The 72,089-nt window shown below is 43.1% G+C and overlaps 1 protein-coding gene across 4 annotated transcripts; it reads left to right on the forward strand.

Annotated features, from left to right (window-relative positions):
- The first annotated feature begins 10,607 nt into the window (after positions 1-10,607).
- Vldlr (very low density lipoprotein receptor) lies at positions 10,608-45,405 on the forward strand. 4 transcript variants are annotated; one of them, XM_051146291.1, is made up of 19 exons: positions 10,608-10,751; positions 25,605-25,724; positions 30,959-31,081; positions 32,420-32,542; positions 34,191-34,562; positions 34,648-34,770; positions 34,859-34,981; positions 35,558-35,677; positions 35,781-35,906; positions 36,356-36,527; positions 37,123-37,341; positions 38,770-38,888; positions 39,441-39,580; positions 39,859-40,000; positions 41,224-41,370; positions 42,228-42,311; positions 42,644-42,724; positions 43,487-43,656; positions 44,792-45,405. In XM_051146291.1, exons 1-19 carry the CDS (start codon positions 10,670-10,672, stop codon positions 44,825-44,827), a joined length of 2,622 nt encoding a protein of 873 aa, XP_051002248.1. In that variant the 5' UTR covers positions 10,608-10,669; the 3' UTR covers positions 44,828-45,405. The 4 variants fall into 4 exon arrangements, with proteins under 4 accessions (XP_051002248.1, XP_051002245.1, XP_051002247.1 ...); XM_051146288.1 differs by lacking the exon at positions 42,228-42,311 and having other exon boundaries at positions 10,615-10,751; XM_051146290.1 differs by lacking the exon at positions 32,420-32,542 and having other exon boundaries at positions 10,615-10,751.
- The last annotated feature ends 26,684 nt before the right edge of the window (positions 45,406-72,089 follow it).

The raw sequence follows: 72,089 nt of genomic DNA on the forward strand, positions 1-72,089 counted from the left end.
TCCCCTCTGGAACTATAAGGCAAAAAAATAAACCCTTTCTCTCCTAAAAAAAATGTAAAAAAGGTGGGAGTTATTGAGGAGAGCACCCAAGGTAAACTGTGGTCTCCACACACATATGCACACATATGCATCTACATACACATGTGCACATATACATGCATGTACACACATATACACAAAATAGTCATATTGCTCTGACAAAGCCATGCTTCTTTCTCCCTTAGAAGACACTGGGCATCAGAACATTTTTGTCTAGGACCATCTCAGAATCCTTGGAGAACATGCCAGAACATGATAGGATGACCCTTCCAAATATTTCTTGGGGTTAATTCAAATAGAATGCTCTGAGGGCCGCATATAGATCTTAAGAAGAGTGGCAATGATTTCTGGAACACAGAAAATCAGTGTTTGCTACCTCTAGTGGGGCGTCTCCAGGAAGAAAGCATAGCACAAAAAAGAGACCTCCAGTCTCAGCCATCAGAGTATAGATCCGGTGCCTGATCCACACTGTCTCTATCAGCAAACACAGAGAATCCATCCAGTGATTATCACATACAATGAAATGTTAGCACTAATTTCTTTCTAAGAAACATTTGTTTAAGATAGGCATTGCTTGTGTGGAGTCTAAGACTGTTGAGCAGGGAATTCGGTACCACAGGTGCTTTCAACATAACATGCTGGATATGAGTCTTGGAGGGATTTAGGGAGCTAAAGAAGGTGCAGGAAATAGACCGAGGCATAAGTTACCCTTATTTGTCATCCAATGGCCTTTAAAATACACATTGGGAACATCCTAAGGTGGGCCTAGAATATTACAGAAATACCAACATAGAGAAAAGGCTAAAAAAAAATAACCGGAGTAATGCTTTGTGATCATAGCCTGACCAAATATGAGGACATGTCTGCAATGACAATGTCACAAATCCTCCCCACAGATCAAGAGCAAAGGTAAGTATGAGAAAACATGTGATTGTATGGTGAGACTCTGTGTAGGAAGCGGGGATAGGATCTCATCATTATGGGTGAGAGGAGGCTCCAAGGGCTAATACGAAAGTGTTTACTAAGCTTTAGAAGCAGAGATGTGGCCGTTTCTCAACAAGAGTAATGTGTAGAGCAGGAACCTGTGAGAAGATACATTTGACAGTGCAATTCTAAGTACATGCACTGTCACACCACTTTCTTAGTTGGTCCAAATAAATCCAAAACCCTTGTCATAGCCTGACAAGGGTTGTTGGGTTTTTTGTTTGTCTTGTTTTTTTTGTTTTTTGTTTTTTGTTTTTTTTCTTTTTTAATTGTTAGTATTTGGGAAGGAAAAGACAGAGTCCTCCCCAAATCTAGTTAACAACATGAAAACCACCGCCAACCAGCTGCTTAGTAATAAAGCCAGTTGGTTACACAGGGCCAAGTCTAAATATAAGACCAGTGATCGTAGCAGAGGGATTTGTCTGAGCAGTACTGCTTCCTACCCAAGATAACTTGGTGGAAAAGAAACAGTGGATCTGGGGTTACCAAGAGACTTGGTGAAGTTGGGGACAGGAAATGGAAGCTGTTTGTCAAAAGGATGGAAGGGAAATATTTTCTGCCATCCATTGATCAGCCAAGTGAGCATAAACCAAAATAATATATTTTATATTTCTCAATCACGAGAGGACATTTCAAATGTCCTACCATAAAAAAAAAAAAAATTCTAGGTAAATGAAGTGCTAAATCAATTGGCTTGATTTGATCATGCAGCATTTATATAAAAAATCACATTATATCCCATAAAGGTGAGCAATGGAGATGTGTTTATCAAATACAATATTAAAATACTTTAAGATTAAATTGTATTTTAAAAAAATAATGAAAAAGTGGAAGAAAATAAGACATTAATGGAGTAATAACTCTGACAGACTATCAGACCCATTTGTAGAAATAAACTCCAGGCATCTCAGGTCAGGGGCAACTGAAACTGGAATAGAATTTGACCTGATAAATAGTTTCTATTTTCACCTTCAATTACCAAATAACCCTTGCTGCATCAGTTCCGATAATGTCTCTAATGAATGTCTCCTGAAATCAACTAGACTTGAGGAAATGTTATTAGATCCATAAAAAAACAGCTCCATTTTTCTTCATATCCTATGAACTTTCTTCCATGTACAGAGCACCTAAGATATTTTCAGACAGGCAAGCAGAAGAGAGAACAGAACTGAGAGACTGAGAGCAATCAAGAAAGGAAAAGTACAAACAACTTGACTAAATGTGACTGACATTTTCTTACAAGAAAGAAAAATATATATACTCATATGTGTGTCCTGTTTATGCTGTCCATTTCAGTTCAAGTTGTTAAGCAACTCATGTTTGCTAAAAGATGGCACCAGAGAACCAGAGAGGAGTATTTTTACTCTCCTCCTTGGGAAGTGTTCTGAGACTCCAGACCAGATCCAAGGGGATGCTACCTGGCATCTCTTTTTGTCCTTATTTTATTCTTGCCTTGCTTAAAACAAAAAAAAAAAAAAAAAAATTTGTAAGTATCTCCAAGTACGAAAACTGATTATTAGGGAGAAATAAACAAACAGTGATAAAACTTCAGTTTGTGTCTTTAACGTATGAGTTTACCAAGAGGCCTCACCCAGGCTTCCTCCATCCATCCATGAGTAATAAATAACGACCATTTTTCTACAAGTGAGGACTAGGAGTCAAATCCTTGGGGGACACTTTGCATAAACTCAACATGGGCATTAAACTGTGCTTGAGCTCTGAAAGTCCCCAAAGTGGATTATTTTCCTAAGATTTGGTCCATAGTCTCCTCCCAGGGAGTAAGGTCGCCATGTCTGCAGAGTATTTTTGAACCCGCACAGAAGAAAGGCAACACACAAGTTGAAGACATTCTTCCCATACTATGCAAGACATAGCTATCATGTTTCTGTTCTGCATGTAGAAATCCTTCCCTCTTGTTAAGCCACTTCTATAAAGTCATTCCACAAAGAGAGATGGATCCTCCCAGATCATTGGGAGCTTTGAACATTCTCTCCTCCTCCTCCTCCTCCTCCTCCTCCTCCTCCTCCTCCTCCTCCTCCTCCTCCTCCTCCTCTTCCTCCTTTCTCGCTATTCCCATCCATTTTTCTCTGCCCCCCTCCCTCTCTTTATTTCTGTTTTTGTTTGGTTTCATTTCGTTTTGTAGGCCTTGGTTAAGGGGAAATGGAGAAGAAAACCAAGAACTAGCTCACTCTCCTTCTAGACGCTTACTCATTGAAAGGAGCTGCTGCAATTCACCAAAAGAACCTGATTGATTGATAGTTCCCCACACTTTCATTTGATAGTCCACCAACATGTACTTATTAAACCATGGGTTCTGTCCTTAGGGCGCATAATTCTTACACAGATAGCAAAGGAATAGGTTTTGATTGTAAGGAAATGTTTTGATGATGTTAGGACAATATGGTGGAAGAAATGGAAAGTAAGTGTGAGAAGCAAGAGACAAGCCTTAAGATGGCTGTGTGTAGCCCAGGCTTGTCCAGAGCTCATGGTTCTGCTTCTGCCTCCCAAGCGCTGGCATTATAAGGGTGGGCCACCATACCTAGGTTCTCTTAATGATTTGGCAAAATAACCACATTGTTATAATGCCTGATGAATTCGTTATTCCTTTATTCCCCGAGTCATAACTTATTTTCTATAAAGCTAATGTGAAAGATCTTTAGACCCACAGTGAAACCCCCAACTCCTGCTAAAAAACAGCTTCTCTAGTTATAATGAAATCCAACCCCTGTCTCTTTGATCTGCCTGTCTATTTAGTCCAGACTTCTGACTCTAAGAATCCTTAAGCGGTCTTTCCTTTCTCAGATGGCAAACTCCGTCATGCCTCATAATTGAGTGGGCACTCGATAAATGAACGCTACAGTGCTCTGCAAAAGAATACACTTCCTACTGGCAGCAAATCCGAGAGAAACTTCCCCAGAAGAAAGGACTGTCAGTTACCACTTAACAAGCCCGTGTTGGCTCCCATAGAAAGAGAAAACAGAACAACAGCAACTTGCTCCCCCACAGCAGCCACATGGCTATCTGGTTGCTGCCTCCAGTCACCTGGCACACTGCTGGTCCCACAGAAGGAGCTCAACAAGTCCTTGTTAGATTGATTCAGAAAGGCAAGCTACTGGTGATATGTAATCCATCACCTGATAGGTGGACGCCAGCTGGGTTTCTCACATTCTGGCTGTGCCCAGCTTTTGACCTCCTGTGGTCTTTGGCTCTCTTACAGCTGACAAATTTAGCTGAGTGTGAGATGCCAGGGTAAGAGCAGGAAGCCAGAGCAAGGACTAGAAGGCTGTTCGGGAACTCTGGTGGGAGATTTGCTTTTACAAGACCCTTATCCTCTCTATAGATGATGTCACTGTCAAAGTTTATCCCAAGATGTTCTCTACAATACTCCAGGCCAGAGAGCTTCAGGAGGGACAGGAGTGATTCAGAGTTAGGATGTACATCAGACTTCCCTGGGAAGCCTGAAGCTGCGGATGGACAGACCCCACTTACAATTACAGCTATTAAGAAGGGCATCAGTTCTGACATTCTCGTAAACCAACCGAAAGGGCTAGTGTGCAGTGAGGCTCAAAAAACATTGCCTTCCCTTTTTGCAAGGCCCAACATCGCTTTGCCTCCCTTTTCACATCATCACAGCACCAAACATCACTATTATTGTCAACTAGCACTTTTTTATTGATCATTTGTCATATGCTAGATGCTAGTTTGAGTGATTGCTGGAATGCAATTAATCCTTGTAAGAACTGGGTAGACTTGCCAACCCATATCCAGGTTGGGGCAAAACTGATTTTTAAAAAAGTTTAAATAATTGGACTGAGTTTTAACAGCTTAGTAGGCATCAGAGTCAGATTTTAAAGGCCCCAGAACATGCTTACATCCTCCTAGTCTTTCAGTTATCCATAGCCATTCAGCGCCAAAGATTTTCCAGTATCTAGTGGGTGCTCTCTGGATCCTGTACAGATAAAACTACCTTCTTGATCATATTTCTAAATATGCATATCAGCTCTCACCAACTCTTGACCATAAATCTTTAATGGTATACTAGAAGCTTTGAATAAACATTCAGAGATGATGCCAATATCTTCCTCAATTGTGTTCATCTATTTCTCTGGTATCTTCTCTCACCTTAAATAATCCTAGTTTCCTACAAATCACAACTAGCTGATGTTCCTAAATCAAAGTGTTTTCAAATCTAGGCCTCTCCTTTAGCCTCTAGATAAGCCACTTTGTTCAGCATTTGAACTTCAGTAAATATATTTCTAAAACAATAAAGATGTTTGGCCAACACCTTCCCTAAGAGCTTGGCGGGAGACACACCTCTTCTTTATGGAGTAGTAGCTGTGATGTCACACAAGCCACACACATAACCAAGTAAGAAAACATTAGATACATCATGTCTGCCCATGTGAAAAATCTCATGAAAGTTCAATAATGCAATTATCACGATGAAACTGCAGATATTTTTATCTCCAAATTGGCTTCCTTCATGTTGGCACAATGACAGAAGTGGCCCTGGCCTTAGCCTACCTGTCACATTAGTTAGAAGTAAACATCTCTCTAAGAAAACACCCGAAACTAAGTTCCTGCGCTTCCCCACAATTCAAGCAGAGTTGGGGGAAGGGGGTATGTACTCAGGACTTAATTCTTGAATGGTTCACCTGGAGAATGCCATAGACTAACTGGCTGAGGCCCTGAACCAATCATGCAGTTGAGGGAGGAAGTTCCCTAGGTGGATTCAGGAGTGATTCTCAAAGTACATTCCTTGACCAATAGCATCTGTATTCCTGGGGAATACGTTAAAGACTCTGGAACTTTCAGTAGTTCAATCACAAGCTCTGGAGGTGGAGCCTGGCACGCCACTGAGACCCAGCTTTCAAGTGACTCTGATAGAATTTACAATGTGTGGCACACTAGTTTAAACCATCAGGCCCTGCCCATGCAACCTAGAGAGAATTTGAATCTTGTGGGTTTTGCTAGCCTCTTACACAACTAAAAAATGATAGAGGGAGAGCTGGGTGTAAGCCCATAACAGATCAGACAGGATCGGCTCTTCACTTCTGACTTGCTAAGGCTTCAGCAATGAGCAGGACAAATTAGCTGACTGGTCTGAAGAGTAAGGGCTTTGAAGAGAGAGAGAGAGAGAAAAGAAGAAGAAGAAGAAGAAGAAGAAGAAGAAGAAGAAGAAGAAGAAGAAGAAGAAGAAGAAGAACGATGATGATGACGACGACGACGACGATGATGATGGAAGGGCATGAACACTGACATTTTCTGTGATCCCTACCTGATGAAAGCTTCAGAGAAAATGGACAAGTAAATATACACAGTTTTCAGTGGGGGGGGGGGAACCCTATTATAAAACATATCGGAGTTGCTCTCTAACAATAGTTTCCTTCAGACATTTTTAGATTTTAAGTAGTTATAGATGTATACATTGAAATATGATAATCCCTGCCTCTCAGATTACTGGAAGAGCATTACACATGCTGATTTTTTGAGGCCTTGTTACAGTAGGATTTCTGAGGAAGAGGCTTGGGAATCTGTGGTAAGAACAGCAATGCTTTCTGTTCCTCGACGGACTCCGTGGCACCAGTGTCTCTACGTCTTCCTTCTCTGATGCTATCCCACACTACCTTACCCATTGCAGAATCATCTTCAGAAAAGACTGGATGCCAAATCTCCGAGCAAACTCTACCTCAAAGCATCCCTGTGCTTCATAGTAAACTCCAAAGCCTTAGAGTGACTCAGCAAGCCACACTAACTCAGCCCCTGCCTCTTTCTTCAGCTCTGTCCTCTACCGCTAGTGCCTTGGGCCCCAACCTTGAGCCATTCTGAATTCTCTACACTTCCCTGGACACATGATGCTCTTGTGTCTTGGTTTCCTTTACTCTCTGGGCCCCTCCTTTCCTTTTCTCAGTGTAGCAGTCAAGATAATCCCAGGTCACATTGTAAATAAATTCTCAGTAGATTAAGTCAACATGGATTGTTTCCTCACTCTGTGTCAGTGGTTGGCAAGTCTTTTCCTAACAGGACAAATGGTAAATATTTTAAGCTTTGTGAGCAACTTGGTCACTGATATGTGAGTATATGCATCCAAACCTTTACAAGGTATTTAAGATCCTTCTTATTCATAGACATTGTCAAAGTTGTATGTACAGTTACTGGTGAAGTCAAGGAGAAACCTGGGCTAATGGCACAGTCACATCTTGAATGCTTCCTATTGCCAGGGAGACAATAAGAGAAAGCCTCACATAAGCAACTAAATGTCCCAATCTGGAAGTGATGCCCTGTAATCCTGTAATTAGTCGAAGTTAGTCTCTTAACCCAACCAACAATAAAGAGGCTGAGGCAGGCTGTGACTGACTGAGTGAAAAATGCTAGCTATATCAGCTCAAAGGCACCTGAGGAAGCACGTCCTGCAACCAACTCAGCTGGGTTTTCCCTGTAATCCTATTCATTCATTCATTCATTCATGCTTTCATGCTTTCATTCTTTCTTTCAATCAATCCTTTGTTCATTTATTCATTCATTCTTGTGATGCTTCTGATGGGATGCACAAGCTTGCACACATTAGGCCCCAACCCCATCTCTGCATTTTACAGCATCTCAAACAACTTTGGATTACAGTGTCATGTGAAAACATTGCTGTAATTTTCAACATGACTCTCTTACCCTGACCAGCTCCCATGGCCTCTTCAGATAAGTATTTATCTGTGGCAGTTGCCTTGCATAGCACCACCCTCCCTGCACTGCTCAATGTGTGTTGTTGCTTGGGCCCTCTAAATCACATGGAGGATTGTGGGAGTAAATAGAACCACTGACACAGTTGCCTGAAAGCTCCTGGATCTGATCTGGTTAGTTTGCCCACATTATCTACTTGTGATCACCTTATTCTTTTAGTTATTGGTTACTCTCTACATCGATCACACGCATGCCTCCTTTGCAACTTTTTTTTCCAGCTAATATTGCATGCTGAAGAGAGCCGGTTCTTGAGGCCACAGAAATTTTTGATTATCATGTGGGTTGTTTCCATTTTCAGTTGAGAGGTCCGAAAGGCAGGCACAGAAAAAGGAATGGTTTGTTTTTATTGTTTGAAGTTTCACAGCCAATCATAGGCAGAGTCAAATGACTGGACAAAAGACCACTAGACTGAGTTATGGACCCATAACTCGGCTTACCAACAGTTTATTCATGCTAGAAAGCATAATACATGTTAGCCAAAGATAAATCTTCCTGTAGCATATCAATGTTTCCTTCGTCGTATATGTTTCTCTCAAGTAAAACATTAAAAACAAGCATGTGATGGCTCATTAATACTGAGCCTTTCACCTATGCCCCCACCCATTTCACCGTTTGCTTTTCAAGCCCCAGGGATCCTGAAGATACTGGGGGCCTAAAGTTAGACCCCCACCCCCTCAACTTGGTCCTGTGAGATGAATAATAACTGTGAGCACCTGCACAGGAAAATGGCATGCACTTTGTTTCCCATGCAGTTTTTAACTCATCTTCTACCCACCAATTACAGAAAACAGCATTCACACTGAGCTGCTCTGAATGAGTCCCATCTGCTTGTGGGCTTATCAGTCACAATGAGGATAAATTCCAGGGACCAAAATGTGTCCTGGCTGAGAATTACCCCTGTCTCCTGGGTACAGGAAGTCCCCAAATAAACATCCCTCCTAGTAGTCTGCCACTGACAACTGCTCAGGAGACCCAAGTCTAAGAGGTTACAGTGCCAGAAGAGAGCTAGGACCCGGAATCTGTAATCTGTCAACTTTGATTCATTCAAGATACAGCAACCAAGCCGGGCGTGGTGGCGCACGCCTTTAATCCCAGCACTCGGGAGGCAGAGGCAGGCGGATCACTGAGTTCTAGGCCAGCCTGGTCTACAAAGTGAGTCCAGGATGGCCAAGGCTACACAGAGAAACCCTGTTTCGGAAAAAAAAAAAAAATACAGCAACCTATAAAAAGAAGTGTTTACACACTATACTAACAGGTGAAATAGTTCAGTTTACCCCTCTCCTCTGCTTAGACCAAAGCAGAGACAGCAGCTCAACCAGGGGAATGTGTTCAAGAAAACTGAAGTACAGTAAGAGCAAATCTTAGACTGAGATCCTGTCTGGCAGCACACCCCCTTACCCGCCCCCCCCCCCAAAAAAATCTATCACTGCTAGAAGGGTTTACTTTGCTTCCATCTTTCTCTCCACAATGCTTATAATTGAATGTTACAAAGTATACCCAGAATAAAACTACCGGGGTCCCCTTCCCCCAACCAGAAAAGGTTAAGCTTTTAATTACAGGCCCTCAAACTATCATTTTGTGCAATTAGCAATTAACTATAATCGTTGATGAGAGAATGCAAAGCTGCGCTGGCAATTCCTTCCCATCCCATCCCATCCCAGACTCAGTTATTTTAGTCTTGTTCTATTATAGAGGACAAGCCACAACCGCGGGAGCGCTCTTGGCTCTTGTTTCTCTCTCTCTCTCTCTCTCTCTCTCTCTCTCTCTCTCTCTCTCTCTCTCTCTCTCTCTCTCTCTCTCTCTCTCTCTCTCACATACACACTCTCTTACTTAAAGACACATTTAAATTTTTAACAAAATGGCATCTCAGCTTGCCATTGAGATGGGACTCCAACCCCCACAGCAGAGCAACGGAGCATTTGCACGCCTTCTCTTCATCACTTTCTGGATGGAAAGAAGATTCCCCCAGAAGATGCTAACCTACCTACCGACCTCACAATGCCAGCCCTTCCTAGGGGCTCAGGAGGGGGAGGTAGACCTTCCTCTGCCCCCATACTCCTCAACTGCCAGCCCCCTGAGCCCTGAGGCAGTGGCAACAGTGGCAATAGTTGCATCAGCGCTCTTAACCAAGGAGCCAGGAGGGTACAGTAGCGACTGTAGGGAGCTAGGGAGCGCACAGCTGCTGCGGCCGCAGGTTCCGTGGATCAGGAAATTAGGACAGGCACCCGGGATTGGAGGTGAGGATGGTGTGCGAGCCAACCAGCGGCCGCCCTGGGTCCCCCGTGAACCGCGGGCCGACGCGAGGAGCAACCGGGCCCCGGGAGCCGTCCGGATGGCGGCGGCGACAGCCCCAGCCACTGCCACTCACGCACGCACGTTGCCACTTGCCCCCGCACCCTCCTCACCGCGCGCGGGAGAGCGGTGCATGCAAGAGCTGCTGGGCTGAGCTCCCCGCTGGGGTCCCCGCGCCCCTTGGCTGTGCTTCTGCCGCCGCCCGGGTGGGTGCCCCCGACCGCTCGACTCCGCTGTCCCCAGCGACGAACGGGCTCCCCGCCCCCCTCCTCCAGCGCCGTTCCCTCCCCTCTCCCTCCCCTTCTCTGCAACGCCTGCATTATTTTCCGCCCGCAGGGTCCGCGCGCACAGCGCGGCCGCGGCGGGGGAGGTGACCGAGTGGGTGGGTGGCTGGGTGGCTGGGTGGCTGGTGGGGAGCAGAGCGTGCAAGTTGTAGAGAAGGGGTGCCTGCTCCTTCCGAGCTCTCCGTGCTCCCGGCTCCTTACTCCTTCCCCCTCCTCCTCGCCTCCTCCCTCCCCGCCCCCACCTCCTTCCTCCTCTCCGAAGGGCTGGTAACTTGTTGTGCGGAGCGAACGGCGACAACGGCGGCGGCGGCGGCGGCACCATCCGGGCGGGCAGCATGGGCACGTCCGCGCGCTGGGCGCTGTGGCTGCTGCTCGCTCTGTGCTGGGCGCCCCGGGACAGCGGCGCCACTGCAAGCGGTGAGTGGGGACGCGCCCCTCCGCACTCGGCCCGGAACAAGCCCGGGAGCCCGCGTTCGCTGCGTTTTGGGGGACCCCGGCGCTCCTCTTGCCCACCCCCACCTAGCAGGAGCCGATCCACGCTCCTCTCCTGCCTCCCCTCCCCACCCGGGTGGCGCCTCTGAGCTGTCAGAGCCGAGGCTACTGGAAGCCGGGCCCGGGGGACTGTGTGGTTTAGGGTGTCCTAAAGCGTCCCTTGAACTTGTTGTCATCCCTCTGTGTCCCCTTTCTTCCCAGAGCCTCGGTTTTACGTGGTCTTCACCCCCTCCACCACCCCTCCGTTGACAAGGGCTAGGGGGATGTGGGCTTTGGAGTCACTGAACAATGGGTCTGCCTCCTCTGCCAGGCGGGCTGTTAAGACCATGGTAGAGCTTGGGGCCTGGAAACGCGAGTGCTCCCCTCGGACTTAAGTAGGGTTGAGAGCGCACAGTGGGCGAAGGTAGGCGTCTCCGAGGACACCGGGCACCAGGTGCTGGCCAAACCGGAGTCCTCGCGCTGCCGTGAGCAACCGCACGTTCGGTGGGTGGCAGCCTGGAGGCTGAGCCATGACAAGTGCGCAGCCTGCGCACCGGGACTGCGATTCCCTAGGCACCGAGCGGTCTCTCAGGCTCCAAGTGTGGCTTTCAACTGGACTGTCCTCCCCGAATGCGTTTCTTCCTTCCCCAGGGATTCTGCCGCTTCTGCAGCCAGTTGCAAACCTCTGAGATAACTGAACGGGGGAGGGGAGTGGGACCAAGACTTAATCAGGTTACTTTGCCAAGCCTCCTTCCGGGCGACACTTTCCCCCAGAGAAACTGAGTGCCAGTGTAGTGGCTGTAATTAGCCTTTATTCTACACAAGAAGACCAAAGGTGTGCTGCCAGAGCTACGGTGTGATTGTAGCTTGGGGAGGGCGGGGGTGATTACCTTCCAGTCCCCAGGGGTCCGCACACTGGCTTAGGGGCTCTGTGTGTTTTCAGTCCCCTCCTCTTGGGTCGCACAACTTTCCAGAGCAGGCAATAAGATGCTTTCCTAACCAGGTCCGCGGCTGGTCCTTGGTGGGCCACTAAAGAGGTCTTAAGAGGTGACACCAAAGAGCTTGCATGCCAACCAGCTCTAGGTTATTAGGGCAGACCGCTGTCCCCGCTCTAAACAGTTCACAGTCCCCATCTCCTATTGCCTGGTAACTTGGAAGGCTTGCCTGCTTGCGGTCACGTGTGTCCTGGAGTGAGAGCGAACTTTCAAGTGTGTGGTCAAGCAATCTGTCGAGCTATGCTGGGGTGTTTAAGTCTCCCAGCGTCCCTGGGCCTTTGGTTCCGCTGTCCTGAGCGTGAGAAGCTGGGCAGGGCTTTTCTGCCTCATGCGATTGGCTGCTAGCTGGATTGCGTTTAGCTTGGTCACGTGTTTTCGCGGACTTAATTGAGCTGCCCCAGCTAGGTTACCTTTTAGATCAGGCAGGCTCAGAGGGGTTGTTCCCTCTGGTACTTTTTCCTGCCTGCACTTTGAAAAGGGCCCATGTGTAGCGACGACGCTGCTGTGTGGCAAGAATCCTCTATGTGGCAAGCCTCCGAGCCCAGAGAAGCCCTGCTTAACAGAAATTTTCACGATGGCATTAATCATTAATGGATGAACAATGCTAACTTATTAAACCATCTCTCAGAGGAGGGACTTGACTTGCGTTATAATTTTTGTGTGTTCTCAAAACACAACTGTGTAGAACGTGTTATTGACTGTGATCCAGGGAGGTGAGAAAAGGGAGTCACTTCAGCTGCAGGTCCTTTTGTATTCTTGGGATTTTCAAAGTGCCAACTTTACATCAGGTGCTGCTTTTCATGGGGTGCTAGGGAGGCGCCCAGGCTGCTGCAAAGAGCTAGTCAAAAGTCAGAAGTCCTCAGATAGAGTCAATGAAGTGGGACTATCTTTTGTTCGTCTCTTACTGCAAGTGGATTACCACGGTGCTGCAAAAAGTGAAAGAGAGAACCCAGCCCAAGCCTGTGTTATCACAGAGGTTGGGGGGGGGGGCGGGGAATTGTTCTTTTTGAACTGCAACAAACTTAGAGTTGGTTGAAGCGGGTATTGACCCTTAGCCAACCCAGACTGTCCATATCTTAAGTTCAAAGTATCAAGACAAGGGGACGGATTCTCTGCCCCTGAGCTCCTATGCTTACTCTTTCTCTCTAACTCTCCAAACTACCTGGCACAGGGCAGGGAGGTATGCACAAAAGCTTCTGCAAGGAACTTAAATGGGGCTGAGAGGAGACGTTAGCAGATGAGGTGTTATAGAAGCTGGTGGCAGAGCACATGGGGCCTCTAGGATTCTTTCCTCCAGCCAAGGTGTAGATTAAGATGTGAGGTGTTGTGTAGTCTTCAGGCCAGAGTTCTGCAATGGTTCCTCCATTATGTCCAGTGACTTTCACTTCTCTTACTCTGGGAGTGAGTGGCTTACCCTCAATCCCATTGTACCTGCAGGTGGGAATCTGGAAGGCCATGAGAAGAGATAATACCTGGCTTATCAGAGCACCGAGCGAAGGTAGAGACCATAGCAATCCGTGAAGAAAAAGGCTTTTCTATTCGAGAGTCACAATCCAAACCTCATAGGCAGCACATTTCCTAAAGCCTGGGACAGCTTTTTGCCCAGGCTCATCCTCTGAGCAGTAACTCTAATGCTGCTCCTGTGTCGTTTCAACTCTTTGCTTTTTAAGGCTTGAGTCTCCAGAGACCTACAGAGTGTACATAAAGGCTTAGTGAACAGCATATATATAAAAGCCAAGTTCAGTAGAGCTGGCATGTGTTAAGACTTGAGGCCAGCCAACTGCATTTGCAAACACTGTGCAGTACTTGTAAAGGTGGCCTTCTTTACTTTCTCAACAACTGAAAACATGATTATCATGTTTCTGCCTTCTAAAAGATGAGTGGCCATAGACAGGGCTTCACTACAGTACTTTTCGTGATGGTTCTGGAAGAGCTAAACGGCTGTCGTGGCCCCCTTCTGTTCCCTGAATAACATCAGACCGATAAAATGTAATGTCCTAGAGCACTGCCTTAAGGTCAAGAATGCAGATGGGACCCTAGGCGTATGGCTTCAGGCTTAGGGTCCCAAACCCTGCCACGTACCAAATAGCATAGAAGAAGAAAATGTATAGTAAATATTCTCTAGTCCCTCCCAGAGTATAAAGTTAGGGGAGGAAACATGATGGAGACGGGTCGTTCCCACCTTAGCCTCTGCCTCTGGTCCTAGTCCTGATTGGCTTAATTTAACCTTGTTTTGAAAAGCCATTGGCACATGTTAGTTTGTGAGACATTAAACACATTACAGAACTGAAATAGGCCTGAAATGGTGCTTGTCATACGGAGATCTAGCTTACAAGGGAGAACGTAACAGCAGACTAAGGCAGCTGCCCTTCATGTGGTAGGTGGCAAGTTCTTCTAGCTTGAAGTAACTGCAGGAAAGGACCACCCAGATGTTGCCACAGCAGGTGGCTTCCAAAAAACAAACTAACAAACAAACGAATAAATAAATAATAAATAAATACCCTCTGTGGAGGTTGTGAGTGAAATGCACTTATTAAACATGGGAAATCTAAGACTGTTTTCTTTTCTAGTTGGGGCGGGGGCAGGGAGAATAATCTGAGAACTGGTAGCTTATTCTGAGGTCCCCAAGGCACAATATAACCCAATTCTTGGAGAACCTGATTTTGTAAGTGAAAACTGGCTCTTTTTTGCTCTCTCTGTATGTGTTCGTGGTATAAATCAGTACCTGCCAAGCTCCACTATTGGTTTGCAATCAGGGCCCTGAACATGGTTAACCCAACTGGTTAGATATGCTGACTATGGCACTCTAAGCTGGACTTACTTTGCCTTCGTGTGGACAAAGAACTCTGGGTGGTTTGGACCTGCTAGTCACTTTTAGGCTTTTAATAAAAGATGTAAGAGAGATTCCACTATGTAAAGGGGGAGTGAACATAGAGATCTTCCAGAAATGTTTCAATGCTTGTGCACAGGGCCTTGCACTAGCTTTGTGTGGTAGAGATGCCCTGTGGAGAGTGAAGAGGGTATTCCTGAGCCAGGACTTAAGAAGTACATTTAGGGCGAGAAACTATAACTCCAGAAGGTTCAGGCACTCACTAGAGCGGCCAATCTTGCCACCAACTTGGGTTGGCAAGGTGGCCAGTAGTCTTTTGGTATCCAGAAACAGTGTTGGAATGGAGGTGAGGGGGGTAGGGAAATGTGCAGTTTGCCAGGAAGTGACGGTTGATACTTGAGAGTTCATACGTTTAACATCTCGCGCAAAGACTGTTAGCATAGACTGTTCTGGTCTCTATACCTGCCTCTGATCTCGAACTTCCCTAAGGATACTGTCTCAAGATCTAAGTCATTAACTAGCATGGAGATTTACCAGACAGGTTATAAATTGAAGCCAGTGAGTCTTCTGTGTACATCGGCTCAAGACCACTTGATATCACATCAGCACAGAAACCAGAAAGCTGGCCTCTTTGTACCATTGTTTTTTTTTTTTTTTTAAAGTAAGTCAAACCAGGAAATTCAAGAGCCAAAAAGAGCTGAGCACAGGAGCTGTGGATGGAGTAAGTGGAGTTGGTGTTTCTTAATCATGAAAGCCACAGGCATTAGCTGAAGGTGTCTTGAGCTTTCTTTCCTGGTGCTTTGACTACAGTTTATAACGTTTCCTGGTTCCCTAAAATCACCAGCAAACTCAGACTTTGATATGCCAAAGCCAGAAGGGATTTTATCTCTGCCAATGGCCCTGTGAAAGTGATGATTCCAACAACAGTAGTGGGCTAGTGCCAGCATTCCCAAAGAGCAATAGCATGTCAGAAGTAAGACTTTGGTCTCAGGCACCAACCTCCTAACCTTACCAGATCGTCAACATGCATTAGAAACTCTCTCATGTGGAAATGTGGCTGACACACAAATTATGGCAGACTGGTGTGCTACGTGTCTTCTTTGTTAATGATAACTTGTCACACAGATGAGATGAACGTATTCTCATAGGTATAGGAAGTAGATACCTTTATAACTTTATCTCTCAAAAGGATTCTACCAGGCAAAACTTCATTTAGGAGGTCACACTTCATTTCAAGTTCAGAAAAGCTGAGGAAATATTGTGACAAAAGTCTATAATGCAGAACAGATTCACGGGGTTAACTCATTAATTGACCAGGACTTAGCAAATCTTCGGATGCTTGGTGATAAATCGTCAGTGAACGAACCGGCTCTGGGGCGGGTAGGAAAACTTTGGGGAAATAAGCCAGATCATACCTGACTCTAGGGGGGAAACAATGTAAAAGGCTGAGAGGGCCTCCATAAAGAGGCACTATCTGAACTTGCCCCTGGTTGGGAAGAGAACAGGAATCCTATGGACCAGTAGAAAGAAAACGTTAATGAGAGTGGTGTAAGGTGGGGGGGAATAAGGGAAGCCCCTGAGAGCTGTTAGCTCAGCTGCTGTAGCCGGAGCAGATGGCGGGTGATGACTGAGGAAGAAGCCAGGGCAAGCTGGTAGGGAATTGAGATTCAATCCTGGAGCCAGTGGGAAGCCAGGAAATGATCCTGTCCTAGGCCCTTCTGGATCGTCTCAGTGGCTTAAATCACTGTCTTAATTTGGATAGAGAATGTGACAGCCTGGAGGCAAAGGAAAGGGTGACTTAAATTTAGATCAAGTGAGAAAGGGTTAGACATGGCCAGGATTGGATGGCCCCATGTCAGGGGAGAAGAATCTGGACTACTGATTTAGCCTAAGCCGTCAGCCAAGATAAGCCACAGAAGAGAAGAGGGTGGATTTGGGGAAGAAACTGCTTTTCCTGTGTGTGCCTGCTAAGGCATCCAGAGGCATGTTACCTATGCAATGTGCTCAAAAGCTGTACTCAGGTTATCTTTAGGCATGCCTGTTATAAAACACTTTCATTTATCTCCTATCTCCACCCAGTGACAGACATGAGGGCTTGTGGGGATTAACAGTATATTCAGTGTTCAGTGTCAAGTTCACCCTTGAAAACAAAGCTTCCTCCAGGATTTGTAACCTCGGTCACTTCTTGGCCTCTAGGCTGGTGCCTTTTGGGCCGTTCTCCATCCCCAAGCAGATAAGGTACAGAGCCTTTACAATGACTTGGTCAATGTACCCTAATCTAGAAAACCAAGAGTCTTGGACCTTCCAGGAAAAGCTACCAATGCAATTCTAGTAGCACATTTTAAAAGGCTACAATGAGAATAGGAAATAGAGCCCTATCTTGACCATAAAGCTATATGTAGGATGCCTTCTTCAGATAGTAACTACTTTATTCTTGATGGACTTAAGCAAACTGTGCTAGCTAAATTTTAAACAAATGTAATATTCTAGAATTATGTAGCCCTGAGTTGGTTACTGTCATTTGTGTGCTTGGTAGCATGAGATTTAGAACCAGAATTCAAATCTTAGGTCAGCCCAGGGTAATCTTGGGCAAGTCATTATATTTTTCTTCTTTTCCTAAACTATAAAGAGGGAAAGAGAAAAGGTCACATACAACTAACAGGGTAAGAGATGAGCAGCAACTGGCCAACAAAAAAAAAAAAAAAAAAAAACATTTGGTTATATCTATGGTTCTAAGATGACCCCATTCAGATGTAAGTAGAACAACTTGTGACAACTGAACTGCAAAATTCACTACTCGGCATCCTGGGGCCGCTTCCTGGGCACTTTGCTGCAGTGTTTGCCACTGACAGCCTTTCTTTCCCTTAGAAAAACTTTTTTTTTTTTTTTTGCTGACTCAGAAGTCTGTTTGTCCTAATAGAAATTTTATCCTATGAATAGGATTGGCATTAAAGTAGCGAGCAGTAGAGATGAAGCGACTAAAAATAAATGCCCTTGGTGGCCCTAGAAGGGCCAAAAGATGGACTAAAGGAATACCAGCAGAAGATAGCACCTTTATGTGTTGGCAAGGGAAGTGAATGCTGGGCCTGGCAGAGTGTGGTAGCATGAGACCCCCTACAGATTTAGGTACTCTCTGAGCCTGACACCCTGAACAGCTCCTCAATACTCCAGCCATTCAAGCCAGAGGCCTCTTGCCAACGTTACTCAAATCCCACGGGGGCGAGTGGGGGGGGGTGGAGTCTGTTGCCCCTCCTGAAAGTCCAATAGGGCTTTTCACTGTACTCACATCCTGATTTCCCCTGTTAACCCTGGCAGGACCAATTAGACAACGGCAAGCTCATTTCTCTGTGTGTTCAAACCCCCCACACCTCCTGAGGCCAGTGTACTGCTGATTGTGGGCAGCAGTGAATGAGCGTTAACTACTTAGGTGAACAAAGCTCCTGGGACATGGATACCTTCCGAAGTTTGGTGCTTCCTCTACAAGTGACAACAAAAGCAGAACGGTCTTTGACATTTTGGACAATGTATCTATTACTAACTTTAATAGTCACATAAGTGGGTAGATGCAAGTGACCATGAATCTTCTGGCCCAAAAGGACAAAGATATTCCTGCTCAATATTAGAGCTAGAAGAAAACTTTGATATGTTTTAGAGGGGCCTTTTCATATGTATGTATGTATGTATGTATGTATGTATGTATGTATATGCATATTTTTTAAGATAGGGTTTCTCTATATAACAGATCCCTGGCTGTCCTTGACTCACTTTGTGGACCAGGCTAGCCTAGAACACATAGAGATCTGCCTGCCTCCGCCTCCCAAGTGCTGGGATTAAACGCATGGGCCAGCATTCCTGGCTTGCCTCTTCATATTTTTAAACTAACACCAAGAGAGTCTTTCTCATTTGCAATGGAGGCAGAACTCCAGGCTCCATGCCTCTCTGCTCTATCCCCCCACCCCTACCCCAGCTCCCTACCTCCACCCCCACCAAATCCTTTTAGCCCCCAAGCTATTTCCTGAGCACATTTCAGCTTTAAGGAGCCCACTTAAAATTGTATTTATTCCAACTTCCTGCTTTTCAAAGCAGACCTATCCAGAGGCATAGAGTCCCTAGCACTTCCACTCCTAAGGTTGTTTATGGTGTACGGTGGTTTAGCTCAGCTGAACAATTAAGAGGAACCTGGTTGTGATGAGTCCATGCCAGTCAGTTTCCTCTCTGAACTGTAATAGTGAACTTGAGATTTAATGTTCATGGATGAAAATAAGCCTACAGCTCTAAAAGCCTATAATCCCCAAAGCTTTGAGAATCAAAAGCTTCTTAATTCATGTGGTGCTTTCAGTTCTGGACCTCCAAGCAGCAGTGTTCTCTGCAGAACACCTATATGGAAAGGAAGAATCTCTTTGGAACCCACAGAGAAAACCTGTAGTGTCCCAGGCAGATGGCTGAGGTCTTTGTCTTCAATTTAGTGGCTGAGCTCTTCCAGCTGTGGTTGGAACAGAGCACTACACAGAACCAGGAAGCATTGTCTACGCCGCAGAGCCTCCCAAAGGGCTTAGGAAGCTAGGAGTCTGAGAGGCATGACCATAAAGCTCAGGTCTTTGTTTGTTTCTCTGTAGAGGATCCTTTACCCAACCGGCTGGCTTCCTACCCAACCTTTTCTCCCTCATCTTTGAAGCAGGGATATTTTGGTACCTACTGCCTTCCTTGTGTAAATTCTTCATCCTTGTTAATGGGGTGTCATGTGTGTCCATGGTGACATATAAGTTTCTGATAAGCAAGCAGAAGCCTGAGTGACAATGACACATGTAAGATAAGAAAAGGTAGAAGTTAGACCTCTTTCTGCTTTAGGATATTGGAATGAGCAGATGAAAATACATATGTCTGCTACAACTGTGTTTTGAGCCAAACCTCCAGGGATTTTAACATAATCTATTATTGTTCATAGCTTGTGTATTACAACTAAATCCAGAGTCTAGGATGAGCATGAACTGTATATTAGCCTTATCGTATTATATCCTGGGCTTTTAGCTCTAAGGCAGCTCGAATGTCTACAAAATCCAACACACAGCCTCATTTTTGTGGAACTTCTCTCTCACAGGCCTAATTCTAGGGTTAAAAAAAAACTTCCAAGTCTCTCTCCAAGTCTGATGGCAGGATTATCATCCTCGTTATACAGATTCCAATGCTAGTGATTGGGGCTCATTTGCCCTTCAGAATGGAAGGGCAATGAAAATGTCCGTCTTTTAGCCTTTACTGTATCCTAACTGCAATGAACTATCCTTTCTAAGTGTGTTTCATGTTATATTCTTTGAGTGTAAACTCCTTTTTCTAATAGAGTCCTCAGAGTAGAATCCTGTGGTTCCTATAGTCCTCCAAGCTGAAAGGATATAGAGTCAGCAAATGGCCCCTGGACTACATACCTCCAGCTTTGAGAATATGAGGAACATTCTGCGAACACAGTGGCAACGGGAGGGTGGGAGGGATAAAGGGAGGGAGGCAGCCAGGTACCTCACACTTGGCTTATTGCTTTTAAAAACAAACAAGGGATGCCCACCTCTTGTTCCCTTTGTAACTCCCTAGTATTTTTTAATTTGATAAAATATTTATAGAGTGAATAAACATGAAATGTTGGTGGGAAATGTCACGAAAGTACACAGCCTTGTAGCCAAGTTCTAGCTTGGTAGGAGTTTAAGAGCAGAAAGATCCATATAGTTTGAAATGCAATATACATAGTACCTGAAGGTAGCCACACCCGCGTGATAATCTTAACTTGAGCCAAATTTTAATCTCTTTGGGAATTAGCCACAAAGCATAGAATTCTCCTCAGTGGCAGGGCATAGTTGGCACTAGGGAGGCCAACTAGAGCATTGTGTGTTTCACACAAGAGTTCCAGTCTGTGCTTGCCTCTGCCCTGTCTGTTCCTATGCCAGGGTGCCCCAGCTGCAACTGCTGAGAGGTGGCAGGAAATCTGAGGGCTTTCTGCTTGGAACCACCCTCCCCCAGCAAATCTGCATGCACCCCGGGTCTGTAAGTCTATGCAGTGTATTTGCGAAGGGCCTCTAAGGGACAAGAACTGTTCCTTTTATTGCATAGCAATCTGGTCCCACCAGAGGCTAGAAGTACTAATGATTAAAGCACCTGAATGTTAGCTGTACTGGCCATGGAGTGATGCCACAAAGAAGTCTTAGTTCACAGCTCTGTAAGCACATGTCCATAGTGAGCCAAACCCACTGAGCTCAGGGCAGCAGAAGCAAGTCTGTGGCTCCGCTTGCTCTCCTTCTCTCTCTTCACTAAGTTAGAAATGGCACCTGCTTGTCTCCTAACCATGTTTTCTTGACACTTTTGACTTGTTTTTGGAGCTGTTTGGTAAATACGTGTTTTCCAAAGGAGGCCTCAGTTCTTAGGACACAGAGCCATTATCCACCCTTTATTTCTGCTTGCCACCCTCACAAGTAATTTTCTCTTTGCTTGTGATAGCAGCATCACTCTTGAAGAGAGCTGTGGATATGGCCAGGAAATGCTATTAAAGGATTACTGTTGTCTGCATGTTGTTGGCCATGTCATACACAGCGTATGTAAAGAAGAGCCCAGAGGAGAATTAACATAGTAAAAATGGCCATCCTACCAAAAGCAATCTACAGATTCAATGCAATCCCTATCAAAATACCTACACAATTTTTTAAAGACATTGAAAGTTCAATTCTGAACTTCATATGGAAAAACAAAAAACCCAGAATAGCTAAAACAATCTTGTACAATAAAAGATGCTCCGGAGGAATCTCCATACCTGATCTCAAACTGTACTATAAAGCAATAGTACTTAAAACAGCATGGTACTGGCACAGCAACAGGCTGGTTGATTAGTGGAATCAAATCGAAGACCCAGATATGAATCCACACACATATGGTCACTTGATTTTTGACAAAGAAGCCAAATCCATTCAATGGAAAAAGGATAGCATCTTCAACAAATGGTGCTGGTCTAACTGGAGGTCTATGTGTAAAAAAATGCAACTGGACCCATATTTGTCACCTTGCACAAAACTCAAATCCAAGTGGATTAAAGACCTCAACATAAAACCAGAGACACTAAGCCACTTAGAAGAAAAAGTGGGAAAGAGCCTGGAACATATTGGCACAGGAGACAACTTCCTGAACAGAACACCAACGGCCCAGGCCTTAATGTCAAGCATTAATAAATGGGACCTCATGAGGCTGAGAAGCTTCTGTAAGGCAGGAGACACTGTCAAGAGAACAAAGCGACAGCCTACAGACTGGGAAAAAATCTTCACCAACCCTACATCTGACAAAGGTCTAATATCCAAAATATATAAAGAACTCAAGAAATTAAACACCACCAAACCGAATAACCCAATTGAGAAATGGGGCTTGGAACTAAACAAAGAATTCTCAACAGAGGAGTATCAAATGGCTGAGAAACACTTAAAGAAATGCTCAACCTCCTTAGTCATCAGGGAAATGCAAATCAAAACAACTCTGAGATTCCATCTTACACCCATCAGAATGGCTAAGATCAAAAATTCAAGCGACACCACATGCTGGCGAGGATGTGGGGAGAGAGGAACACTCCTTCATTGCTGGTGGGAATGCAAACTAGTACAGCCACTTTGGAAATCTATCTGGTGCTATCTCAGAAAAATGGGAATAGGGCTTCCTCAAGACCCAGCTATTCCACTCCTTGGAATATACCCAGAAGATGCTCCAGCACACAACAAGAAAATTTGCTCAACCATGTTCATAGCAGCCTTATTCATAATAGCCAGAACATGGAAACAGCCTAAGTGTCCCTCAGTAGAAGAGTGGATAAAGAAACTGTGGTACATATACACTATGGAATACTACTCAGCTATTAAAAACAAGGAATTCCCGAAATTTGTGGATAAATGGATTGAGCTAGAAATGATCATAATGAGTGAGTTAACCCAGAAGCAGAAAGAATCAAATGGTATATACTCACTTATATCTGCATACTAGCCCAAGGGGCATGTCCCACAAAAGCCTTCACTTACCAGGAAACTGGGACAGAGGGGAAGGCATCCTATTGGGACTCTAAATGAGAGACGCATGGGAGAACAGCAAAATAAAAGGATCCAGAGGGTCCTAGAAATCTACAAGTAGAACAATATGATAGGCAGATTTGGGCCCAGGGGTCCCGCTCAAACTAAGGCACCAGCCAAGGACAATACAGGAGGTAAACTTTAAACCCCTTCCCAGATCTAGCCAATGGTCAGAATATTCTCCACAGTTGAGTGGAGAGTGTGATACGACTTTCTCACGTACTCTGGTGCCTCACATTTGACCATGTCCCCTGGAGGGGGAGACCTGGTGGCACTCAGAGGAAGGACAGCAAGTAGCCAAGAAGAGACTTGATACCCTATGAGAATATATAGGGGGAGGTAATCCCCCTCAGGAACAGTCATAGGGGAGGGGAATAATGGGAAAATGGGGGGGGGGGAGGAATGGGAGGATACAAGGGATGGGATAAACATTGAGATGTAACAAGAATAAATTAATAAAAATAAAAAAAAATAAAAAAAAAAATAAAAAATAAAAAAAAGAAGAGCCCAGAGGCCACGTGAAGGCCCCTTGTGTCTCTGGCCTACCTGGGTTCATTAATCTTGGTCTGATTCTATTGGCCCAAGATCACCATTCCAGCCACTATGTCCAACTTTTTAGACATAAAAAGAATTTTATTACATTTACTTATTATTTACTTATGCGTATATATGAGTGCATATGTATGTCATAGCATACATAGGAGGTCAGAGGGCAATTTACAGGAAATCAGTTCTTTCCTTTAACCATGTTGGTCTCAGGAATAAATGTCTCAATGTTGGTAGCAAGTGCCATTTCCTGCTGAGTCATCTCATCTCTGGATCCTGGAAATAAAAACTGAAAAGATGGAAATCAAGCTCCCTGTACTTTTAGAAATAAAGTCATGCATCACACATGGATAGAGATAAGTCCTAAGAACTACAGTGTTCAATAATTCATTGCTCCTTTACTTAAACACACAGCAATGGTTGTCTTAGTTACTGTCCTATTTCTGGGCTGAGATACCATGAACAATGCAACTTATAAAAGAAAGTACCTACTTGGGGCTTGCTTACAGTTTCAGGGAGTTAGTCTATGACAATCATGGTGGGGAGCATGGCATCTGACAGACAGGCATGACATTGCAACAGTCGTGGAGAGCCTTCATCCTAATGCATTCAGAGAGAGAGAGAGACACACACACACACACACACACACACACACACACACACGGGGAGAGAGAGAGAGAGAGAGAGAGAGAGAGAGAGAGAGAGAGAGACAGAGACAGAGAGACAGAGACAGAGACAGAGACAAATACAGAAACAGAAACAGAGACTAGACTTAGTGTGGGCTTCTGAAACTTCCTAATGATTTCCAGTTTCATCAACTGGGAACCAAACAGTAAAATGTATGAGCCTATGGGGGACATTCTCATTTAAACCACAATGACTTCACACCTATGGTCTAGCCTATTGATTCTAGGCTACCTATATATAGCATCGAACTTGTATTAAATATTGTAGGTAGCTATAACACAAAGGCAAGTGTGTACATATCCAAATATATCTAAATAGGGAAAAGGACCAGAAAAAATATAACAGAAAAAGATTAAAATGGTACCTCTGTATAGGAGGCTTGGCATGGATGAACTTACAGGTTTGAAAGTTGCTCTGGGAGCAGCCTGTGAATGAATGATACATGAAAGCCAAGTCCTAGGATATTGCTGTCACTTCAGAAACACTGTATACTTGGTGGACCTTTATCCTAAAAAACGTTATGAAAATATTTCTGTTTCCAATAATGAATTATTCTTACTACTGTTTTTAAACATTTAAAAAAAGGGGGGCAGTAAGTACACACACTATAGCACCAGTATGAAGGTTGGTAGACAAATTTCAGGAGTCGTTTCATTCCACCAAGTGTTCCAAGGCTTGATTCCAAGCGCTTGGCAGCAAGTGCCTTCTACCCACTGATCCATCTCACTGGCCCACTTCTTAAAAAATTTAAACTCTGGTAACAGCTTAAAACACATACTACACAGCTATACAAAAATATTTTCTTTATATGCTTATTCCACAAACTTTTCTGTATTTATCTTTTTGTATCTGAAACTTTTCCTAAGAACTAACACATGAGCACCCACCTTCTCCCAGGCCTATAGAGGGTCAGGCCCATCAGTATATTAGCCTGTGTGCATGAAGCTATCCTCTACAACAGTAAGGCCTTCAGGACTCTCTCCCAAAGGAGGGTACTGGAGCTTTCTCTGGGGCAGGTTCTTCCTTCCTTCACACTTTTCAGAAATATTCCCATGGTGGTTTTTCTTCCTTTGCTTCTTTTCAATCAGACAACTCTCTATGGACACTTCTCCCTGTCAGTGAGGACATCTGGGTATTGGGTGTTCATGTTTTCCGGTGCATTCCCACACTGCTTGAAGTCCATAATCTTCTCGTAACCCAATTTTCTCAGAAGTGGTTCTTTTTCTTCTGGGGTTTTCTTTTGCTTGTTCTCCAGCAGAGCATTCTCTAGGCACTGGGAATTATTTCGCCCCATTTCAATTTTATGGTCGCCACCGGAGATGAGGTACATGCTGGCATAAAACAGTGCTGGCCATCATGTGACTAGATTTCTTAGAACCTATAAAATTCCTTTCTGCTTACTGTGTTCCACAAATCGGAACCTGGTGTCACAGCTGTGCCTCTCTAGGAGAAAGGCTGGAACTCCAGTGTTCCTTTTTAGTTTGTTGTCCAGTGAGGGACTGTACTACTGCTGTCCACTGCTCCCAGATGCATCCAAGGCTGGCCTCCAGTATGTTACAGCTTGTGGAGTCTGCTGCTGCCCCTACCCATGGGCTTTGGGGGAACTTGTATCTCTAACTTACCTTCTATGCATATATCCCTCAATGTTCCCTCCTTGTTCTAGGGAAAAAAGGCAAATGTGATAACTCCCAGTTCCAGTGCACAAACGGCCGCTGCATCACTCTGCTGTGGAAATGTGATGGAGACGAAGACTGTGCTGATGGTAGTGATGAAAAGAACTGCGGTAAGTAAAGACTTTGGCAGTCTCGCTTGTCACCAAGCTTTGCTTCTTCATTGGACTTACGCATTTCATTGAAATGTGCAGGTGCTCTGTTAGTTCCTACACGTGTTTTGAAATTCCATAAATAGACCAACCTTAAAATATCACTTTGACTCAGAGTCCAGTGATTACACTGGTTTAGAGGACCATAATGAATATTTGATATGAGATAATCAACTTGAATGTGGAACGTTGACCACCAAGTGGGGTTTATTGCAAATGACAAGACCTGATTTATCTTACCTCAGACAGACATATGCTATAGGAAACAGAGAAAGTAAAGGGAGGCCCAGACATAAAAGCAAACAGAAGGTTGCTTGAAAGTAACTTCATAAATTTACAAACAGGGGCAGGGGGTGGGTAATGTGGAGAGATATCTTAGTGATTAAGTATAGCTTTTCCGGAGGACCTGAGTTCTATTTCTCCCACCCATATTGGGCATCTCACTAATTCCCTGTAACTACAACTCTAGGGGATTGGATGCCCTTATCTGACACTCATGGGCATCCTCTGGGTAGGTGCCCATGCACAAGTGCACGCGTGGACACATACACAATACAGCATATAAATAAACAGACACGCACACACAAGTGTGCACACACACAGCGTAGAAATATACAAACATCCACATAAAAACAAATAAATAAATCTTTAAGCTGGGAGTGGTGGCATAGGCCTTTAATCCCAGCATTCAGGGAGGCAGAGTCCAGTGGATTATTGTGAGTTTGAGGCCGGGATAGGCAAAGCTATACAGAAAAACCCTGTCTCAAAAAAAATAAAAAAATAAAAATAAAAATCAAATCAAATCAAATAAAAAATTCAATCTTTAAATTCACAAATGGCTCGGGTTCAAGAAGATAGCAAGCTATGAGTACAAAAAGAATCCCTTAACATTTTAGAGGTTGACTAACTAGCAAAAAAAAAAAAAAAAAAAAAAAAGACAAGGCAGCATGTGTCACAGATCAGAAAAGGAGTCGCTCTATTTCTCTGCTCAGAATACCTGCTTCCTCGAAGGCAATAGGCAGGGCAGAAAAATGTTCTCTTCCCAAATGAATGTGAATAGGCCAGCATCCCATTGAGAAGCTATCAAAAGGTCTTTGTGAGAAATGCGTGAGTTGGGGCCCCAGAACCTCATGTCACAAAGATTAGCTGAGAACTGTGTGCCAAGGTCACACAGACCAGGGATTCCGGCTGAGGCTTCCTTTCTCATCCCTCTCTTCTGTATTCTAAAAATCCCAGAGCAATGTTGAATATGAATATTAACGTGACCATTGCCATTTTCCTTTTGAAAGACCGTACATACAATGCTGGGTACAGAGGCACATGCATGTCCCAGCACTTGGGAACAGAGGAAAACTAAAGGCCCGGTTAGGTTTTATTGACTGGCATGCTCTTTATGACTTTGACTGCTTCTTTGATCATTACCACTAACATGCCACAGATATAACCCTAGCCAGAAATACCCCAGCGCCAGGGCCAGATTTGGAAGTCCATCCTGTCAAACTTACTGCCAGTCTCCAGACCAAGAAGAGCTTTCTTGTGCTCCCTTTTACATTGTGTGCTTCTAGCGGAAAGAGTCCAGTCTGCCCCACAAAACACTGAGTTCCCTGCTGTTTCTGGGTTGTCTAGAGAAGAGAGTCCTCTCAATACGTATCTCACTAACATGACCTCTTTCCACCTGTTCTCTGGTTGTAAGGGGCAAGGCTACCAAAAAAAGAAAAAGAAAGAAAGAAAGAAAGAAAGAAAGAAAGAAAGAAAGAAAGAAAGAAAGAAAGAAAGAAAAGAAAAGAAAAGAAATCATGTACAGGCAAAAGCAATCCTTTGCCTATTTTTTAAGTATTTAAATGCAGGTTTATTGGGAGCAGCTCTTGGTGGGTTCACTGGTCCCAAGGAATAGGCCAGGGAAGTGGCCCTGCAGCAGGAGACAGAAAAGTGGGGGAAGAGAAAGTGCACGTTCGGAGAGAGGGAAACCAGAAAGAGAAGAAACACAGAAAGAAAAGGAGAGAAGAAAAGCAGAGAGCCCTGTGCCTACTTTTATAGTTTCTGTTATAGAAGGCTTTATCATCTAACTCAGCAGAGACACCTGGGCCATCATAGGAGCGATAACTGGGTTTTCTTAAGTCCTCTCTGCATAAACACTCTCTACCAGCCACATGGGAGAAGGTTTGGGGTGAGGGAAAGAGGTAGATGAACAGCACAGTGAATCAAGGTCACTTGAGGTGGGATAAATTGAACACATCAACACGCAGATTTGCTGCCAGCACCCAGGTCTAGAGATAAACAGGGAAAACGTGAGCATCACCAAAAGGGGATTTAACTGTGGGATTGCAATTCAAGAAACATTTACTTCCAGCTTCCCATGGCCACTTCTAACTTCCCCATCTAAGCTTTGCCGCGTACTTGGTTGTACTTTTTGGGAGGACTCACTTTTGAGCTCAACAACTAGTATCATCGGTTTGAGTGTGGATCCCATATGCTGCTTGCTTCTGCGGGTCCCCGGAGGATGTAGCCGATGGCTCTCCTCCCCTGTAAAACACTTTCTATCTGCATGTCAGATATGCTCAGGATTGAAAAGAACGGACTCCGTGAAGACATATCCAAGTTCCCTGCTGCATAGCTGGTCTATCATATCACCATGGCACTGTCCACTTTTCAAAAACCATCTCCTTTCTTCACAGCCATTCCTCTGTTTCCTATTTTGCAGTTTACTGAGGTGATCCACAGGTTGAATGCTAGCAACAAGCCCTATAGCCCGACCTTTGTTTCCAAATGGGCCCAGAAGCGAACGGGCCTTGGACAGTATTTGCTGTACTAACACTGTATTATGGTGATAGAGAAACAGGTGAATTTATGAGCTGGCATGACTTTCCACGGTCTCTTAGCTATGTAGTTCAACGGTATGAATAAGCCCTTAGGGATCATCACAATTCATCATCCATGCTGAGTGCTACAAAGTGACTGTCTCCCAAGTTTCTAGGCAGAACCAGAGTGGCCTAAGGATAAACCCCAGACCCCAGGCCTCTACCTAATTTAAACCCCTCATGCCGAGTGATCCCTTTTAAGTCCACAATGTATTGCAGGCTTTGGCTGATTTACAAACACAGAATATTGATTAGAGGTATGTTTAAAACTGGATGTTTGAGTAGAAAGTATAGACACATAGGTCTGGAAGAATCTACTCTGAAAAGATAATCACAGGGTGTTGGTATCTTCCCCTGGCTACATTGGCAAGACTCTTCCTGATTCTGGGACTCCTTCATGGCTATGGTGACCAAACTGCCTGCTTTGCTTGCCTTTACTTTCCTGGTCTAATGAATGGATGGCAAGCTATACTGTAACTCTACGTCCTGGGCTAGGAAGAATTAGTAGTAGAATTGATATTTTGCCTGAGGCTATGTGATGGGAGGTGTGACTTATAGGACCCAGTACTGGCAGCTTCAGCGACTTTCAGTTGGTTGATGTTAAAACAAACTTTGGCTGAAGGCTTAAAATCTCTTTGAATTCCAAGTTCTACCACTTGTTATAAGTGTTATAATTGGTTTTAAGTTTGTCTAGTGGGTGAGTTCTGCTGCCTGGGTAGATGAATAGGAGTGGCATCAGTCAGTTCTGGAGCATCCCTCTACACACCTCTATGCTAAATGCATGGACCGTGACACATGTTCCTGAAAGAGTCTTGATTTACACTGCTGTGACAAAACTACGATGGGTAGAGTGGCTTAAATGAGGGAAATTTGATTGGATGATTCTGGTGCTAGAAAGGCCCAAAACAAAGAAGTGGTGGATGCAGTGTCTGATAAAAGCCCTCTTTCTAGGAAATTGTAGGACCCACAGGGTCCTGGAAACCTACAAGAAGAACTTTATGACAGGCAGATCTGGATCCTGGGGTCCTCCTCAAACTAAGGCACCAGCCAAGGAGAATATAGGCAGTAAGCTTCGAACCCCTACCAAGACCTAGCCGACGAACATGATACTCTCCACCGTTGAGTGGAGAGTGAGATCTGACTCTCACAGGAACTCTGGTGCCCCTTTTCTGACCATGTCCCCCAGATGGGGAGACCTGGTGGCACTCAGAGGAAGGATAGCTAGTTACCAAGAAGAGACTTGATATTCTGAGAGCATGTATAGGGGGAGGAGGTCTCCCTAGGTCACGGACATAGGGGAGGGGAGAAGGGGAGAAATGGGAGGGAGGGAAGAATGGGAGGAAACAGGGGAAGGGCTAACAATCGAGATGTAATATGAATAAATTAATAAAAAAAATTCAAAAAAAAAGCCCTCTTTCTGAATTGCAGATGGCTGTTTTCTTCCTCTGTCCTCCCATGGTAGGAGAGATGGAGGAGAGAGCAAGCAAGCACTCTTGTTTCTACTAAGTGCACCAATCCTACCTGTGAGGAGTCCATCCTCTTGACATAATCACCTTCCTCTTCCTCGGGTCCTCCCTCCCAGTCCAGCAATGTGGGCATGAAGACACACACATTCACTCCATAGCAAATAGTCATCCTAAGGTCCTGCAATAGGATGAAGTGTTGGCTTCTTAATCTTTTCTACGGTTTGTCTCCTCCAGAGCTCATGCCGAAGTTTGATTTTTAATAGTATGGTGTTGAGAGGTGCAGGGCATTTAGGAATTGATTAGATCAGTGAGAGGGATAAATAATCCTTTCTCCCTGGACCAGATTAATGACTAAGAGAAGAGTCTGGGAAGCAGGGCACGTGGTCCTCACCCAGAGTTAAGCAGGTGCCAGTGGCACACTCTTGGGATTGCCAGCATTCAGAACCTTGGGCTGAAATATGTTCTTTTCCTTTATAAATTGCCCATTCTCAAGTGCTCCATTATAGGGACAGAAAATGGTCTTAGAGAAAAACACCTGAGAGTGTATCAGTGAGCTGGAAGAAATCCATGGTGTTAACACTGTAAACAGACCAGTTCATTTTAAGGTGTCCCTGGGTCATAAGACAATGGGCAGCCTTTGTCATTCCTTGACTTTACTGTCTTCCAAGGCTCTCCAATGAATAGCTCCATCCTCTGAAATCTATGAGGTGAAGATGAGCTTTTAAAAGATGTCAACAGTTTGAGTGTCAGTCAACTGATCCAGCACTACTTTTAAAGGAAAACGTACCAAATGACAGCTTTTACCCTAATATGAAAATTGGGGTTTGGGGTAGTTGACTTTAATTCTAACTCTGAGAATAAACTCTTATAGTAAAGAAGACCTGCGCTGAGTCTGACTTCGTGTGCAAAAACGGCCAGTGTGTTCCTAACAGATGGCAGTGTGACGGGGATCCTGATTGTGAAGATGGTTCCGATGAAAGCCCAGAGCAGTGCCGTGAGTGTGCCTTAATTGCTTTCAACTTGATCTCTTTCGTGCTGTTCTGTCTCTGTCCAAGTGATGCTTTATCGATTGCTTGGCATTCGTTTTTCTTTGCCTGCCTTAAACTTGAGGCCAACTGACTTGAAGGTCATTCCAGCTATTAACAGTCATTCCATCTCCTTTAAAGACTGCTTTCCCTAGTCTAACAAGACTGACATTCTCTTGGGTAGCTTCCTCATTTGAATACCTGCGACTGAAGCCAGCAGATTCAATTAAGAACTCCTTGACTAGGTGCAAGACTTCAAACGCTTGACAATACCTGAGTAGATGATGGTCCCCTGATCCTGGAAGTGAAGTCAAGATGTAAAGGTTTCCAAAGAGTCACACATAAGCTTTGAAATACACAGGTTTTCATAGTATGAAATCCTGTTATTATTAAAACATCAAGATAGTTAGTAATGGGGTAATTTGGGAATTTTTAACAAATGCATAAGCTAAAGCAGGGACCATAGAGTCTGTTGTGGAATAAGAAAATCTTCATAAAGGTACAAATATATCTCTCTTCTCATAGGATGGTATGCAGGAGAGAGTCTCAAAGCCATAGAGAAAGGTGTGTTGGGAGCAAATAAACTGAGATCACTGGGATGCTAAGATGAGGAAAAGTTGGAGGTGGTCACCGCAGTAGAGTCCTGCTGATGCAGAAGAAGAAGAATAAACATGAACCAAGTTTAGCTTTAGGATATGATTATGAAAATAACTAAGGTTGGACTTTCCCTTTCTAGCAAAGAAGTGGCAGTGACAGCCAGAGAGTTAGCAACCCAAGGGTCCTAGACAAGATCTGCACAGATTCAGCCCCATGTCTTGGTGGTTAATGATAGGGTATATGCTTGTTTTGAATAAATAAAAAAGCTGTGAAAGGAAGACTAGGAAGGAAACTGTCCCGTGGATGGTCTCATAGCATAGATATTAGCCTATGACCTTTAATGAAGTCAAGATTAGGTGACAGTATCTGCTGTGCCCACTGATAAAAAAAAAAAAAAAATAAGTAATGGACTAGGAACAGGCCAACAAATCAACTTAACTGTGCCAAGTAAAACAAAAGCCAGAACTAAGCATGCGGCAGAACCTTGAAGGAGTGACTTGGTCAAGGTTCTCGGGTATGCTGCCAGGTGGCCTTGCTTGGCATAGCTTCTAAGGATGGAGCTGCCGAAGGACCTGCCTGGCTTCCACTACTCAGTGTGCCCCATGTACCTGACCACTGAGTCCCAGGTGTTGCACTTCCAGGCAGCACGGGAGCAGCAGCTTTGCGCTGACCAGTTTGGAGGCTCTTTTGAGACTGTATGTCGTCAACAGATATGAGAACGTGCCGCATAAATGAAATCAGCTGTGGCGCCCATTCTACTCAGTGTATCCCAGTGTCCTGGAGATGTGATGGTGAAAATGATTGTGACAATGGAGAAGATGAAGAAAGCTGTGGTAAGAAGACCAGTGTGCAGTGGCGTACCCCACAGACCCTTTTCCTAAAGAAAGGTGAACAAGAGATGCTAACGTAAGCCCGAAGACGCAGTGCCACCTACTCACTTTTCAGTGGCTTCACTGCCTGCTCAATATTTGTCCTTCCTGACTGCCATAAAACTATGAAAGGCCTTTTCCTGGTAATTGGCCATTGCCTGGTGTGTCTTCCAGGCAAGTAGAAGCAAGCAGAGAACCCATCTTGGTGCTTATATTCAGCATTTAGCATTGTAAGGTAGTATCAGTGTGGGCATTTACCTTTTATGACAGTAATTCATGGGCCTTCCTTACATTGGCTCAATGAAACTATGTGATGGGGCCAGTGGACACACCCATAGGCTTAGTTAGGTTAGTGTCTTGGAATAATGTATTTGAGTATGAGACAAACGTTTCCACCAACTGGAATTTATGGTTGAGTTAGCATAGAAGCATGATCTAGTATGTTGCCAGCAAAAACTTAAGGCCTACCCAACCTCTGTGTCCTCTTATGATTGCTGTCTCTGAATGCTAGCACTGTTTCCCATTCTTCCATGCTTATATTCTTGGAAAGTCTAGAACGAAGTGTTCCATTGTTAACGGTGAGGTCCTGGGGAAAATCTGTAGGTTGAACAAACATTGCTCTGCATCTTCTTTCAAGCTAACCACCCTCATGACACTTGTAGAATCTGACTCTGATGAGCTTGACTTCAGGCTTCAGTAGCATCCAAGGGAGAGCAGGGTCCTTGCAGGTCAAACACTGTGAGTCACTTCATGAGGACAATACCACTGCACCTAGTCCAATGAGTTTCATGTTCAGTCATAGAACTGAGCTTCATACATTGCCATGGTGAGCCCTGGAGCTGCCAAGCATTTCCCTTACAAATCTACACTGTGCTTCCCAAGAGAGTCGTGGTCTCCTGTCCAATTACCATCAAATTGTGACCTTGGTATGTCTGGCAGGAATTTAATCAAAATCTAAGCTAGCTACCTTGTCATCAGTAGCATGCAGGGTTGCTAGTCTGTGATTCTGGCCCTAGCAATGACTTCTTTAAAAAAAAAAAAAAAAAAAAAAAAAACGGAGAATTATTAAGATGGTAATCTTAATGCTTATTTTAAGGACCCAAAAGAAAGGAGCCATGTAGAGTCTTCTTTGGTTTGTTTCCTTTTGGACTGTGCCTTAATACCCATTATACATTGCCCATGTGGCTGATGCATAGTCTCAGCTAGTGATGTGATTTGGGCTGATATGCAATAGGTATATAACTATACCTATAGGTCTAGGTATAACTCTGCCTTCCAAAATGAAATACCCAATACCAGCTTAAGCCATTGAGCGCTATCCCTTTAAGTGTCAGTTGTGGGTCTCATCTCAAATTAGTTTCTAGCCTTCTACTTTTTTCTTGGTCCTTTGTTTCTGCTCTTATATATAGTATGGCTGCGTCTTATTTTATACTGTGGAATTGTCTTGTCATATTTCAGAAACTCATTCTCAATATAAGAGCATTATATCTTTTAAATTAGAGAGCTAAAATTAATTATCAAAGATCAATTTTATTTGATTTATGATGAGAGTCTTGTATTTTTTTCTAAAAGATGCTGATGCGCTTTCAATGGGGCGTCTTCCCTCTAACAGGCAACATAACATGTAATGCTGACGAGTTCACTTGCTCCAGTGGCCGCTGCGTCTCCAGGAACTTTGTGTGCAATGGCCAGGATGACTGTGATGATGGCAGTGATGAACTGGACTGTGCACCACCAACCTGTGGTACCCATGAGTTCCAGTGCAGCACGTCTTCCTGCATCCCCCTCAGCTGGGTGTGTGATGACGACGCAGACTGCTCTGACCAGTCAGATGAGTCTCTTGAACAATGTGGCCGTCTGCCAGTGATGCATACCAAATGTCCTGCCAGTGAGATCCAGTGTGGCTCTGGAGAGTGCATTCACAAAAAATGGCGATGTGATGGAGACCCTGACTGCAAGGATGGCAGTGATGAGGTCAACTGCCGTAAGTAACTTTTCACTTCTCTTCCATGTGCCAGCTAGGGAACTATTTGGCTGGTTTCATCCCATTGTGTTACCTCCTTTCCTAGCTTCTCGGACCTGCAGACCTGACCAGTTTGAATGTGAAGATGGTAGCTGCATCCATGGCAGCAGGCAATGCAATGGCATCCGAGACTGTGTTGATGGCTCTGATGAAGTCAACTGCAAAAATGGTGAGGTTCTCTCTGTTGCGTGCCATTAGGCCAGTGGTTGCTCCTGTCGGACCAAAGTGGAACGTCTCTCCTGTGTTTGGTTTTACAGCCAATCAGTGCTTGGGTCCTGGAAAGTTCAAGTGCAGAAGTGGGGAATGCATAGACATCAGCAAAGTATGCGACCAGGAGCAGGACTGCAGAGATTGGAGTGACGAGCCCCTTAAAGAATGTCGTAAGTGAGGGGACTTGCTTGAGGCCAAAGTGGGAGATTGCATTCAGCCCTTTGGAGCCAATGCTGTTTGGACCCTGCGTAGTGCCCTGCTGAGCTCAGAATGAACTAAAATTTAATACTTAAGCTTAAAGATAAAGTGTTATGAAATGGGAACTCTAGCCAGTGACAAACTCAAGAGTTTAGGATCTCTTAAGATAACTAAGGATAATAGAAAAGCTTGAGCAGACCCTGCGGAACTAAGTGGTAGCCTCCCATTCAGCCTGGAATGTGTATCTACAAAACAAATAATCAAATCTTAGAAAAGCCACCACCAATAGCCAGAGATTAAATAGAAATAAGACAACTACCTATCAATTGAGAATAAGTTGACATGTTAGTTTGGGTTCTTCTGGGTTACAAAAGAGAAAACAAAAATGGACACATGAAGTTGGGAGGGAGCCATGTGTGACATCTTCAGAGGGTTGGCTCAGGTAAGGGGTGGAAGTCTAAAAGGATAAATCTAACATACTAAAAAAAACACAGCAACAACAACAACAAGCTATTAGTTGACCCTGCTACCTTTTTTTTTCCCCCCAGATATCAATGAGTGCTTGGTTAATAACGGTGGCTGTTCCCATATCTGCAAAGACCTAGTTATAGGTTATGAATGTGACTGTGCAGCTGGGTTTGAACTGATAGATAGGAAAACCTGCGGAGGTGAGTTGAAACAAAGAGTGTGGCCTCCAGGGGACGTGGGAAAGAGCAACAAGCATCTAGTAAGGCACAGGGACAGCAAGACTAACTCTAATTTCCCTCCTAGATATCGATGAATGCCAAAACCCGGGGATCTGCAGTCAAATCTGTATCAACTTAAAAGGCGGTTATAAGTGTGAATGCAGTCGTGGCTATCAAATGGATCTTGCCACTGGCGTGTGCAAGGCAGTAGGTAAATGGGCTTGGGCGGCTGAGTCAATGATTCTAAGAAGTAACAGCTGGTGACTGCAGCAGCCAACCTACACATAAAGCCATACCCCAGAGCAATGCTACCAAAGTCCTAGTGCAGCGGGAATAGCTGAAAGTAGACCATCTTTCCATGCATCTGCCTTGGTACTTCCTTTTTCTTAGAATGCTATGAATATTTGCCATATTGCTTCCTTTCTGCTTCTGAAACAGCACAATTCAAACAAGTAACTTGTTTATCAGCTGCCGTGCTGTAACACCAAGACTGCCTTCCTCAATAGGGTAGACATACTTACAGGTCCCAGGGCTTGGGACCCCTGGCTGGGTACTGCTGAGATGCTCAGCAGTAGTTTTCTAAGTGGTCCTCTGGGGAGGAGGTGACTTAGAAGATCTTGCCTTATAGCAAAACTAAACCAGGGTGGCTTATATCTTAAGGGAAAGAGCCAAGTCTGATCTTCACTAATCGAAGAGACATCAGGAAGATCGGACTAGAGAGGAAGGAATACATCCAACTTGTAGAACAACTAAGAAACACCGTGGCCCTTGACGCTGACATTGCAGCTCAGAAGCTATTTTGGGCTGATCTAAGCCAAAAGGCCATCTTCAGGTAACTCTCCCTTGTGTTCCTGACATCTGGCCATCTAAGTCGCTGTCATTGGGACTGTGCAAACGATTGGGGTAGAGGGTGGGTCTTTTCTCATCTCTAGCTCTAGTCTATGACCTAGTTAGCTGGAGGTATTGAATCTTGCACTGGCTTTTAAGCTATTACCATTAGCTACTACTTAGGAGAGAATTGTTGTTCATGACATAAAAGGTGAACTATGCCTACAGATGACATCTGAATTCATCATATTTTCTCCCCGTTTATAATTGTGAACTGTCTTCTCTTGCTGCACATAGAAATGATGGTAGCAGCCTTTCCTCAGTGCGAACTGTAGACCTGGGATAATGGCTGCTGAGTCAAATGCTGCTCTTCCAATTTTGTTGGGCTTGTATCTAGAATTCATATCCACACCTAGATAAGCTATAGTGTTACTAACTTTTCATCCCCGAGCAGCATGGCTGAATAATTTCAGGGTGAGCTATGGGGTTCCCAGAGACCTTTCTGAGTAAAGTCCTTGAACATTTTATAAGCAGAAAATTCATTCTCCAGGGTCCAATGGTGACAATGTTTAAATTTCTTGTGACCTATTCTGTTTCAGTGCCTCAATTGATGACAAGGTTGGTAGACATTTTAAAATGATCGACAATGTCTATAATCCTGCAGCCATTGCTGTTGATTGGGTGTACAAGACCATCTACTGGACTGATGCGGCTTCTAAGACTATTTCAGTAGCTACCCTAGATGGAGCCAAGAGGAAATTCCTGTTTAACTCTGACTTGCGAGAGCCCGCCTCCATAGCTGTGGACCCATTGTCTGGGTTTGTATCCTGTGTTTTCCTTCACATGGTCTTTTGGGTGCTAGACACATAGGTCAGTAGCTTTTCTCATAAAATGTTGATAAAGAGCTTTTCTCATAAAGACCTCACTTATCCTAAGAGTGCCCAGGAACAGAATCATATGGTTCAAGACATCAATGACAGTGTTCATGGCCCAGCCCTCCCACTTTCCCCCTACCCCTCTAGCTAATTCTCTTTCTTCTCTTATCTCTCTGTCTCTCTCTGTTTGTCTCTCCCTGTCTGCCTCTCTGTCTCCCCACACCACCCCCCTCTCTCTCACACACACAAATAATTTATATGTCTTCATAAAATTTAGGCTCTACAAATAGGAGACAAGATGTGATTTTTGCTATTGGTGTCTTTCTTCACTTGATATGATAACCTCCAGTAGCCTCCATTTCCCTGAAAAATGGCATAATTTCCTTCTTCTCTATGGCTAAATATAATTCCATTGTGCACATGATAAACTTGAGTGAAAATATCTTCTTCAAACTAATCACAATACATAATGAATATATATGCTACTAAAAAAAAGTTATGAATGACAAAATATGGAGCAGCCCTTGTGTGTGATGGGCTCTGCCAACCTCACTCCTTACCCAGCTGCTTGGTGGCATTGGTGAGGCTTTAGAGTTTATGCATTACATAAACATACAAAAGTATGTTTGCGTCCTTTGCCTACCTAGCTTCTGCACAAATTGTGTATGTGTGTGTGTGTGTGTGTGTGTGTGTGTGTGTGTGTGTGTGTGTGCATGTGTGTGTATGAGAAATCAGAATGCTTTGCTGGGTTAGTTAGTTAGTTCTGGGTGGTCATATCTAAGACTTGCAGGAAATATTAGGATTTGCATAACTCTGTCCCCCTCGAGGCTTCTATCTAAAAATGCAAATTGTGTAAAAGTTCAATTGAAATAAACAGACCCTCGCCAGGAGGTGGTGGTGCATGCCTATAATCTGAGCATTTGGGAGGCAGGTGGATCTCTGAGAATTCGAGGCCAGCCTGGTCTACAAAGCCAGTCCAGGACAGTTAAGGCTACACAGAGATCCTGTGCCTTTAGAAAGGAAATGGACAACCTTGTGACTTTGAGTTGATACTTATAGATCAGATCAACACAGACTAATATGGCTGTAACTTGGAAATATATTATTGTGTCCTATAGTCCTGAGGAGTGGGTGTAGAGCCTCACACATGGTGGGCCAAATGATCTACCACTGAGCTCTGCCTCCAACCCTTGGGAATTCCAACTGTTAAATTTAGTTTACTCAAGACATAATTAGAGCCATAAGCATCAGCGTTTATCTCAAGAGCCTCAATCTCAAGAGTTCTCTGCTCACTCTTTAAGCTTTTGTTTTAAGTTACAATTTTATTACTTCTAAGACATTAAGGCATATTTCTGATTGAACTCTTCCCAGCTTTGTTTACTGGTCAGACTGGGGGGAACCAGCTAAAATAGAAAAAGCAGGAATGAATGGATTTGACAGGCATCCACTGGTGACAGAGGACATCCAATGGCCTAATGGAATTACACTTGGTATGTATGTCCTGCCCCTCACTCACTAGTTAACTGCCTTCATAGTGTTTAAATGTATAGTCTTTGTGAGTTTGAGATGACTCTTCTAGTTCCAGCTATAGCAGAAACTTTGGTGGTCTTAAATTATGGGTACCTGTACGGCTGGCTTGTCATCTAGTTGGACTACTATGCAATGGAAACTCAGTGGATCTTGGATCTTTGGGGTTCTCATGTGGAACACTACAGGCCTGGGTACCTTTGCCTTTCCTGAGTGGTGACTTTAACTGTTTCATTTTGAATTATCTGGGAAGAAGTACAAAATACAAGCGTTCTCTTTTCTTTCTTTCTTTCTTTCTTTTTTAACACTTTCTATAATGTAACATATCCTGAGTCATTGAAATCCCATTGCCCCCCACAGAGGGAATGCAGACACATGTTCTGTTGGTGATTTGACAAGTATTAGGGTGTCCCCATTAAGACCCCCTGAGAGAGAAGATCACGGATTACTTGGGTATTTTCAATAGAAGCCAGAGTAGCAACAGTTCATATAATGTCAACTCTTTTCCTGCCTAGACCTTGTGAAAAGCCGCCTCTACTGGCTGGATTCCAAGTTGCACATGCTGTCTAGTGTGGACTTGAATGGTCAAGATCGTAGGATAGTGCTCAAGTCTCTAGAGTTCCTAGCTCATCCTCTTGCACTCACAATATTTGAGGTAAGACATATGCCTCATATCTAAGTGGACAGTTTTCGAACAGGTGTGTGGGAAGAGGAGGGAGCAGAAGACAACTGAAAAACTTTTACCTAAAGCCTGGTATACATTAGACACTAAATCCTCAAGAGAATTTCAAGAGGCCTGAACTTGCCTCACTTTCCGTTTGTGCTCAGTGTTCCAGAGGATTGTTCAGTGACCTTTTCCCATTAAATGGTGAAAATTTTAGATCTTCTGTCAGTCTTGGGTGTATATGTTAATTGCAGGGGTTCTGTTTTTAGGATCGTGTCTACTGGATAGATGGGGAAAACGAAGCAGTATATGGTGCCAATAAATTCACTGGGACAGAGCTGGCTACTTTAGTCAACAACCTCAATGATGCCCAAGACATCATTGTCTACCATGAACTTATCCAGCCATCAGGTACCACAAAAAAACCCACTCCTTAATGACCATGCAACAGGAGTACTATGATCCAAAACCTACCACCTACTGGCTCCTTAGCAACTCAACTTCCTGTAAAATGGAACCTTTGTCCTCTTGAGCCCTAGGCCAAACTCCACACCTGATGCCTGATAACTCATTCCAGCCACCTTAAAGACATGGCTTTAGATCAGCTCTTAGCTCCTTCTAACCCTCAGTGGCATAGCTTTCATTTTGATATTCTGGACCTTCCTTGCTAAGCCTGTTGTACCAGCTTCCATGGTAGCCTTCAGGCCACAGATACATCTAATGATTAGTTTTCTAGGTTTACTGTAGCAAAATACTATAATGTGAGTGCCTTAAACAATAGAAAGGTACTCTATCAGAATTTTGAAAACTAAAAGTCCAAAGTCAATGTGCTGGTGAGTTAGTTCCTTTTGGGACTTGGGCTGTATCTCAGACCCTCTTGTAGGCTTGAGGATGGTCATTTCCCCCAGTGTCTATTCACACCTTCTTTTCATACATGCTATGCCCACATTTCATCTTCTGCAAAGGACACTGGACACGGGGTTAAGACCCACCCTAATGGCCTGATCTTAACTTGATCACCTCTGTCAAAACAATATCTACAAATAAAGTCACATTCTAAGATATTGGCAGTTAGGACTTCAGTGGGCAAATTTTTACACAGGGACACAACTTAGTTTGTAACACCTATTCTCTCCCATGGCACATCTTATATTGAGTATTTAGCAAATTATCAGTTGTGTCTAGACATGTTTTATCCTTCCCAGAACACCAGCCCATCTATCTAATTACACACACACACACACACACACACACACACACACACACACACACACCTGTGGCTGAGTTCCCTTCTGCTTTGTAGGAGTAAGTCAAAATAAAGCCTCCCCCCCCTCTGACTCTTCACTCTAAGCTTTGTACAAAGCGTGTGAGGCAGGCCTGGCCTCTCACCTCCCTTCACACGTGCCTATGGAAGCCATGACTCTTACTCTACTTCTAAGACGCCTCTGATTCTGGTATCTTTAGAGTGTGCTTCCAGTGTATTGATGGATACCCATTCAACACCAATACCCCTTTTTCATCAGTGATAGCTTCCCTTGAAGGACTGAGAGGGTGGACAACCTTAAACTCCATAGAGACTATAGATGGCTAACACCGCAATGCCCATTTTAAAGAACATTTTTTTCTCTGACTAGGTAAAAATTGGTGTGAAGAAGATATGGAGAATGGAGGGTGTGAATACCTCTGCCTCCCAGCACCACAGATTAATGATCACTCTCCGAAATATACCTGTTCCTGTCCCAATGGGTACAATCTCGAGGAAAATGGACGAGGGTGTCAAAGTAAGGCTTCCCACATTTCAACCACAAGCAAGACCTAGAACTATCACTATAAGACACCAGCCGCAATGTGCTCAGATTCCAGAGACTCTGTTGTAGCTCACCTTTGAAATCGGCTTCAGAATAGGTGACTAAGCATTACGGTGGCATGGCGGGCATTCTATCAGTACTCGGGGCCTGACCTGTGACCCATTTCAACATCAGATGAGTTTATAAGGGACCCAAGTGTCAATGCACTACATGCTAATTTGTACCCATTGCTCTATAAAACACCTAAGCTAGCCTATTTTTAACTAATTAGAATCTTCCATTGAGGGCAGAACAAATATACTGAAGGCACTAGAGGAAGGAGGCCATGGTTGCAGAACATTTACTGGCTTCAGTAAATGACACAAGTTTAAAATCACAGATAGTCTGGACTCGAAATTTAATATTTTATTCTCAGCTTTTGATTAAGCAGTGAACTGAACTTGCTGGTTGTAAGGCACTCACATAGTGCTGACAATGGTTGCAAGACCACCTGGTGTACACTGCACAGCAGAGAATTCTTGAGCACGTTTGTGGTTGTTTCAGGAGCTTGGAGTTTTGTTGAGAGAGAATCCATGTGTTTGTGAATCATTCTGAGTTGTCAAATTCTACATACTGACCGCCCGGCCCAGCATTTCCTGTTTCCGGGTTTTTGCACAAAGCTGACTATTTCTCTCTAGTTAGATACGTCTATCTTACAAGTTAATTCTGCAGTGGGTTGTCTCTTTTACCTGGAGTTAAAATAACCTTTCAACATGACTTCTCTGGACTATGCAACCGGCCAAAATTCAGGAACCTTGGCCTTAACCAGGTTCTTGGTTTTTATAATCCAGGTACTTCAACTCCTGTGACTTACAGTGAGACAAAAGATACCAACACAACAGACATTCTACGAACTAGTGGACTGGTTCCTGGAGGTATTGGGTCCAGTACTGCAACTGTTAATCTCAACTAACTGCCGCTTACTTAATGCAGCCTTTAACTACTGGTTCTGCCCCGACTGGCTACTTGTGCCTAAAGTACAAAGACATAGAATCTGCATATCCTGGATTCCTGTGACTTATTTAAACTTGTTGGTGAAATGGCCATATAACTCAAATAATTCTAAGCCAAAGATCTTCTGGTAGAGAATTATAGTCCATATTAGAGATCAATATTAGGTAAAAGGTAGGAGGATCTCTACCTAACGAGTAGATTTCTAAGTCTTAATTAAAAAATTTTCAGACTGATTCCTTGTATGTCCTTGTAGGAATCAATGTGACCACAGCAGTATCAGAGGTCAGTGTTCCCCCAAAAGGGACTTCAGCTGCCTGGGCTGTCCTTCCTCTCTGTAAGTAAATTTGTTTCTCATATGGATCTTATGGACGGTCTTAGTTAATGGGCAGCCGCCTTCCTATGGTTTTTTCTGCTGTCATAACACATGAGATGCTGAATTGCGTTCACTTCCTTGCCTCCCTGGTACCTACTCTTCAATGTTATCTTTCACATAACAATGGACACTGGTGAATATGCATCACTTGCCTAAAGGGTCTTGTTGTGTGTGTTGAGCTTGTGAGTCTTGCTTATCCCTACTGAGAAGAAGTCCCTTTGATAAGAGTTTTGTTCTAGTCCCATTTGTTGTATATAATGATTCCCAAAGAAGAGGTGAGCAAAGAATCAAATGTTTTTTGAAAAAGCTGTAGAATTCAGGAAGGGTAAATTAAAAATAGTTAAAGATTTTCAAACTCAGGAGCAAGGATCTCTAAAGCCACTTTCAGGGCACTTTGCTTTAATGGCCTCAATTGACCTGGCTTACTGGTTGACCTAACACACTAGGGCCACTTGACTTGCACTCCAAAGGCTTCTGTGATTTTCCTTCTGTTGGCCCTAGGGTTAGGTCTCGGGACTCTACACTTCCCTGGGTGCACTTCCCCCCAATGCAAAGATTCACACAACCAGTGGGTTGAACTTACTTCAAAATGTTGTCTCACCTGTATTTCAACTTCTAGTTACCCAAGCTCCCTAAGCCATGGAACTTTTGTTAGTGTCAATTACCATGGATCCATGAACATTAGACTTCATTTAGTTGTCTCTCTTTTTTTTTTTTTTTCAGTGCTCTTAGTGATGGCAGCAGTAGGTGGCTACTTGATGTGGCGGAATTGGCAACATAAAAACATGAAAAGCATGAACTTTGACAATCCTGTGTACTTGAAGACCACTGAAGAGGACCTATCAATAGACATTGGTAGACACAGCGCTTCTGTAGGACACACATACCCAGCAGTAAGTGTGCTTTGGCTGTATTCACTGTGGCTTGACATGAGTCTCTTCAAAGGAAACAAGAGCCACTCGCTCTGGATACCTGGTCTGGGAAGGATCACTGAGTACCTGGACACTTTATCCACTGACTCCATGTTAGAAGCTAATGTCTGCCCCACTAGAAGGGTCAGTTAACAAGCATGACATTCACAGAAGAAGGAAACTGAGCCCTGACATTATTTTAGATTATAGAAATGACATGTAAATAGCAGTATGAACCAACTAGCTTCTTTTTAAACTTAAGTTCCTTGCATACTGGACAGGTAAAGGCAAACCAGTTTGGACAGATAAGGATTGTGTAGAGTGAGCTGGTTGAAAGTCAACAGCTTGAGTAAGATTCAATTAGCCGAAGTACTAAATGCTTTCCTTGAGGAGGTGCTCCTGCCCACCCAGGAGAGCCAGCTTTCTGCAGGAGCAACAACAGCAATTAATTGTTGTTTTCCCCCTAAAAACCCAAGCACATATTTGGCCTCTACTTCAGAACCAGGCTGAATGAAATATGATGAACAGGAACAGTCCCTTGCAAGCTTTTGGTAGAACATGGAACCCTGCTAAGCTCACATTTTATGTCTTTTCACATTTGTCTTTAGGATTTACAATTCTTAAACAGAATCAGTCACGCTGGTTTTGTTCTGTGTTTTTCCCTACCATGTAGGTACAGGTTAAGTATCCCTTATTTGAAATACCTGGTGCAAGAAGTGTTTGGGATTGGGGATATTTTAACAGGGTGAGGGGAAGGTGGATTTTGGAGTTTTTGCATACATGCAAAGTTTAAACACAAAATCCATTTGTTTTACTATTCTTAAATGCTTTGCCTAAGATATTTTACACAATATGTTAATGTGTATTTGTTTTTAGCACAACCGATAACATAAGGTAAAGTGTGGAATTTCCTAGGTGCAGTGTCAAGGTGATACTCAGAAGACTTCAAATTTAGGAGCCCTTTGAGTTTTAGATTTTCAGGCTGGGGACACGAATACAACTTGTGTATCTGACCTCCAACTCTGTCCTCGAATGGCCAGCTCAAAAACCAAGTCTACATCATGGAGTTGTAATAGTGCGTGATATCAAGCTCAACAGAACCTTTTCTTCTCTGCAGATATCAGTCGTAAGCACAGATGACGACCTGGCTTGACATCTGAACAAGTCTTGACCTGTGAGGTCTAACCCAGTAACACCGACTCTGGAATGGTAACCAAGCCAGGGCTGAAGTCTCTTTTCTTCCTCCCACCTGGAAGAACACCAAGATATTTTTTTCGTGGGTCAAGTTTGTGTACTTGACCATTTTTATATTACTTTTGTAAATATTCTTGGCCACATTCTACTTCAGCTTTGGATGTGGTTACCAAGTATCTGTAACCCTTGAATCTCTAGACAGTATTGCCATCTCTGGCCAAATATGCACTTTCCTAGAAAGCCATATTCCAGCAACGAACCTTGTGCTATAGTGACTCCCACCTGTACATACACTGTATAGGCCCCCTGTACATATCCCAGAGAACAATCACTATTCTTAAGCACTTTGAAGATATTTCTATGTAAATTATTGTAAACTTTTTCAATGGTTGGGACAATGGCAATAGGATAAAACGGGTTACTAAGATGAAATTGCCAAAAAAGAAATTTGTAAACTAATTTTGTACGTATGAATGAAATCTTTGACCTCCATGGAGGTTTGCAAAGACTGACTTCAAACTACTGTACATTTTTTTTTCAAGTGCTAAAAAAATTAAACCAAGCAGCTTAACCATGGTTCTGATTATTCCTGTAAGATGAGCTTCTGGGAACAGTAGCACCAAATGTTCTAGACATCTAAGCTATAGTTCTTGATATTATATAACTAAGTCCATAACCGGGCTAGTATCTTTTACAACCAAGAACTAACTAAAGGGTTAGGTACCATGTAGTATTTGTTGCCCCAAACCTATAACCTCCCCATCCTTCTCTCCTTCCTTCCTTCTTTTCTTCCTTTGTTGGCCTCAAAAGCTTGCAATGCTCCTGCCTCAGCCTCCCCACTTCTAGGATTACATGCCTGCACCACTACACCCAGCCCATGTATATTTTAATCTTATAAAAGACACTGTCTTCCTAGAATTCCTTTTTGCTAACAGAAGATTTATTTTTCTTATTTTTTTTTTTTCACAACGATCTAGAAACACGTGTCCCCATGCATTCTCAGGCTTTGTTGTTCATGTTCTGTCACTATTTGTAGGTCAAAGACAAGTGCCTTCTATGGCGTGGGAAGAGGCTTCATTCTTATATGAGTCTGGCCTGTCTCACCATGGACATGGGTAGGAAGGGTACTAGGTAGCATCGTGGTTGAAGAGTCTAAGTTATGGTTCTCAGCTTGTCCCAGGAACTGCATCATGGGCTGTTAGGAACCTAATAGAAATGAGGATCCTTGAGCCGCACCCAAAACCTACTTAATCAGAAATCCCAGTAATAGGGAAAGGGAAACAGTTTTCACAAACTCGTGTATTTCTGATGTAAGAAAAATTATTCTAATATGGCTTCATGGAGAGTGTAACTGTAAGGTTGTCAGTCTGATATCTGACATGTAAGCATATTCTTTCTGTGAGGAATCTGTGGAACTTTGTGTGGAGAACAGATAAGGAGCTGGAGATGAAAAGGTTCTATTGTGTCAAGGGGAGAGTTGAGTTTGTTTTCCATCACACTGGCTGTCACATTCTTACTCTGAAGCCTCAAGATGCCTGGGAGTGAAGGAAGATGCAAGGCTTAAAACTCAGACAAGATGCTCTCACTCCACTGTGAGGTGGGCCCTGTAGAAAGGCATTGATTCCTCAGGGAAGAAAAGGCTGAGCTAGCATCTAAAACAGTCAAGGTTACTTCAGTTTTTTAAAACCTTATCTCTTCTGTAAAAACTCAATATTAGAAACACAGCAATTGAAAAAGCACAAACTCATTCTTAAAAATGAAGTGCTTAAATATTGATAGAGTATTGTAAAATATTGCTAGAGTAGTTAGTTATCTGGTGAGTCTGCTAGTTGATTCAGTGTATAATAGTTTACAAGGAATGAAGACGCTGGCCTTTGTCACCCAAACAAGATCTTAAGAACTCTGTGTGAGATGGGTTGATGTAAAGTTGGTTGAATTTCTACAGCAGCGGCTCTCAACCTCTGGGTCACAACTCCTTTGGCAGGTCACATATCAGATATCATACATATCAGAGGTTTATGATTCATAACAGTCACAAAATTACAGTTATGAAGTAGCAATGAAATAATCTTATGGTTGGGGGAGGGGTCACCACAAGATGAGGAGCTGTATTAAAGGGTTGCAGCATTAGGAAGGTTGAGAACCACTGCCTTAGAGCTTAATTAGTGCAGTAGATAATTCATTAAGATGTAAAATACCAAACATTAAATTCTTCGAAAGGATATTTATAATTAAACCAAACTACCACCTGAGGTATGGAATGTCCAGGGACTTGAGGAATATCTACAAAAATCAGAAAAATCAACAGATGTAGACCCTGGTAAAGAAATCTAGCCAAGTCTCAGAGGCCAAAAATTTTAAAAAGTTGTTGCAAGCTACATGATTCTCAGCAAGAAGTAGGCCCCGTAGGTAACAAGTTCCCTTACAGTATTCTAACACCTACCTGAGGGATTTCACATCATTTTTGAGCCTTTGGATTTGGATAAGTAGGGGACAAAAATAATTCTTTGAGGCTTCACCTTGGGCACTTGCCTTGATTGCTTTTATTATTAGAAGTCGAGCATGTCCTCTCAAAAGTGAGTAGGTGGGTTTTGAACAGCGCTAATTGCTGGTCAGTTAAAGGACTCACTTCAAGTGAGAACACTGCAGAAATCTGAGCCCCACCCCAGTCGAGCCTTTAGCTGTCTTCACTCCAAACCCAGTGAAGCTGGTGGGCTCCCCATGCATCACGTACATAAAGAGAACTGAGTTCCTAGCATTCTTAACTAGTAAACTCCTTCTTAACAGGACAGTATGATCCCTTAAGCCCTAGTGAACGCTGCACTTCTTCCACTTGTGGCAAAACAAAGAAAAAATCACAGATCCTTTTGCTTACTTACGTTCAAGAACAGCAACAACAAAAAGGTACTCTTGACCTAGACTTTGAAGCTTTTGTTTCTAAAGCTAATGCTTCATTTTTTATGGAAAAGAGTGAGAATCAGGTCCCTGCTTCAGCCATATTCTAGACTCCTAAACTGGACAAATTCCAGAGATGGAAAAAAAATCTATGAGGATATCTTGTTTTCAAGGAGAAAGGAAAATGACTTTACAGATGAGACAGCTTTTTACAGGGCTTTTGTTGTTTGCTTGTTTGTTCACTTATTTTTCTCACAGCTTGGTTTCCAGCTCACAAGAGCTTCATGAAAAGGTTAATAATAACCGTGTTTGTATGACGCTCCGCCCCACCCACCTTCCAGTGGAGAGCTGGCTGTAGGTTAGGAGGGAGTCCTAAACTGAGGTTTGTGATCACATGGCCCATCTCTTTACAGCACCACTTCAGTCTGTTTACTGTTTCAGTGTTTCTGAACCTGGTTCATCCAAGACAAAGGAATGAAGTGGGATCGCTTCCCAGAGTCCATTTAAGTCTGTCTCTGTGTGTCTATGTGGAGCCTGGGACAAGTGTGAGACAGGAAAACGGTGGGAGTGTGGGCTCGGCAATAACTCTGGGATATCTCAAGAATGGCTTCCTTGGCTATGTTTGGGGGCAAAGTCAGATGGGCGGCTGGGTGGGTGTGTTTAGAGCTCTCCACATGATGTCAACAGTGCGTGTTTCTCTGAACTGTGCGTGCTAGCAATGGGATGGATAAAACATAGAATCCAAGAGCTGAGCACAGTGTCTGGCATTTGATGTGTAATGGACAAATGCACTGACTGTCACTGTCAGTCTGTGTTTTACACATCGCGGGAACTGGTAAGTGACTACCAATGGACAATGAAGGCAGCTTCACTCAATGAAGAGCAAGGGCGTTTCACCCTGATATACTTGTTCCCCATTACACTGAAGACTGAAGTTCAGGAAAGATCTCACCTCACTCAGGTGAAAAGCCTTAAAGGACTCTATAGTTTAAAGCCTGGAGTCATAGCTGGTATGCGTCTGCTTCAATCTTCATTCCTCCTAGGACATGGAAACAAGTATTGGAACCTGCAGAGTCTTTCAATGGCTGTTGGAGTGTTTTTAATGGCCCTTCAGTTCTTGCCATATGCTTAATGCCGTGCTAAGTAAGTGTTCTCCATCTTTTATTAGAGCTTCTTAGGAATTCTAATAGGTGAACATTATCTTCCTTTTTCAGATATAAAAGCTAAGGCTATGAACCGTGTGAGATTCCTAACCAAATGAGCTTGCTGCCACAGTCTCAGGACAGGGTGCTGTCCTGTGTAAACGTTAAGCTGGATATCACAGTGTATGCTTGTCAACTCTCCTTTCCAGCAGATTATAGAACATTAATGCAGTTTCTCTGTTGTTTTAGATTGCCTACCCAGAACAAAAAACTCAATCCTGAGGCATCAGAATAGCACAGTTAAGCCATGCCTTCAAGATGCTAGACTAGGTAGGATCCTTTTCCTTGGCCATCTGGGGAGAAAGAGAGAGAGCTTGAAGGAAAGAGATTCAGAGCATAAGAAGAGAGCATACTACCACACAATAATTCTCAGTGTCTGAGGCGCCCAAGTGGAGAATGCACCAGCAAGGACAGGACAAATGTGGCTTGTTCATAAAACAGTGGTGCTGTAACTTCAAAACTGATCTTGAGTGTTCTAGAATCTGCCCTGACACCCGGCTGTTTCTCAGTTTACACATGCACTTGGAGAGAAAAGAATGTTGTTGAGCAAAATAAATGACTTTCACAAAACTGTCTTGTCTCTTTTAAACATCACACTTGATACTAAAAATATGATTTAAGAGCAGGTGATGCCTCAGGAGGCATCTTAGAATCATCAGTGTTGTAAAGGCACACACATTGGAACGCATCCAGTCCTGCTGACCTGTAGATAATTATTTTTCTCTAAATGAACTGTACATTTATTTTAAATAAAATTCTATTTTTGAGATAACTATTGCAAGGCTATTTTCTCCAGAGACCTTTTGGGAAAACATTTGCTCAAATCTTCCTTCTTGTTCTCTCAGCTGACTAACTAAGGATGACCCAGTTGCCCTTTAAAGAAAACAATAAGAATCACCCAGACCTGAACTGCTCAGGCTAAGATGACCCCTGTCTTGCCCCACTGAGAAGGACAGTAGGCCTCACCACAAGTGACAGGATGGCAGTGACCCCCTCAGACTCTCCGGTCCCTGTCCCTCTTCCCATGAATGTAATGATGTCAAAGCTGTGTTCCACAACACTGTTGGACGAGCTCTTCCTCTCACATCAGGCTGTGCCTGTCTGAAGGGATAATGCTCCAGGAAGACAGATAAAACAGGCATTGACAAGCAGGAAAGCCGGTCCTGCATTTGCTGCCTTCATCAGCTCTTCCAAGGTCTATTGAAATCGATTTGTAACAAGGCGATGTCTTCCTGAGCCTTAGAATTGTTCTACATGAGCCTTTTCTGAGAAATGGGCTTAAGAGTGTTTGTATTAGACTGGGTGCAAAATCTTGAAACCGACTTCCGAGGGGGATAAGTAAATTGGAAGATAGAGAAACTCAAAATAGGAAGACAGAAATGAAGGGAGAGATGGAGGGATAGAAGGAAGAGGATGGGAGGGGAGGGAAGGACTCTGAAAATCTGAAGCTCACTCACTCTAGTGGGTTCTTAATGAAGGCAAAGAGGCTGAACACTGACCTCCCGCCACCTGACTGGCTGCAGTCACACATATACTACCCTCCCTTGAAGCTGTTTGGAAAACTACCACACCTACCTCCTTGTAAGAGGCAACATGTACCAAGTTACAACCACTGCTGTCCTCGCACCACCCCTAAATCACCATCATTATTTTTATAGTAAAGTTAAAATCTTTGACTTATATTCACTTGGAGATCTGGTTTCTGATCCGCTTCTTTGTATTAATCTCCCATTTGCAAGTGTTCCTTCTTAATTCTGTCCTTGAAGCATTAACTTTGGTGACCTTTTCTACATTCCTAAAAAAAACAAGATTAATCATCCTGCATTTACTGGCTTTGCATAAAGTCTCACGTGTAACCTTCTACTGATTAAAGAATGCATGTGGTTGGCTAGAGTTCACCGGTTATACAGCGAGGTCTTTCTAATCAGCGGGAGAAGGCAAGTTACACCCCAGACTGCTCAGGAAGGAGAGGTTAACACACCTTCTTGATTAATTATACTCAGTAGACACACACGTCTGGCCCATAGTGTAAGAAAAAGAGAGTTCAGGTCTGAAAAACCAAGGCTGGAGTACTTAATTCTGGCACAGAATGTACGATTTAAGCCTTTAGCCATATTATTTGTTTTCTTTATTTAAAAAGAGGATTTTTAATTATGTATAGGTGCATGAGTCTATGTGTGGGCATATCCATGTGAGTGCAGGTGCCCATCAAAGCCCATCAAACTCCAGGTTCCACTGGAGCTGGAGTTACAGGCAGTTGTGAGCCACTCTACATGAGTGATAGGAACCAAACTCGGGTCCTCTGCAATAGCAACTTGTGCTTTTATTTGCTGAGTTGTCACTCCAGCCCCTGTTTTGTCTTCATCCATACATATGTGGCATGTTCTGAGGATTGGTTCTTTAATACTGGAAGGAAATTTATGTTTAAGCATGATCCCAAATGAATAGGTCTGTAGTTTTTCTGAGATAAACTTCTTGGGGGTAGGGGGGGTGGGGAAGAGAATGTAAGGTAGATATATTCTATTCTTCCCTGTGACCTCAATGGAATAAATAGCAGGGCCAGTCTTTCAGAGGTTCTCTAACAATTTCAAGAAAGGCAGATACTAGATGGAACACCAATTAGGGCAAAATACAAAACACTTTTAATGAAATTGAGCTATGATATATGGACCTACACTTCATAAGTTACTCTCCTCCTCATGTGTACACACACACACACAGCATATCCTATGGGTCTGATAGTGTTCATTATGCTGGGGAGCCAGCAAGACCACGACAGCAAAGCCACACCCTTCCTAGTTCTCATTCTAGCTGGGGACCAGGAACCAAATAGACATTGAGCCAGGTAGAGACAAGAGCTATGAGGGAAAATAAAACAGACGTGCAGCACAGAATGACAGTTACAGATTTGATATCATGTCAAGGATACCCTCCAGGGAGGGGGCTGGAGCAGAAAGCCCAGATGAAGTGTGTGTGGGGGGGGCAAGCCCATCAGGGGAGGAACAAGGTTCGGAGTGAAAAGCATGCATGGCTCATCCCAGACAGTCAAAGTGGCCCTTTAAGCCCCAGAGGCAAAGGCAAAGTGGGAGAAAAGAAGGAAACAAGGAGCAAATGTTGTCAGCATCAAGGATCATGTCAGAACTCAGGGATGTCTAAGTGATTAGATGGTATGGGAGAGGGTGAGATAATAGAAACACACCCCAATTTGCAGAGGGTTGCACTGGATGCTTTGTTTGGAGTAGATTGCAGGGAGACAAGCACAAAAGAGGGTGGAAGTTAGAGGCCTGTGACAGAAGCTCTGGACCAAGTCCAGGGGCTGATGGCGAGCTACCCTGGACATTCATTACAATAAGGAGGTATGTGTGCAGGATGCCGCCCTGGATGGATAATGGGCTGTGACACATGTGCCTTCCTCCAGGCTCCTATCTCTGCCTGGGACACATTCAGCTGGGGTCACTGAAGAACAGAGCCACAGGCCAGCTCTCTAGAAGGCATGCTTTCTACAGGTGGTATTTTCTCTCTAGACAGTGTTCTCTGTCCACCCAGCTGCTTCTCAACTCTCTGCTGGCCATTTGGTTCTTAAATCATCAGAGAACCGTGCAAACTACTTTTCCCTGGGAAAGCTTGGAATCCCGACTTTCCTGAGTTAAAGGGGACCCAAAGTCATTTACCCTAAAGCCAGGAGGAGGAAGATGGCAAAGTGCTGGTGGAGCAAAGAACGCATTTAGCAGAAGAGCTTCAGGCCACCCACAGTGTAACAGTAACGCTTATCATAAGCCAATTAAAAAAAAAAAGCAAAAACAAAAAAAGAAAAGAAAAGAATAATTGTCATGGAATATAAGGTCTCCTAGGATCTAAAATTTGAAGGATTTTATTTAGATGTGCTAATACATGAGCTGAGTTTCCAAACCACCACTCACTCTGCGTGTCACAGAAGGGAATCCAGAGCTTAACAAACAGCTTCTGAAACAGAAGGTCACTTCCCACACATCAGCCCCAGTACCTGTCTCTGCTGAGAGAAGAAAGCCTGCCTCACACTATCTCTGGATCTGCTAACCTCCAGGAAGGACACTGCTGTGAATAGAGACTACGTGCAGTTCCCCTCGCAGCCCTTCCCTGGCAGCAGACACAGCGTTCCCAACACTCTATGAACTGTCGCCATGGGGAAACAGATAAAGGATTCAAAGGGCCTAATTAATAGCATCAATTCGCCAGAAGTGGCAAAATAGTTTGCAGGCAATCTCAGGCTTCTGGAAACGCAGTGGAGGTCAGATGGAATGGTATCTGCTCTTGCCTTGGCAGAAGGCCTGGGAACATGAGGTCCCAGGAAAGGCACTTTCTATATTGCTGTAGGAATGGGCAATCCTTATATTCACTGGCGAATGTCCCTGAGTTGAGTCTGGGGAGTGGGCTAAGCCACTGATCCAAATTCTACAAAGAATCAGGTAAGGCAGGGAAGAAGGTTGAGCCAAAACAGACAATAGGAAAGTGTGTGTGTGTGTGAGAGAGAGAGAGAGAGAGAGAGAGAGAGAGAGAGAGAGAGAGAGAGACTAGATGAATTCTTCTACCTCCATGGTCCTTCAGTAAAATTTACTTGAGTAGCTTTTGATGAAAAGCATAGCAAAAAGGAAGTCCTGGAGCTGGCTGCACATGTCAACAGAACAGGGTACTTACTTACTTACTAGGCAACCCATTGACTGAACAAATTCAGTCACTAGCAAAGCACAGAGCCAAGAGACAGAGCACTGCAGGGAGATTTGTTCATTTATAGTTCAAGTGTCCTGACACACATAACTTGAGGATGATTTTTTTTTTTTTTTTTTTTTTTAGCCCAGGCTGATCTCAAACTCACAATCCTCCTGCCTCTGCCTCTTTCAGCAAATCCTCTCAGCACGTGCCACCACAGCTAGCTAAAAGTGATCTTATGCAAAGGTCATTTTGTCTATGAAACAAGGCTCATGATGTGAAGTTTTCTTCTTCCGGGATCATGTTAGAGCTCAAAAAGTTTTTAAGTTGATGTTTGGGGTTATGGATGCCCAACCTGTAATTGTGATATAATAAAGTACGTGGGAGGATGCACGTAGACTGTATGAAAGTAGGACCATATAAAGAAGCAGAAGAAGCGGTGCCATCCATGAACTGGGGTATAAACAGTGGTCCTGGGATATGTCTCTTGTGGGTACCGAGGAATGATGGAAACACAACTTCTCACCTTTAGTGACAGTGACCCGGACTCTCCAGCTGCCTACCTGTGAAGTCTAAAGATGAGCACAGTTCAGGCTAGCGTTCTCTACCTCAGACATCTCAACAACTCAATCATTTCTATTAGTGTTTCTTTCCTCCTAAGAAGTAAGATTTCAATATTTAAGTCCTAAGATGTCACCACAATCGACAGAGCCAACCACAGAATTAGTATCTTACATGATAGCAAAATATAGGAGTCCTTTATACAGTTGTTAACAATTGATTATTTCATGAAACATCCAATTCTACATTGAAGAAACAATGTACTTGGGTTAGAGGACACAAAGAATTCAAGCTGGAGCTGAGCTGTAAGTGCCCTCCCTGCTGGCCATTGTCCATAGTGCCAGAGGTGCTCTGCAGGCCACTGGGAGAGAATTGTCACCAACAAACTTCCCCAGTTCTGAACCCTCTGTGCTCTGACATCAGCCTATCAGACAGGAGATGTGCCTGCCTCTGCAATGGTGGCATGACTGTTTTTGGGAGCATTGTTGAGAGAAGAGGTCACCAACTGCTTTCTGATTAGATTTAAGGCCCACACCACAGGAGGGTTACACTGCTGCTAAAGTAAACCCAGCCAAAAGCCTATGGCTGGTGAGAGAAAATTTAAAAATCCAGCGCCAGCAGCGCAATGTTGATTTTTAACCGTGGGTTGGGGATGGGATGTGTTTTGATCTGAACACTCAACTATAATATCTGTGTTTTTGTTCTGGAGAGAGTACCACAAGGATAAAATCGTGAGCACCTGGGGTTGGAAGCTGTGAGTTCTTAGCTTAGTCATTTCCTACATGCCTTATAATCCTGGCAAATCCTCTTCTATTACTAACTCTCCATTTCTCCACCTTAAAACAAGCCAATGATAAACTCTGACTTAGTTGCTTCACACAATTGTTATGAGGACCAGATGGGAAAACAGATGTGTGCTATTCAAATGTGAGCGAGCGAGCTCTCCTAGAGAGTTGTTTGAATAAAAGACATTTGCCATGTGCACTTTTGGCAGGTTCACATCCCAGATAGAAACTGTACTGAAGTTTGACACCACAGACTCCGGGTTTACAATAAGAATCACTGTGCAGGGTGTTCTGTGGTTAAAATAATGCCACCCACATTGACAAAGCCGAGTCATTCGCACTGCTGTCAGTGAGCCCTCTGCCTAATCCTCCAAAGACAGCCAGTGGCAGTGGCTTCCAGTTCTTGACATTAGCAAGGTATGCAAGCTTTATTAACACACGGGCTTTGGTGGACTTAAAAGGCAGAAGGAAATCCCCAAAGATACTCATAGGAAACTTGTATCTTAGGAGAAATTTTCTAGAGATGTTAACAGATTTACAAGATACCTTGGTTTTGGTCTTGAAATAAGCCTGCAACAGTGTTCTTACGGTTGGACTTACTAAGCTTTTCCTGTGGCCCTGTCCTATCCTGGGAGCTGATGCAATGCAGGGCAACTCAGTAAAAGCAGCCGTGGCGATGGATCGAGTGGCAGTGTTGTTCTCTTCAACACAAGGAACAGTGTAGACGGAAGTACCCTGGACACCAAGTCCAGAATAGAAGACCAATTCCAGACTGTACTTGTTCACAGGACAAATCTTCAGAGCTTTACAGAGTGGAGCTGCGAATGGTTCCTTTGGATTTCTGTTTCCTTTATGACTGTTTAAGCATACAACAAAAATCCAAAATAGTCTTTGAAAACTCCAGCCACTTAAAAAAATGTTCGGGTCTAATTTCACTCTTGGCACTTCGTAAAGCATGTGTGAAGCCAGGCTGGGTTTGTTTGGCTAAATGAGAAGCTCCAGGCAGGAGGTGTCACTCTTCAGTGTCCATGGTTACCGCCTTCATATGGCTTTTCCAGGAAGAAAACATTGCTTGCAGATTTCATCAGAAAGGTTTACTTTCTCTCCCTTGTTAACAGATCTCCCCAAGGCTTCCAAAATTAGCCAGAAGCTTTATCTTCAGGAACATTGCCAATTAGAATATATTTTCCTCAGTGTCTAGGCTTTCTCCCTACCTACAACTGCTAGACTCCATTTCTCAGGCAAACTGTGTAGACAGCATCCTTTTGTACCATTAGTATGCTCATGAGACTGGTGTTCAAGGCCCTCCCAACCAAATATTGAAGAAAATAGTAGCAGTGTATTTATCTAATATCTCCTGGAATTTGAAGGCTATAGAATATTTCTCTAATTATTTCAGGATGCTAACAGTATTTTGATACAAAACCAGATGAAATATGACAAGAAAATAGGCGAGTGTACCCCATGATAAAAGACACAAAAATTCTTCAGGTATACATGTCTACTTACTTAATGAGTTATTAAGAAAGAAACATTGAGATCTCATATTATAAATATAGATTATCTATTGCATTTTACTTATAGTGAAAATAATCCTGTCCTGCTCCTAACATTGATAAACTGCTTGCACACGCAACCATGAACACATGAACTTATACACACTTACTAACCTACAGGTCATCATCAGGAAAATGAAGGCAAATGAAAGAATTCCCAAAGAAAATGCTAGCAATCAAATTCAAAGGTATTATAAAGTACAGAATTTACCATGACCAAACTATAATTCTCAAGCTAAACTAGAAATATTAAGCAATCTAATATGGCATATCAATGAATCAAATATGAAAAAACTTATAGAGCCGGGCATTTGGGAGGCAGAGGTAGGCAGATCTCTGTGAGCTCAAGGCCAGCCTGTTCTACAAAGTAAGTTTCAGGACAGCCAGGGCTACATATAGAGAAACCCTGTCTCAAAAAAAGAAAGAAAGAAAAGAAAAGAAAAAGAAAAACCTTATAGAAGGCATTCTGAAAAGTCAATTGACAAGTTTAAATAAAAGCACTTTGAAACACAAGATTGTAAGGAAACTTCATTAAAATGATAAAGAGGGGCAGGGGGATGATTCTTCAGATTCAACAGGCCACTTTCAAAATTTTTAAAGGTTTTTGGGACAGAGTTTCTCTGTGTAGCTTTGCTGTCCTGGACTCTCTTTGTAGACCAGGCTGGCCTTGAACTCACAATGATCTGCCTGCCTCTGCCTTTGCCTCTGCCCCCTGAGTGCTGGGATTAAAGGCATGTGCCACCACGCTCGGTCACTTTCAAACTTTTTGACATATGATTGACATTTTTTCTAAGACTCTCAAGGATGCATGTAGCTTGCTCTCTCTCACTCTTCACGCTGTATGCCTCCTGGTCCTAGGTCCCTTGATTTTCTCTAGTTTGTACCACAGACAGTGGCTATGGGCTGATGGGTCACTTGCTGTCATAGCGATTGTACTGTATCCCCCCTCCTATGTTGGCCAAAGAGTCAAGGCAAGAGTACCTATGAGTCACACAGCTGACAAGAGATAGAGGAAAAGTCAAAGCAACTGAGAACATGGTCTCCTTCTTATACATCACCAAGTGAGAACGCTTTTTGAAAAAATACCTCTTCAGTTTTACATTTAAGGAGCCATGGTGCCTCATTTATCTCCTTAACACAGCTTTTGTCTTAGAACTCAAAATAACTGAAACAGTGACACTTTCTCAGTTAATTTCTTTTGCTTTTAAAATAATATACTATGCATATTTTATTACATGAACTTTTGATTATCTATTACATTATGAACATTTACTTCTGTAAGAGGTTTGTCTATCTACTGATTTTTATCATGCAAGCATCAAGGTGGAGGCTGCAGCACAGTCCCCTTGACTTTGTCCTACCATCGGCAGTCCATTTTGTTTCCCGTGTTCCTAAATACTGCATTTTAAAGGAATAGATAGAACTTCTCTCATCCACACAATAAATTGAAGGCCTTTTAGATATCTTTCATAACACAGATAATACCCTAATCCTGACAGGAACCTTCAGTTCTGAAATCTTAAAGAGACAAACCAGAGTCTTTGCATAGAAAGTGGGATGATCAAGCTGGGAGCCAACATCAAACATCAACCAGTTTTTCAAAGATTTAATTATTTATTCATTTGTTTGTATGTCTATAAGTTTGTGTGTATGTGAGTTCACATATGTGTGCCCACGCGCGCGCGTGTGTGTGTGTGTGTGTGTGTGTGTGTGTGTGTGTGTGTGTGTATGTGTGTGTGTGTTCAGGTGCCTGTGGAGGCCAGAAAAAAACATGCCAGACCTCTTGGACCTAGATTTCCAGGCAGTTGTGCAACAGCCATGTGGGTGCTAGGAACTGAACCCAGGTCCTCTGGAAGAGCAACAGGTTCTTCTAACTGTTGAATCTTCTCTCCAGACCCCATAAAGTTAAATGTTTCAGCCAAAATTTATGATTACTCCCTGAGGGAAAAAACATACCACACAGGACCAGAAATTTTGATACACCAAGAAAATGAATCTACAGTCATGAGTTCACGAAAGGCTCTCTAAAATGGCCAGGTCCTGAACTCAGCCATGTATAAGGAAAACCTTCAGTCCACAACGCTACTCATACAGAGCTCTAACTTTTATTTCCATTTTTCAATCTTAAATATGATCAGCAGAAGACCAAATACTTCAAAGACGCCTTTTAACTCTAAAAGAATACATAGGAGAAATGGGAAAGAAAAACAGCAAGAAACAAAACATGTAACAGCTGGAAGAGTAGCCTAGGAGACTTCCAGAAAGAGTTAAAAAGCATCATCAAAGAGCCAATGTGAGTCTCATGGAAGAAGAGCCAAGGACACTGATTAGCCAGCACCAAGGCCGGTGATCACAGCACTCAGAAAACCAAAGACCTGGTCAGAACAAATGAAAGACAAAGCAACCACACCACCAGAAATGGTCCTAAGATTTAATACTTGTCAATCCTTAAGAATCCTATACCCCATCAAACTATTAATCAAAGGAAAGGGGAGAGAGAAATGCATTTTCAGATACAATATCTTAGAAACATTTGCAAAAAAAATTCAAAGCTAGAAAATTACAAAAGACATTAAAAGTGGTTATGCAAAAAGTTTAAACATAAATGGTTTAGTTGAGAACAAGATTTACATTGTTATAAAGACATAAATACCAGCTACTGCTATAACCCAACGTTGCTTAAAAAGATATGAGGAGAGAGGATGCGGGCTAGAGAGCTGGGAGAAATTTTAAATGAGAAAATTCTCATAATTGTAACAAGTCAATTGATAATGTCTAACAATAAACATAAAGAGCAGTAAAGTTATATAATTTGGAAAATGGAATGTCATAAATATCAGCAATAAAAGCAGAAAGAGTTAATGATACTTGTCTCTGTGTAGCCAGATTCAGGAGAGGGATGAATAAGAAAGAAAACGCCAGGTTTCATTATAATCATTGTGAAACCTTTTGACTTTTAAAATTGCCTGCTCTAAAAATAGTAACTTTAAAAAAGAAAGCCAGGAGCACACAAGAGAGAAGGGGCTCCTTTGTGCTTTGATATAAAGATGCTAAAACTGACATTCTAAGAAATCAATGGCTCTAACTCCATGATGGTGGAGGAATGGGTGGGTTGCATCAGCACTGCCACAGGGCCCAAAGGACTGTGAGCTCCAGTTTAAACAGCTGCACAGCTTTCCAAACACACACCTAGATCACCGACTGTTGTCTCCATGGTATCTGCTCCCTGAGCTATCCAGGGAGGACACAATCCATCAGTGATTCAGTTTGAATCAGAGGACCAAATGTCTGCAAGGTAGACATGGACGATAGGAAAGGTGAGATGGAGTAGGGATGAGGAGAGAATGTAGGGATTGAGAGGACCTGTGAGCCTCACGGCACTGTGCTAAGCATCCCACATACACAGTGATATTACAATGATTATTTCTCATTATTGCTCCACTGTACCAACAAGCAAACTGGGGCTCGGCAAGAGCTCTATCAACTACAGGCACACTCTCACCCATCAACTGGTGTGTGGCACGGCTTGGATTTGTTCCGAGTCTGTATGCTGCCAAAGTCTCACGCCCTGACAGAAGAAAAGTAGGAATCAGAGATTTTTGTCTCCAGTGGACATTTCTTTCTGCTCTCAGAGCTCATCAAAACAGCAGGGTCTGATACCATGCCTTACCTTTTTAAACCATGGCAGGACATACATAACAGGTAATGTGTCATTTTAGCTGTTTCGAAGCAGATAATTCAGAGGGACGGTTTTAGTTAGGTTTCTATCGCTATGATAAAACACCATGATCAAAAGCAACTTACAGAGAAAGGGGTTTCTTTCATCTTCCAGCTTACAGTCCACCCTGAAGGGAAGTCAGGGCAGGGACTCAAGGAGAGTAGAAACTTAGAGGCAAGAGCTCAAGGCAAGAACCTGGAGGCAGCAACGGAAGCACAGCCCAAGGTGGAGTGCTGCTTACTGGCTTGTTCCTCACGGATTGCTCAGCATTCTTTCTTAGATAACTGATGCTTCTGAGGTTGGAAAAAGCCAACTACAGTTTCAGGTTGTAAAAGAACCCAAACCTTTTCGTGTCACTCTCACTAAGGCAGAGGTTCATAACCTTCCTAATGCTGTGACCCTTTTAATACAATTTCTCATGGTGGGGTGACCACCCCCCGCCTAAATCATAAAAGTATTTTCGTTGCTACTTCATGAAAGTAATTTTGCTACTGTTATTAATCATAATGTAAACATCTGTATTTTCCTAAGGTCTTAAGCAACCCCTGTGAAAGGGTCATTTGGCCCCCATGTTGAGAACCATTTGCTCTGATGTACACTGCTGCATCTACAAACATTACAGAAACAGCCCCGACCTTGTCATCTCTGATTTCAGAAACATCAGCACCCTTGAAATCTGAAGCATAGGGCTCTTCTAAAAGATGTGGACTCACGTTCTGTAACTTGCATTCACTAAAATGTCTTAATTGGGTTCAGCCCCAGATGTCTCAGGAACATCAGAGCACAGGGGCCACTTGATTTTTTTGGAGGACAAGCAGGAAAGGAGTGAGAAGCAAGCAGGTGTGCTTTTGTTTGGCCAGGTCAAAATCAAGATCGCAAATTGGCACTGCCAAGCAACCTTAAAGAAGTGTGCTTTTTCTAGTTTGGGCAAGAGGGGCCAGAGGAACAAAGAACTGGTCACATTCGGTGACACATACCAGAGTTAATCCCTCTACCAAGCCAGCCCGGCTGCCAGGGTGAGCACAGGCACTCCACCAACTTGACCAGAAACCAAACACAGCAAAACAAACAGGAACAGACTTCTCAGTGCCGTGCTGCCCACAGAGGAAGCCCAGGAACAGTTGGGGTGAGATATTCGAGGTTCCCATTTCCTTCTTTGTGTGTCCCCTTCGTTCACCTGACTCCCCAACATACACATTCTATCTAGCCTAATTTTTTTTCCCCTAGGGCAGTAATGCTCTTTAGGATGGTTAAGTGTGATGTCCTCAGGCAGGTGAGTTTCCATAGATGACTATTCAAATTAATTTTTAAACCTGGACTATCCTCAGGAGAATGTTTTTAAAGTAAGTGTTCAAATGGCACTTCCCCTTTGGAGGGACAAAAGAAGAGACAGTGCTCTGCAAGGAAGACAGCAGAAAGGCCATGCAACTGACATGAAGGTACTGTACAGAAAAGGTAATCTCAGTTGCACGCAACAGGGCCAATCAGAGTTTGCTCCTTGTATCAGCATTGTGCTATTAGCAAAGGTAGCTGTGGTGGTTTGACTAAGAATGGCCCCCAAAGGCTCAGATATTTGACTGCTTGGTCCCAGTTAGTATGGGAAGGATTAGGAGGTGCGCACACGCACTGTTGGAGGACCTGTGCCACTGGGGTATGCTTGAGGTTCCAAAAGTGTCTTGTCGGGCGTGGTGGCTCACGCCTTTAATCCCAGCACTCGGGAGGCAGAGGCAGGCGGATCGCTGTGAGTTCGAGGCCAGCCTGGTCTACAAAGTGAGTCCAGGATGGCCAAGGCTACACAGAGAAACCCTGTCTCGAAAAAAAAAAAAAAAAAAAAAAAACCCTTAAAAGTGTCTTGTCATCCCCAGCGGATGCTTAGCGTTCTGTTCACAGTGTTAAGGTGTGGGATCTCTGCTCTTCCTGCCACCGTGCCTTGGTTTTACCATTATGGACTGTAATGCTCTGGAACTGTTAGCATTGTGAGATCTCTTCTTTTATAACTATGCCTTGGTCGTCATGTTTTATCATAGCAAGAGAACAGGAAGACGGTCACTACGGCACACATACACCCTTAGCCAGTACTAGGAAGTAACTACCTGGAGAATTTCCTATGTGTTGAGCTGTGGCTTGGCTCTCAGATGCCGTCCTGCTTTCCTGGTCTTCACTCACGATTGGATGGGTTCACACCATGTTTGTTTGTTTGGAGGGAGTGGTACCTAATCTGAACTCTCTGCTTTTGAACCCAAAGACTAGCTATAGGTTAGGCATCCCTAAGCTGAAAATGTGTGACCCAAAATGCTCTCAGACATAAAACTTTCAGAACACTGGCGTGCCACCATAAGGGAAAATTTCATGCAAAAGACCACTGTTAGAGCACAGATGCACTACAAATATTAGATAAAATTACTTCCTATGTGCATATAAAACAGAGATGAATTCAGATTCAGATCCCAATTTCATCATATACGCATATAAATCTGTATTTGTGTGTGTTCATGTACATATGCAAAAATTCAAAAATAAGAAATCAGAAAAAAAATGCAGTCTCTCAAGTGTACTGGAAATGGAATATGCAAGCTGCACCTTGCCCAAGTAAGCCATTGACTCCTCCAGTCAGCAACCTAAGTGGGCCTGTCTGTGCCCTCTCCATTGATTGGCAGACATAGACTTTTTTTCCATGTTATATAATCCAAACTACATCATTGAGAGTAGCCCCAGCAGAACTGAGGTTGAGGTCACCGTTATTGCCCCATACAGAAGGAGATGATGGCACTGTAATATAGCCTGGCCTTGGTTTAATTAAATAACTTGCATTTCACCATAGATCTAACTGTCACTCACAGACTGTGTGACCAAGTGACTTGCATACATTCAAATGTAACATCTTAATACACAAGGCCCTTAACTGAAATTCCTGGAAAAAAAAAAATGTGTTTTCATCTCTATCACTTCTACCATCACTCCATTTAGCCCAGCAGCATGGCCTCTGAGGTCACCACCCACACAATGGAAGAATCCAGTGACATCTGTGTGTATTTTTCTTCAGTATGAACGCCCCTTGTCCTAAGTTCTCCTTATTCTAACTTTTCAAACATATCTAAGGGGCAAAGACATCAATATTGAGAAACCTACTCTGCCCAGGATAGCTAGGACTACACAGAGAAACCCTGTCTTGAAAAACAAACAAACAAACAAGCAAGCAAACAAAGAAACCTATTTTGCCCTCTGACACGCCACCGTGATCTCCATCCCGCAGTGTGTTTCTCGCCCAGAGTCATGAACTGCTCAGCCATCTGCCTTCCCTAGGGTAGGCCTCTTATAATCTGGCCGTGCTATATACCACGTCTAATTTTCTGTCCTACCATCTCCCGAGAAGAGAGTAAGACTCAATAGATATTTGTTGAATGAACAAAAGTTACCCTCCTTTCTAGGTCTTCTCTCAGTTCTTACATGGTCTTACTCCCTGTAAGCACATATAGAAACTGACCCACCCACCATACCTACAACAAACAGCTGAAACACCAGTGGATGGAGAAGAGATGATAGGGAGAAAAAGACAGCAAAATAAAATAGATGATAACAGTTATGAGTGAAAAAAAAAAAAAACTAAGATAGTTTGTGCCCAAGAACATCACGATCCGATAATTCAGTAGAAAGCCTCCTTTGCTACAAATGGCGATACTTGTCAGTCAGGTGTCAGAGAATTTACCTTTTAGCAGTTACCCACTTGCACTATTTTTCTGTTGTAACCTCTTTTGTAAGGCTTTGGGTCTCTATAATTAGAGTTCTATGGGAATTTATAGAAACAAAGATTGCACTGAAAATAGAGCATCTAAGCAGGGTTGCATACACTTATTACCAGAATTGTACAAAAATTCAGTGTACCTAAAAATTAATTTTGTCTCTTAAGCAAGTGCTTGCCTAAGTACAAAGTATGTGTGCACAAGCATGCACACATGCACATGTGTGTTATATATTGTGTTTCTGGTCTATAGAGGGATCCTATATTGAAGCAAAGATAAGCTGTAAGAAACAGGATTATCCAGCAATTAACTAATATTGACAGGTCTAATAATAGCTCATCCTCGGTTAATCCTATAATTTACTCCCTCATGTGACAGGTAATCATGCAGAGGCCTGAAGCTCTTGCAAGCATCCCTCAGCACCCAGCTTCCTGTTGTGAGTGGATACCTAGTAAACCTTGAACCAACCTACCTCTAAGATTTCAACACAGAAGCGTGCCTTATCTGCATTCTATTGATTCACTTATGAATGCCAGAATTTTGTTCTTGTCATGGATTTTACATACATTTGAAATATAGTTTTTGTTGGTGGTAATTTGCTTATAGCAAAAAAATATCAAATTTAAGACTGCACAACAAATTTCAAGGTTACTTTATTTTAAAGTAGAAATATTCACCATATCCATTTCTGTAAATTGTTTTTAGAACTGCCCATATGGGTAATATCTCGGCATGGTTTATAAAATTAGCAACAGACATGCATTTTTTTAAAAAAGAGAGCAATGCTACATTCTTCCATATCTTAGTAGCTTTTGTTTCTTAAGTTTTGTCATAGCATAAGAAAGGACACACACACACACACACACACACACACACACACACATAAAATCACATCTTCATTTTCTGACTATTGAATCAATGGGAATTCTTTAGTTTGTATAATTTATCTCTATAATGACCATAAAAGAAATGCATTAGGATTCTTTAGGCTGCAAATTTTTAAAAAACTAAAAAACAGCTGTCAAAAGCATGAAGAATTTATTTTTTCACCTTCTAGAAGTCCAGAAGCAAGCTGTCCCAGAATCACAAATCCTGTGGCCATCATGGCCTCTGATCCTTCTCATAGCTTTTGCTTTATGACTTCAGCTTTGTCGGTTGTTCTCAATTTGGCTCTCCCTCGAGCTGTGCGGACAAGGCTAAACAGCCTTGGGGGTCACATGGATATAATCCTGAGACTGCTATCTTCAAGTGATCCTATTAACTGAAAGGAAACTCTCCCGCATCTCCAGCACCAATATGCCCCTGATTAGTCAAAATTGTATCAGAGATCTATGTTAAGGCCAGTTGAAAACAAGAGTTGTGAACTAGCAAGATTGACCAGTTCCATCTCCTACCACTAGTGTGGGGATGTAAAAGAAGCTAGACATTTTATTAACAGAACTATATTTACAAAAAAAAAAGAAAAAAAGAAAAATAATGACTGAAAAGCAAAAGTTTACTATAATGTGGCCACTGTACACATTGACTTCTCATGTGCCAACAAAGGCTTCCTGGCTATATTCTATGCACTGTTCACTCTTCTGTGTCACAGAACACCACAGTCAGAAAAAGTATACATCATCTGTGTTAGTTACTTTCCTATTGCTATGATAAAACACCATGACCATAAGCATCAAATGAAAGAGTTTATTTTGGCTTATAGATACAGAGGGATAAGAGTCTATCGACAAGGGAGGGGGCAGGCATACTGGCAAGCAACAAAGGGGCAGAGGCAGAAAGCTGGGAGGTCACACTATCACAAGCATGAAGCAGAGAGGCTGAAATGGAAGTGAAATAAGGCCTCGAACTCTGAACGCCTACCCTAGTGATGTACATCCTCCAGAAAGGCTACACCTTCCCACAACCTCTCCGAAGAGCTCCACCAATGGGGAAACACGTGTTCAAATGCCTGAGCCTATAGGTAACACTTCTCATTCAAACCACAAAATTCCATACCCTGGCGCCCATAGGCTCATGACCACTTCATAAAGCAAAATGCATGTAGTCCAACTTCAAACTCCTCATAATCTTTCACAGTCTTAACAGTGGTCCAGGCCCATGGTCTCTGCTGAGACTCAGATAGGTTCTTAACTGTAACTACGTGTAAAGTCAAAAAGCAAAGTATATACTGTGGTGGCTTGAATAAAAATGGTCTCTGTGGGCTCATAGGGAGTGGCTTATTTGAAAGCATTAGGACATGTGGCCTGTTGGAGTAAGTGTGGCCTTATTGGAGGAAGTGTGTCACTGGGGGTGGGCTTTGAGGTTTCAGAAACTCAAGCCAGGCCCAGTGGCTCTGTCTTCCTGCTGCCTGTCAATCCAGATGCAGAACTCTCTCTCTCTCTCTCTCTCTCTCTTGGCTCCTTCTGTAGTACTACATCTGCTGAGAGATCACGTCTTTAACCTCCAGCATTAAGCAGAGAAAGCAAATCAAAGGGTTATGAAGGTTTAAAACATCAACGTGTCCCCACAGTTGTATTCTCCCTCCAGCAAGGCTGCATTTCACTATGAGCTACCCAAACAACACAAGCAACTGAGGACCAAGTGATCAAATGTTGGACCCTATAGGGGGGACATTTCTTATTCATATCATCTCTACCCTAACTATATGGGCATTTCTTGATTGTCCACATTTTCCATAGTTCCAAAAAGCTAAAAGGAGCCTTAGATATCAAATACCATAACATTCTCATTTTATAGTGAGAAGGAAGAATCCTGGAATATAAAGTCATTTGGTAAACTGAGGGCATACCTGACGTTTTTTAGTTACCTGTCACTTGCATTTTTGTGACACCAATTTCTCTAGGTGTGAAATATTTTGTGCATATAAAACAGAACTTGTTATATGCCAATCTAAGATATGTCTGATATTTTTAGACAGAACTATTACAGAATGATTTTTCTACAAGATTCATTTAAATGGCATTAATGTAAAAATATCACTATAATTTGTCCACAATCTCTTTTAAAGTAGATCATTTGTTAATCATAAAAATTCAAGAGTCTTGCTCTCGTACCCCATCCCCAGACCCTGTTGCTCCTAGTCAGCTATTTTGGGTGCTTAGGAGCCTCAGTCCATACACCAATAAGTCAGCTAGAACCTTCAGAGTATTGTGAGCCTCCCACCATGCATTGCAGTCACTAAGTGTGCTAGCTGGTTTTATGCCAACTTGACACAACCAGAGTCACTGGGGAAGAGGAAACCTCAACTGGGGAAATGCCTCCACCAGTCTGGCCTGTCAACAAGCTGTGGTTCATTTTCTTAATAAGTGATTGATGTGGGAGTATCCACACGGCAGGTGGTCCTGGACCAGGGTGTGGGTGGCACCATAAGAAAGGAAGCTGAGCCCCCCCCCAAGGGAGCCACCCGGTAAATGAGCACCTCTCCATCACTTCTGCTTCCGCTGCTGCCTCCAGGTTCCTGCCATAACTTCCTCTAAGGAGGGACTGTGACCTGCCACTTGTAAACGGGAATAAACCCTTTTCTCTCCCCCCCCCCACCCCGCCACCAGTTGCTTTTGATCATGAGCTTTTATCACAGCAATAGAAACCCTAACTAAGACACTAAGAAATGCCAGTTCCAACAAGGTTTGTCTATTGACTTTGGGATCTGTATTAATGGATGATTTCTGGAAAGATTCAGAATCACCTGTCATTTTCCTGTAGTCTGGACATGAAAATTGCTGAGAATATAGTCAAATTTATTGTCAGAAATTTCACTCTATTTGTTCTAAATTATCACTCTTTTATGAATTTATTATATAGACATTCACAGAGGTACATAAAGGAAAATGTGCAAAGCTGTCTGTAGCTGTGTTACTTATTTAAAAAAATACACAGATGTTGGACAGTCCTTTGTGGTCCCTATAGAACAGCATATTCCTAAATACCACAGGAGTAATAGAAAGAGAAAATTCTATGAATAGAAACTTTAATATAAATATCTTGGGGCAGAGCAATATGACATAGAGCTGTGTGTGGGGAAAAAAAGAGAAGAAAAGGTTGGAGAGATGACTCAGAAGTTGAGTGTCTGGTGCTCTGCCACAGCACTGGTGTTCAATTCCCAGCACCCACATAAGGAACTGTATGAAACAGCAACACACAACTACCTGTAACTCCACCTTCAGGGAATCAGACACCCTCTTCTGACCTATATAGGCACCATCACACAAGTGACACACATTCACATAGACACATACAAGCACATAATAAAAAATAAAATTAACTGTCAAGCATAGTGCATGCCTTTAATCCCAGCATTCTGGAGGCAGAGGCAGGTGGATCTCTCTGAGTTCAAGGATAGCCTAGTATACATAGTGAAATCCAGAACAATAAAGACTACATCAAGAGACCCTGTCTCAAAAAATAAAATAAAATAAAATAAACCTTTAAAAAGAAATATAAGAATAAATTGGCATGTGATTGCATATACAAAGGTGTTTAGCAAGGGTCAGCAAGCTACAATCTAAGGGTCAAATCCAGCCTACTACCTATTTTTATATATGCATACTATATATATATTATATACTATAAATATACATATTTATATATAAATATGATATGTATTTATATACATGTATGCATAGTCACCTGCCCATCTAGAAATACATATATGTGTGTATGACCAGATTATATATGTATGCACATGTGTGTGTACACATAATATTACTTATAGTAGTATCTACATATTTATGAATACTGAAACACAAGAATATATGTTAACTGCTTTTATGTTGAAGTTAACAACTGTACCAATAACCACACTATATGTTTAGCTAATTTTCTCTGTACTTTTTAAAAGTCTTACATTTTACATTGAATGTACATTTTACATTAAATGTATGAGGCAAAATATGTTGTTTTGATAGATGTATACATTGTAGAATGACCAAATCAGGGCAATTAGCATATTCATTGTCTCGGATATTTATTAATTCTCTGGGTATTTATCATCTGAAGCATTTTAGGTTTCTCCTTTCTTAGCTGTTAAGACACATGCAGGACACCTTGACACTTTGTGCTCTGTTACATTGTCTAGTGGCTGGGGAAAAAAAAATATCAATAGCGCAAGCTCAAAACAATAACACAATTTCAGGGAAGGTTTGTGGAATTCTGATGGCACTGGCCACAAGTTTCCTCAGAACACAGAAAGACCCCTTATTCTTTGGCTGGTTCCATGCATCTCTGGAAGAGGTAAGGGCTTGTGATACTGCTTAGTGTTTGATGGACAGTAAAAGATCTATTATCTGGCTCTCTACAGAACACAGCTGGAGGAGCACGGAAAGCATCGAAGAACTCCAGTTTCCTCAAGGGATAGTGTGGGAAGATAAAGACAAGGCAAGAAGGCTTACCTTCTAGCCTGTGGTACCATTTTGAATTTTGCACGATGGGCAAATATTACCCAAATTAAGAGCATGAATAAGCAATTCATTAATGGGTTTATTAAATTGCTTAATGAATAATGCAGTAAACCTCTGAGCTGTCTGCTCAGGGCAAGCATTACTATATCCTGATGTGGTGTTCTTTTCTGGCACACCTTTCCCGATACTATCCTGGAGGGTGTCAGGAGTCAGGGGGCTAGACAAGCCTGGTGCTTGTATTATTTTATAACCAAGCTTAAAACAATCACCTGGGACCTGAAGTATACAAAAATAGGGCGCTGCATGTCAGTCTTCTTCTCATGGAGAAATTTCAAAATGCAACAACTTCTTGTTTTCCGGAGCAACTCTGTATTTCACGGTCCTAAAGGCAAGACCTTCATATATATGGTTGTTTGGCCTAAGCTCACTGGGACCCTCAGATCCAGGACTAAGAATCTTCCCTATAAGAGAACATCTTGAATTTTGCCTTAGGATAACTAGAAAGAACTCATGGGACAAACCAAGGACTGCCATTCGTGATCAGAATTGAGAAAAGTGTGGCCTTAAAGAAAACGATGTGACTGGAAGTCTTGAGTGGACATGGAACACTATCTGCAGCTGAGTGTCTGAAGGCTTCCAGTTTACCCTCCCTGCTTCACCCCATCACCCCCAGAATTCTCGTGGAGTTTCTTTTAACTTGACTTTCACATTACAGGAATGAACACCCTGCATAAAATCTGAAGTGGTGAGTGCATGGCAGAGGGGGACTTTAGCATACTAATGCATCCTGCCTTTCCTGCACACACAGCCTCATAGACAGAGCACCAATTCAGAGACTGGACAAACTGCTTGCTAGTGTGGAACCTGTATTAGTTACTCTTCCACTGCTGTGGCAACACATCATGAGCAAAGTAATTGAGAGAAGGAAGGGCTTATTTGGCTTACCATCCCAAAGGGTAAGTAAGAGCCCATTGTGATGGGAAGCATGGCAGCAAGCAGCAGACATGGCCGCTGGAACAGAAGCTGAGAGCTCACATCTCTCATGGCAAACAGAACGCAGAGTGTGTCTGTGGAATGGGAGAAGGCCCAGTGACAGACATCTTCGGGCAAGGCCACCCATACCTCCTAAACCCTCCAAAACAGCATTACCAACTGCGATAATAGGGTATTTAAATGCTGGAGAATATGGGGTGCATCTCATTCTAACAACCACAGTACCTAGCCTCTTGGGCCAGGAGGAAGCTGGAGGAGGAAGAGGGAAGGCAGTGGCAGAACATAGTCACAGACAAGCATCTAAAGATTTTGGGAAGAACCTAACCTAATAGGATCTCTGGACAGCAGAAAGAAAGCTGATCGCAGCTAGCCTGAATGTTCCCAAATCTTAGCCAGAGTCTAAGGCCAAAGGACTATGGAGTGAAGAAAGGCTGAACTGTGGACTCCCCTGAGGCCGAGTGAACATCCTTTGTTCTTCTTGCTTCCTGATGACCACAGAGAACTAACTTCCCACTGCAACCCATCAGATGTCAGGATTGCCCTACACCTCTGTCACCTTTACCACCCCACCCCACTTTATACCAGTGAAGTGGCTGAACTCCAAATGTGCTCAAAGAAAAACAGCCAGATCCCATAGGTGCTTAGCAATCACAAAGAGTAAAAATAAACAAGGATTAGGTCAAGAAAGAAAGTGAAAGAAAGCTCACTAGGGCATGGAGAGGGCAACCTATTAGTAAAATAAGCAGCAGTCCCTTCTTATCTACGGGTGACATGTCCCAGGACAATCCTCAAATGCCTGAAATTATGGGTAGGTAGCATTGATTATATATACACATATTCTTTGGCTTTTCCTATACATATACAGGATACTAGGATAAATTTAATTTTAAAATTAGATATAATAAGAGGCTAATAATGATAATTACTAATAAATAAGGCAATTATAATGATATAGTGTGTGTGTTGCTGATATGTTGTGCATCTAAGCAAGTGTTCTACCACGAGCCATGCTCCCAGACACCTCCTTTGACAGTTTCCTATAATAAATTTTATTTTTAAAACATGATTTTTTTTTCATAGTAGAGACATCCAATTAAGATTTTGGTACCACAAATGACCTTGGGTAACAAAAAATACTCATGTAGTACTATGGGCTAGAGGGACTAATAGCAATGATCGAAAAGCCAAAGAAGATTCAAGCTCAACACAAGAAAATAGATGCCCCTAAAGCCTTTTCATTTGAAAAGAAAATCAGTCGATGAACTCATTGGATTCATCATGAGATCATCAGGATATGGTCACTGTTGTTGTTCAAATTCCCTGCTCTGGGAGACTGAAAGACTCGAGTGATAAAACACACGGGAAGTTATCCTACAGAAAAGGAGCACAGTGGAACACAGTGGCCCATGAACTCAGATCACATCCACCAAGAGAAAGAAAAGACAAAGGGAGAGAAAAGGCCAGAATACAAAGCAAAACCTGCCTTTACAAAGCATCTGAAGTTTTGTGTCAAAAACATCTGATGGATTTTAGATGATACTTTTGAAAGGTAAATTAGACTTATCTGTCTTCTAGAATAAACTTCCAAACTCCAAGGATGAAGAGAATCTCATAACTTTCTGTCTGAAAGAAAAGTGGTCTAAGAGGAAAGGGAAATCTTATAAGCTAGAAAAATCTTACAATGGAAAA

The sequence above is a fragment of the Acomys russatus genome, chromosome 5, assembly GCF_903995435.1.
Source record: "Acomys russatus chromosome 5, mAcoRus1.1, whole genome shotgun sequence".
In the NCBI taxonomy this organism is placed as follows: Eukaryota; Metazoa; Chordata; class Mammalia; order Rodentia; family Muridae; genus Acomys; species Acomys russatus.

Coding starts and splice junctions, on each gene's coding strand:
- Vldlr (XM_051146291.1), top strand. CDS start 10,670: ATGGGCACGTCCGCGCGCTGGGCGCTGTGGCTGCTGCTCGCTCTGTGC. Junction 10,752..25,604: donor CAGCGGCGCCACTGCAAGCG/GTGAGTGGGGAC, acceptor TCCTTGTTCTAG/GGAAAAAAGGCAAATGTGAT. Junction 41,371..42,227: donor AAATGGACGAGGGTGTCAAA/GTAAGGCTTCCC, acceptor TTTATAATCCAG/GTACTTCAACTCCTGTGACT.